This window comes from Petaurus breviceps, unplaced genomic scaffold (assembly GCF_028583685.1).
Source record: "Petaurus breviceps papuanus isolate PSGF00001 unplaced genomic scaffold, PetGlider_PUasm1.0 90808, whole genome shotgun sequence".
NCBI classification, from domain to species: domain Eukaryota; kingdom Metazoa; phylum Chordata; class Mammalia; order Diprotodontia; family Petauridae; genus Petaurus; species Petaurus breviceps.
In genome coordinates this window covers 12,793,111-12,865,199 of record NW_027187349.1, presented here as the reverse complement: position 1 = coordinate 12,865,199, position 72,089 = coordinate 12,793,111, and the positions used below count along the sequence as shown (strand labels likewise).

The 72,089-nt window shown below is 38.6% G+C and overlaps 1 long non-coding RNA gene across 1 annotated transcript; it reads left to right on the top strand.

Annotated features, from left to right (window-relative positions):
- Positions 1 to 13,530: 13,530 nt before the first annotated feature.
- Positions 13,531 to 71,411, top strand: LOC138147823 (uncharacterized). Its single transcript, XR_011164904.1, has 2 exons — positions 13,531 to 13,964; positions 71,048 to 71,411. It is a non-coding gene; the product is annotated as an uncharacterized lncRNA (long non-coding RNA).
- Positions 71,412 to 72,089: the final 678 nt, after the last annotated feature.

Here is a 72,089-nt window from a genome sequence, read left to right as displayed (position 1 = left end):
AGGGCAAGGGAGTGTTAGAGATGCTAGAGAATTGATGACTATGAATAAGGAGAACATTATGGGGACTAAGCAGTGGGCTGAGAAAGAACCTAAGGCAGGCAGGTGAGGGAAACTGGTCTTCCATGTCACCGTCTAGTAGTCAGTTTTGCTAAGGGCTGTCAAATCCTGGTTTATATACTGAAAATGGTGATAACTGTTTAAAAACTTAAGTGACTAGACTTTTTTTTCCCATATTTTGAAACAAAATGTCAAATATGGTTCTCATCACCATTTGATGAGCTCTCATACTGGTAAAGTTATTGTTACAAATGTCACAGAGATTGGAGGAAGGCAAGATTCAACCATTTAGGCAAATTAATTCCCCTGCCTTGTATTTGTCTGTTTATTTGTAGCATGTTTGACTAAAGATGTCCAAGTTTCCTTTCTGCTTTATGATCCTATTTTTAGATTGTTAAGGATTGATCAAAATCTTTATTCTGCTTAATGAGGTACTGTGACCCAATCAGTGACAAAGTTCTCTGCCTTCAAGGACGTTACAATCTATTGAGGGAGATACAAGATCTACTTATATAAAACAAAAATCAGCAAACCAGTATGTCATCAAATACTCATTTGTGTGAGTTCTCTGAGCTCACAATTCAGAGAAAAGTGAGATTTATATAGCACTCATTAGATGCCAGACACTGGGCTAGGCACTTTTACAAATACTACCTCATTTGATCCTTACAACAGATGGATGAGGTCGGTGTGATTATTATCCCTATTTTACAGTTAAAGAAACTGAGGCAAATAGTGGTTTAAGTGACTTGCTCAGTGCCACAGAGCTAGGGTCTAAGGCCAGGTTTGACCTTCTTGACTCCTGGAAAATGGTAACATTAGGGGAGATCTTTGGCTCATCTAGAATGCCTTCCACCCTGGACTCTATTGAAGACCAACAATCCTTCAATCACCTCCTCTATGAGGCCTTAATGGACTACTCCAGTTTCAGGTGACCATAGGGTCATAGCTATAGAGCTATGGGGACCATCCAGTCCATTAGAAGGACATACTTCCTTCTTTTTAAATTTTTTTTAAATTTTAGACAAATACTAAAACTTAAATACAACTAAGAAAAGAGAAAGAAACATTATAAATTTAAAAATAAAAGAAGAAAAGAAAAATATGTCATATGCACAGCAGCACATAGGAGAGTATTAAAAATATATAGCAATAACTTATCATTTTAAGAAAGCCTTGATATTAAATATTAGGCATTAAGTTAAAAACCTTTCATCTTTTCTTTGTTTCCTTGTAGGTTTTCTTTGGTTCTCTGTTGTATACTTTTTGCTTTATTTTTTCCCCCTTCCCCCACCCTACCCACCACACCAAGGCTACAATTGAACATGGAGATATATGTATATATATATATATATATATATATACGTACATATGTAAATATATACATACATAATACATATATGAACATATGCTTTCCCTAAGAGATTCTACTCTTAATCTTGTTTTTAAGTTTGTGCATATCTCTCTTTTTCCTCTTTCTCCTAACTCCTTTACTTTACTTCTACCTGCTACCTTGCCCTCCTATTACTTAACCTACCCCTACTCCAGCAATCCCGTCCTTACCCTTTGGATGGGATTTTCCTAATTTTAAACACCCTCCTATTCCCCCCCTTTTAACCTATTCCCTCACCCTCCCCTCTAAAGATTCCTCATTTATCCTCTCCCCCCCCCTCCCTATCCCCTTAGAGTTTTCTTTTTTTTAATTTAGAAGACTTGGGGGCGACTAGGTGGCGCAATGAGTAAAGAGCCGGCCTGGAGTCAGGAGGACCCCGTTCAGTTCTGGCCTCAGACACAACACCCACACACACACACACACACACACACACACATACAAACTAGCCGAGTAACCTTGGGCAAGTTACTTAACCCCAATTGCCTTCCAAAAGGCAAAAAATAAAAATAAATAAATTTAGAAGACTTTTATACTCTTCTAGATGTATGTATGTGTATATATATATTTCTACTCTTAAACCTATTCCCTGTGAAAGTAGGTTTCCAGAACAGTTCCCTCCCCCATCTAATTCCTCCGTATTGGTTCTTCCTCTTGCCTTTCATTTGTATAGGAAAATTACCCTTTTAACTCTTCTTGAACATTTTTACTTTTAAAAGTCATATCATACTCAGGTCTACCCCAATCTTTCTTATAAACTACCTGATTACAGTAACAATCGTAGCCATAGGCTTTACATTACCTTCAAAAAAGGTAAACATTCTATCCTTACTGAGTCCCTTGTAACTGGTCATTGGTATGTACCTTGTATTTCTCTTGGCTCTTGTAGGTCAAATCTATTGAATTCAGGGTTTGTTTGTTTTTTAAATCAGAATCCTGAAAGTCTGACAAATTATCAAATGTCCATTCAAAATTATGCTTAGCTTTGCTGGGTATGATATTTTCAGCCAGAGGCCCAATTCTTTTGCTCTCTGATAAATAGTGTTTCAAGACCTATGATCTTTTAGTATTGCCAACACCAGGTCTTGTGTGATTCTAATTGTGGTGCCATCATATGTAATTTTGAAATTTAACTATAGTATTCCTAGGATTTTTCCTTGTAGGATCTCTTTCAGGTGGTGATTGATGGATTTTTTTTTTAATTTTTATTTTCTCCTCTTGTTCTAATGCTTCAGGACAATTTTCTTTAATTATTTCTCATATTATTGTATCAAGATTCTCTTTTTGATCAGAACTTTCAGGTAGTCCAATTATTCTCATGTTTTCTCTTCTTGATCTGTTCTCTAGATCTGTTGTTTTTATGAGATGTTTCACATTCTCTTCTATTTTTTCATTCTTTATATTTTGGGGTTTTTTTTATTCCTTCATCTCTTATAACTTCACTGACTTCCTCTTGCCCAATTCTAATTTTCAAGGAGTCATTTTCTTCCTCAAGATTCTGGATCTCCTTTTCTAATTGGTTGATTTTCTTGTCATCATCTTCTTGTTTTTCTTGTATTATTCTTATTTTTGTTTTTAATTTTTCTCAATTTCTCTCATTTGATTTTTAAAGTCTTTTTAAAATTCTTCAATGAATTCTTTTTGGGCAGGTGACCATTTGACATTACTCTTTGGGGTAGAAGAGAGTTTCTTTGTTTCAGTGTCCTATCCTTCCCATAGTACCTCTTGCTGTTTGGATTCTTTCTCCTTTGCCTGTGCATTTTTTAAATGAAATAATTTAGTTTTTACAATCAACTCTAGTACTGAGGTATGGGGGATGGTGCCTCTGGCCTCTAGTCCTCTTCAGTCTTCTCCTCCAGCCTCCTGTAAGTGCCCACAGCCAGCAGCGTCCCTGCCCCACTGCTTCTGCACCCACTGAGCACGTAATGGTTGGTTCTTGGGCCTCAGCTCTCTGCAGCACAGCTGGGGAGAGCCCAACTCTCCTCACTGTCCCTGGGGTAAAAGTTTCTGTAGCAGGCAGAGGCAACCTCAGCTAACTGGGGCTTGACACTTCTTGTTAACGCAGATCTTAGCCTGGAGCTGTTTACGCTTCCTCGGGAGGAAATCTAGTACCAGGATTTTCTTCAGCTCTTCTCCAATTGTCTCAAGAGGACCCCTGTTCTGCCCCCACCCTTATTTGCTTTCATGTTTCTATGTTCATCCAGAGGCGCTATTTTATCTCTTTTGTGGAGGAAAATCTTGAGAGCTTGAAATTTTCTGACCTACTCCACCACCTTGGCCACCTTCCCAGAATCCTCTCAACATTGTTCATTCTAATAATGGGCATTGCTTCTTGTGGGCACGGAATACCAGCTTTGTCTTTCTTTGACTCCTCAGTGCTTAGCTGAGTCTGTGCTTAGTCTGGCTCATAGTAAGTCATTACTAAACAAATGCTTTTTGATTGACTTTACAAATGAGAAAACAGAGGTCCAGGGGAATTAAGTAACACAGAGAGTGAACATCAGGAGTGGAATTTGAACCCAGTCTTCTGATTCCAGGCAAAGCTCTTTCCATTGGGTCACAGAGCTAGAAAGAGTTCTCTGAATTCCTAGAGCACTTAAGTGTCTCACCTAATAATTTACTTCCTGTATTATCAGTTATCTTTTCATGTGTCCAGTATATATCATCTTTTTGTGGTGACTGTACACTTCTGGAGTGTAGTCACTTTGTCTTATATACATTTGTTTACTTCTTTACTGTCAAGTATTGGTTTTTTTTATATCAACTAGGAAGTCAATAAGTATTTAAATATTTTCTAATGAATAAATCATTGATTTTATGATTAGAAAAAAATGTTTTGAGCTTGAACCAAAGAGGATGGGTAGAATTTGAAAAGGCAGAGAGGAGAAGAGAGGACATTTCAGGCTGAGGAAAGACTTGGAAGTGGGAGTGAGACCATTATGACTCTAGTCCATGTGAGGAAATAGTGAGGAAGTTGAATAAATAGGGTGGGGACAAATCCAGGAGGGTTTTGAAAGCCAAGTTGTAGAGTTTGGACTTAATGTTACAGTCAAGGGGTGGGCGATGGGAATCTCTGTGCATTCTTGAACAGAGGAGTGGCATGATGAAACATTTAGGGACTATTAGGATAGCAGTTTTGATGTCTTATAGAGAAGTCATAGAATCATATAGATTTGGAGTCAAAGGCACCATAGAAATCATCTTAGTCTAACACCCTCAGATCATGGATGAGAAAAGGGAGGCCCAGAGAAGTTATGTGACTTACCTATGAAGACCAGTGCCAGGAAGGTCATCAGAAAGGGGATTTAAGTAGCCCAGACCTTACTGTAAAGATCTGGCTTAGGGGAGCAGCTGTGGGAATGGAGAAGGGGTAAGTCAAAAAGACATTTACCAGAAAGACGAGTCAGAAATTGGTCTGACTGAAAAAGAATAAGGAGAATGGCTTTGTTTTGCTTCAAACAATTTAACTGTCTGCATTTTTTCTTGAGGGGGTGGTAGGGTGAGGGAGTTCTGTGTTTTTTGGAGTCTTTTCAAAATTTTAAAATTCTAGGCTTTAAGGGGATAAACTTCAAGTAGTTAACACTGGACCTAGAATGGGGAGTGAGATGGTAAACAGTTTAGCCTTGGCTCTGGCACAGAGTTGCATGGCATGGAAAAATTAACTTCATCTATCACCTCCTTTGTTAAAATGATAATAAAAACTCATGGAGGTGTTACGAAGGCTAATTATTCTTTGTCAAGGGCTTTGAAATCCACAAATAAAAAGGCATTTCTGAAGTGAGGGTATCACTAAGCTTATTACATATGCCATCTATCTATGGAGAAGCAGCTATTTGTCTGCAGCATGAAACCATGAGATGTAGCATGAAGTTGTTATTGGCAGACTTGGGGACAGCCTCATTACTCACCTGTGGCTGAGCCAAAGTGAATTATGTCTGTCATCCAAAGTAAGCACAGTAAAAAATTTTATGCTGTATCACACAATCATATATTTTATTTATGCCATATATTTAAGATGAAAGCTGGTTTAGACAATTTTTACTGGAGACCTTTTCAGTTGCTTGTTCCTCTGACTGTAAATCCAGGTTCCCTTCATCCAAACTCAAGGTAAAACAGAGGAAAGGATCTGAAATGGCAGGCAGAGATTTAGGTCAGGTCTAAGGATTGTGAGACACTGCAAAGAAAGCTTTCAACATGGCCAAGGAAGTCTTTGGAATGTCTTTATCTAGATTTGGTACAGACGTGGGTAGATATTTATCTGTCTGGAATAGTTAGTCCTATGTTCTGCCTGCAGATAGATGCCAATGGAAGAAGCCACACTGAGGGTTGAAGGCAAAACATAATTATTTCTCAATTATCTGAGTGATAATTAAATTTCAATTTTGTACTGAATATAATTCTGTACTGAAAATAATACAATCCCCCTCCCCATTTCCAGTTCACCAGCTTCAGAAATTATATACCTTATGGAAGGGGTGATGGTGTGGGTGACAGTGTTCTATTCATTTTGTGACCTCCTTAGCATTACAGACAATTTTAGTTGAGTTACTTATGATTCTATTTTACTTTATTGCTAATGACTAGCTCTAGTTAGAAATTAAAATCAGCTAAAGAATACTAAGCACACAAACTCTGGTATAAAATGGATTTTTTTTTGTTTTTTTGGAAGGGGGGGTCAGGGCAATTGGGGTTAAGTGACTTGCCCAAGGTCACATGGCTAGTAAGTGTGTCAAGTGTCTGAGGCCAAATTTGAACTCAGGTCCTCCTGACTCTAGGGCCGGTGCTCTATCCACTGCACCACCTAGCTGCCCCTAAAGCTGATATTCTTACCTTCCTCTCTTGATTGCCTCAGAGGAACACAGCACCTACAGGAAAAACAAAATGGCAGCTGTAGAAAAAAGAAAATGATGGATGGCTCAGATGTATCTAATTATCCCATAAACTCCCACTCCCTTAATCCCAAATCTAGAATTCTGTCCCTCCTCACCCTTGTCTCTTGGAATTCCTGATTTCCTTCAGGACTCAGCTCTACCTACCCTTTCCAGGTCCCCCACCTGTTAGTAACCATATATATATATATATATATATATTTATTTATTTATAGATACACACATTTATACAGGCTGTCTCCCTAGTTAGAATGTAAGCTGCTGGAGGGCAGGGGCTGTTTGGTTTTGTAGCCTTAGCATTAGCAGAGCCCACAGAATGAGCATATAATTAATATTTGCTTGCTGTTTGGGCCCAGTTTCCGCAACTGTAAAATTAAGGGACTGTACAGGAGAACCTTTGAGGTTACCTTTGCCTATATATTTTGGAACTATGAGCAAGGTAAACTGCCTGGGATTACCAGTCCCTCTTTATTATGTATCAATTCAACCCCTTCAAGCATTCTCCCCACTACCCCTCCCATCCCACTCACCCCCACACCCACTGCCCAGACTGTTTTCCTTTTCTGAGTCTTTTTTCTATTCAAGGCTGTCCTTAATGTTTTATTTTTTAGTTTTAAAATCAGATTTTCACTTGTGTAAAAAATGGCAGAGTGTCAGTATTATGTGATTCACTCAGGGCCCTGCTCCTCACTAGAAATGGCCTTGAGTGTGTTTATTGAACTGAATTGGAACAAAAATTGAATAAAATGTAAAGACCAGTTTCCAGGGAAGTGTTTGAAAGAATTAGGGGGAAAAATGGGCAAGAGAGAGGTAAGTGCTAGAACTACTGAGACTTTGCAGCTTAGTCTGCTTTATAGAAGCAAAAGCCAATATGGTGGAACACCAAAATTAGAGAAGCTGGTTTCAAAATGATCATATCCCTTCATGGAGAATAATTCAAATGCACAGGCCCAGATGGTATGGGCAGACTTTCCCCTCCCAGCATATTTATTTAGTGTGAAATGATTATAAGACATTAGGAGAATATAATCTTTTAATAACCTTTTCTAAAATGCAACATGGCTTTGTGATCAAAGGAAAATTATTCAGATGGCATCATCTCTGTTCAGAAAATATGGTCCCTCCAATAAAAAAGGGAGGACATCCTTTTATGTATGACCAGATGAAAATAGGTTTCTCTGTTAGGTGGGGAGAGGTGGAGTTGATGTGAGGTATGGTTAGTCAGTCAGTCAACAAGCATTTATTAAAGTTAAAAGAAGAGTGAAATAAAGATTCCTGGGGAACTGGATGGTCAAGGTACCCTATATATTGAGTCATACCAGATGCAGCAATACTATTTTTAAAATGTCACAGTGTGGGTGTGTCTGAGCTGTGCATCCCAGATCTCTGAGGCTTAGAATTATAAACACTCAGTAAGATGACAGCATTCTTTCTCTGGCTCTTCAAACAGTCTACTCTTGCTTCTAACACTTGAATGGATTCTTCAAACAAACCCACCCAGTTTAGAAAAGCCAAACTTTTTCCCTCCCCACTTAAAATTTTTTTCTTTTTAGAAAAAAGTATGAACTTAAACATCAACATGACCATTTCAATAGTAATAGTTGAAATTTATGAGGCTCTTTAACATATGCTATATCCTTTGATCTATGTAACCTTAGAAGGTTGAATGATGAAGGATGAACAGATGAAAAAACTATGCTTTGAGAGAGAACATATGACTTTCATGGCTACTAAGTGTCTAAGAATTTTAACTCAGATCCTCCTTACTCCACTATACCAACATCCCAAGAAAAATGGGGGTGGGGTGAGGTGGTAGGGAGAGAGGATATGTGTTTTCATTCCTCTCCAGGCTTCATACTGGACTTTTCACAGCATGCCCCTGAAACTCACATCCTGGAAACTTTCACACATTGGAAGTGTCCTCTTCTGCCTCTATGACCACTCTCTCTGAATGGATGGCTCCTCCCAGAACCTACTTTTCCAAAGGATTGACACCCAGCTGGCCTTGACTTCCTTCCTCTACCAGCTGCACTCAGTCAATAAATATTTAAGCACTACTATGTGCCTGGCTTTGCTGGGCATACCAAAAGAAGTAAAGACAGTCCCTGCCCTCAAGGAGCTCACAATGTAATAAAGGAAAAAACGATCAAATATATGTAAAAACAAACTATATACAGGATAAATAGGAAATAATTAACAAAGGGAAGGCATTAGAATTAAGAGAGGTTGGGAAAGGCTTCCTGTAGAAGCTGGGATTTTAAATGGGGCATATTGAAGTCAAGGAAGTGAGTTGGTGGAGAAGAAGAGAGAGGGTATTCTAGGCATGGATATCAACAAGAGAAAATATCCAGAGCTGAGAGATGGAGTGTTTGGCTTGTAGAACAGCAAGGAAGTTGGTGTCATTGGATTGAGGATTGTATGTTGAGGAGTTAGGTATAAGAAGACCTCAAAAGTAGGAGGGGGCAGCGTTATGAAGGACTTCGAATGACTAACAGAGGATATTGTATTTGATCTTTGAGGCAATAGGGAGCCACTGGAGTTTATTGAGTAGGGGAGTGACATGATTGGACCTGCAGTTTAGGAAAATCACTTGAGTCCTTTCTTTTATGTCTTTCAGTTTCCTTTTATGTGTTATCTTTTCCCATTAGAAAATAAGTTTCTTGAGGATAGGGGCTATCTTCTTTCTGATTGTATTCTTGATGGTTAGCAGAATCTGGCAGATAGTAAGTGCTTAATAAATGCTCATTAACCAACTGATTATATTACATAGTTGGGTTTTTTTGAGGGGAATAATAATTTAGCACAATAGTACTGAATTGTCATGTGCATGTATCCCTTCCTGAGCTTTCTTCTGTTCTTTTCTGTGTATTTTTTTAATACTTCATTGACATTCTTTTCTCCCTTTTTTTGCATCACTATCACTGTCACCCATTCACTCAATTTCCCTTCAATCTCTTATAAAAAATGAATATAACCAAGCAAAACAAATTCACACTCTGGCCAGTTCTGAAAATGAATGTTCCATTCTACATTTCTAGTCTACCACCTGTCTGCCAAGAGGTGAGATGCATGCTTCGTCATCAGATATCTGAAAATCATTCCTTCCCACTTTTTTAGCCCGATGAGAAGAAAAGTACACCCAGTTTTATTTTTTACTCCCCCTGCACATTCTCAGCAAAATATTCAAAGTGCATGTTTTTGGATCTGTGCTGTAAATGTGACTGGAGGTCTGAGAAAGAGGATAACCAAGAAACCGTGGGTCTGAAAAGTCTGTATAATACAGTTTTGCAGGGATAGAACAAAACCCCATTTAACTACAGGGTTTCAATCATCACCAAATCTCTTGTGGCCCCTCTGTTAACAAAGCTTACATCATCACTATCGTCCACCCACTCAATTTCCCTTCTCTTGGATTTTTGACTTTTTCTCCCCATTTCTTCCTAAACTGCTGGAAGTGGTAATGAGCAGTGAAATGGCCCAAAGGTAGACAACCACTGGGAGAAAGCAAAGAAAAGTAAGCTTTAGTTAGTATTTAAACAGACTAATCAACCCTCGGATAGAAGAGAATTGATTGAGTTGCCACTGGGAGGAGAGAACTGTTTGAACAAATGAAGAGTGAAGTTTCCAAGTTTGCAAATTAAACTAAATAATGAGAGAGTGAAACCCAGGTGAAGATAAACTATTGGAGGTCACCGAATGTTTTCAAGTGGACAAAAAAACTTCATAATACACGGCAGATGAGAAATAATTGGGGAAAATATTAAGTAATGCATTAAGGAAAAACAAACTATACTTAAAAGATGCTGGACTCTATTGGTTAAAACCTTGTTGTCTAAAGGCATTCACCCAAGGTTAGTAAGTGCTGGACTGAAAGTATTCACCTACTAAGGAAGAGAAAGAGGAACAAAGGATCATGGACTGGACCCTATCAAACGGATATCAGACCTGCTCTTGTAGATCAAGCTAAAAATATCACACCTGAAAGGAAAGATGTAATCAAAGGTCCATTGGATGTTGAGAAGGGGAGTCTTTGTGAAGGCAGAATCAATAACAATTGATAACTATTTGGAGAATGAAGGCATATGAAATATTAAGGAAGACTTTGAAGTTGTAGTCTCAGTTGAGTAAGAGAGTAGTGGTGTCCTCAACACAAAAAGGCAAGTTTTAAGGTGGGGTAGATTTTTTTTTTTACTTCTGGGGGATAGGGGTAGGAGAAAGAAGATAAACAGTAAGTACTTAGAAGACAATGTTGTGACAAAAAGATTAGACATTTTCTGCTGGGCCCCAGAGAGAGGGCAGAACTAGGATCATTTGGTAAGAGTTATAAAAAGACAAATTTAGGTTTGATATAAAGAAGAAAGATACTTCCTAGCAATTAGTACAAGAGTGTGTCTCAGGAGGTAGAGGTCTTCAATGAAGAATGGATGGGTCAACTTGTTAGGAATATTAAAGAATAGAGTAAGGAAGATTTTCAATCAAGTACCAGTCAGACCAGAGGCCCTTGAGGCCCCCTACAATTCTGAGATTCTGTTGACTGTCAAAGTTTAGAATATTTTGAAGGAAAGGGATCAATAGTGAGTACAGACTTACTAATCTTATCTTGGGACACTAGAACAAGGGACTGTATTTAAAGCTTGAAAATAGTCTTTACAAAAGAAGATTCGATGATCACAATGACAATGTTGGAGGGACTTAATACATACATAATACACTGATCAAAGAGCTGTAAATTGATCCAAGCATTCTGTAAAGTACTTTGGAATTATGCTGAAAAAGTGACTAAAATGTTCATTCTTTTTGACCTAGAGAGCTCACTCTTAGGTATTTATGTACTCCAAGGTTGCAAAGTGGATAGAGCACTGATCCTGGAGTCAGAAAGAACTGAGTTCAAATATGGCCTTGGACACAGCTGATGTGATCCTAGGCAAGTCACTTAACCCTGTTTGCCTCAATTTCCTCATCTATAAAATGAGTTGGAGAAAGAAGTGGAAAACTACTCCAGAATCCTTGCCAAGAAAACCCCAAATGGGTCACAAAGAGTCAGACATAAATGAACAACAAAGGATGTCAAAGCCAGAAAGAAAGCTTCCCCATGTACCAAAATATTTGTAGTGGCACTTTCTGTAATATAATAGCAAAGAGCTAGAAAAAGATGCCCATTGATCAGGCAATGGCAAACAAAATGTGATACATGGATCATTACCGTGTGGTAAGAAATTAATAATGTGAAGTATTTGGAAAATGGTAGGAAAACTTAAATGAACTGAGAGTGAATCAGAGCCAAGAAAATAATGTATACTACTACAGTAGTGTAAATTTAAAGGAAAACAATGGCAACAAAAGAAACTGAATCTTGTGTAGCTGTAATGACCAAGCTTGCCCTTAAGAAAAGATGAGGAAGCATATTTCTCTCCCTTTTTGCAGAATTTTGGGACTATTGAGGTAGAACTTTCTATATACTGTCAGACACAGCTGATATGCTGCTTAGTTTTACTGAAGTGCTTTATTCTTTCTTTTTTTTTTTTTTTAGAAGAGATGGGGGCGGCCAGGTGGCTCAGCGAGTAAGAACACCGGCTCCAGTGTCGGGATGACCTGGATCAAATCCGGGCTCAGATACTCAGCACCACACCCAGAAATAATAACTGGCCGTGTAACCTTGAGCAAGTTACTTAACCCCGATTGCTTTAAAAAAAAAAAAAGAAAGAAAGAGATGGGGAGGGACAGTCATAAATTAAAGTGATTTAAAATAAAAGATATTAATAACATTTTAAAAATTCAATATGGTGCATATAACATTTTTAGCATTAAGGGCAGCTAGGAATATTTTGACTATCCTACTGAGCTTGGTGGCATAGGCCTATAATCCCTGTAACTGGGAAGGGTGAGGCTGGGTGGATCTCTTGACCTCTAGAGTTCTGAGCTATTATAAGGTTAAAGCTGATTGAATGTCTGCACTGAGTCTGGTACTAATATGGTGAGCCCCTTGGAGAGGGTAGTGATGATAGTGTCTGAGGCTCACATCTAGAACTATAATATGTGTGTATTATATATACATATACAGGTATTGTATGTATATACATGTGTGGTTATATATTATATGTATTTGTGTATGTGTATACATACACACACACATAACCTTTCATGTCTTTGGGGCTAAGACCAGCAGTAAGAGAATATTGGGATAGATATAACAACAACATCAACAAAAATTAGTATTAAAATTGAGCTTTAAAAATTTCAAAGCACTTTACATATATTATCTCACTTGATCCTATATTAACCCCATGATCTAAGTACTTCTAGAGATATGATTACCCTCATTTTACATATAGAGAAATTGAGGGTGTGACAAGTTAAATGTTTGTCCAGGGTCACACAAACAGTTAATGTCTCAGGATTTCCTGACTCCACTCCCTGTGCCCTATCCACTATGAGATGCCACCTTTCTGGGCCTCCTCCAATACAGCAATTTCCACAGTTGCAGAAAATCATCAGGAATAGCAGCAAGGATGTTAATAGGGTCACAAGATTGGGCAGCCATGGAAAGGTAAGAGAATTGCTATGGTTCTTGGCTCTCTGTTTCTCTGCCTTTAAACAGGGTGATTATTCTGCCTCTGTGGTAGAGCTGGGATGAGAAATTGTGTCTTTTAAGGGATCTACTAGTTGCCTCGGCACTGTTGTCATGTAGACTGCAGAGTAGGTCGTCAGTGTTCCTTGGGTATGATATAATTTAGGTTAATTAAGCAGTGGAGTAAAGTCTCAGAGCTTTCTTTGAAACCTTATAAAATAGTAAAGCATTGATCCTGGGATTGCAGGGAGAAGAAGCTTTTACATTTAAGTTGCAAGTTAATTTGCAATTTTTTATTTGGAAGTTAGATTGACCTCTTAATAGAAAAGTTTTGGAAGGTGTTGTCCCAAAGAAACATTTCTACAGATGGGAAATACAGTTCTTGGAGGTCATGGGGAAAGCCCTGAGGAGGTTTCCTCCATGGATAAAGCTACCTCATTTCTACTCCACAACGACTCTAGTTTTTGTTCTCTTATGCAAGAAAGTGTGAGAGTAGTAGAAGGAGCCCATGCTTGGGGCAGCTCAGCTTTGTCTATTCTGGCTATTTCTTCCTGAACGTTCCTCGAGTACATCCCAATAAAGTAGGCTCCAAGAAGTGATAGTATGCATAAGCAGTCACACCCAAAACCACCTCAACAGACAGGTTGTACCAGGTTGAGGGTAAATGAGAAGTCTCAAAACCACCAGTGAGTTTTAGGGGGATGTCTACCCCAAGCATGTGCAGACTTCTTCCAGTGGAATGGGCAGAAGAGAACAATTTGTTCCAATGATGATGAAGGTAGCTGAAGCTCGTGCTGTGGATTGCTTAGAGCTTGGACAGATATCATACGTCAAGGTGCTGAGTGCTGGGCCATTGCCAATCGTCTTGACTTTTGCCTTGCCAATCGTCTTGACTTTCGCCTTGCCACTGAACTTTGATGACTCTGCAAAAGAGAGTGAGGCTGAAGAATTCGTGCAATTCTGCCTCATTTACATCCAATTCAAAAGCAAGTCGAGGCATCACCCTGTAATGTCATTGGTCCTCTTCAAAAATGAAGGACAAATAACAAGAACAGAACCTGTAAGTACTTAGATATTCATTCATTAACTGTTCATTTCTTCACCAATAGCTTATGGCTAGGTGAGTTGTGGACTTGGCCTGATTCTAGCCATCCTAGACTAGCCAAACTTTTTCTTGTGAACTCATCCTTTTTGAATCAGTAGATTTATGAGGGCCAGTATAAAAGAAACATGAGATCCATCCTTTTGGTCTTTGCCACTTAAGTACCCCGAATCAAATCTGGGCAAAAATATGGGGGGAGGTGCATTGACTAATATAACTCTGGCTATTCCTTTTCCTAATCCCACACATTTTCCTTATTATGAATCAGCTGGGGCAGCTAGGTGGTGAAGTGGATAGAATACTGGTCCTGGATTCAGGAGGACCTGAGTTCAAATCCAGTCTCAGACAGTTACTAGCTGTGTGATCCTGGGCATGTCACTTAACCCCAATTACTTCCCTAAAAAAGAGTCAGTAAATAAAATTTGTAGAATATCCACTGAGTACAGAGAAAGGTACACACATACCCTAACTAATATTGTAGTAACACTGTCTTATAATAACTCCATAAATATATTATTATCAAATATCACCTTAATTCTTCAAAACTTTAATGTAATATCATCTATCCCCTGGTCACTTCACTGCCATCCTAACTTTTGCCACTGCCACTGTCTTCCTCAGTTCCTCTAGCCTCATGGTCCTCCCCACCCCGGCCAGTTTAGCTCTAATGACCTATAAACTGCTACTTTTCATATCTCACTAATTCTCACTTTCTACTTTTGTTTTCCCCTACCTAGGAATGAGTATTCCAATTTATAACATCATTCAATTCCACCAAATACAATAAAACATAACACAATATTGTTGTTCAGTATTTTCTGTCATGTCTGATTCTTCCTGACCCCATTTTGAGCTTTTCTTGGAAAAGATACTGGAGTGGTTTGTCATTTTCTTCTCCAGTTCATTTTATAGATGAGGAAACTGAGGCAAACAGGGTTAAGTGACTTGCTTAGGGTCACACAACTAGTAAGTATCTGAGGCCAGATTTGAAATCAGAAAGATGAATCCTTTGTACTTCAGGCCTGGCACTCTATCCACTGTGCCACCTAACTGCCTTTTTACAATACAGCACATATTTATTAAGCACCTTCTGCATGGAGAGCATTTTACTAGTATTCAGTCTTCTAATTACTCTCACCCTTTAGCATAATTGCATCTAACCTCCTTTTTCTTACATAAGATGCAACATGCCTGATTGAATTTCATGATGCAAAAGCATTGGAATCTTGAGCTGGGTATGGTGATACACGCCTGTAATCCCAGTTATCAGCAGAGCCGGGCAGGGGTTGATTAAGCAATCATTATGCATACAGCTTATTATTCTCTTCCTCTTCTTCATCTCATTCTTGGAATCTTTCTTTGATAAGATTCAGAAAGAAATGTTATCCTGCTCTTTATTCTTTTTTTCTTTTTGCTTTTTGGAGGGCAGTTGGGGTTAAGTGACTTGGCCAAGGTCACACAGCTAGTAAGTGTGCCAAGTGTCTGGGGCTGGATTTTAATTCAGGTCTTCCTGACTCCAGGACTAGTGCTCTATTCACTGTGCTACCTAGTCTCCCTTTGCTCTTTATTTTTACATTTACTGGTCTATAAATCTTTGCACAGGTGGATACAGTAGCTGCAGCTGCTTTTTATAGTTGTATAAAAGTTTTTGGATGTAAGCTGGCCATCTTCTGTAGGCCCACTGATAGCCTATAGACAACTCTAGTAGTACACAGGAAAACAGGGATGATCCTTTTCCCTTTTGATTTTTATTTTCCCTTCTAGGTCTCTATAATTTGAAGCCTTTTTATTCCATGTAGCTTAGAGGTCATAAATATTTGGAATGGTGACATCTATTAAAAACATCTATCATTATCATTAACAAAACAACTAAAATAATATTTATAGAGCATTCTTTTAATTTAAAAAGGGCATATCGGGTATATTTGGCCCATCTCTCTGATTAGAAGGCTAGGACGAAGATTCTAATTCTTTTGTTCTATGAAATCTAGTTTTCTCACAACTCTGGGAATGATTTTGTATATGTAACACAATTCCCAATTTTACAAATTATAAAAACAAACGAACTATGTTTCAGGTAATTGAAGTAAATACAGATGGGATATATCAGAGAAATAAAGACTCCAACATTCTTTCATTGTCACCAAACTGTCTCTTCATTTAACTTTATTTAACATATAAATTTTATAACTCAAGCTATTGGAGGCATCTAGGTGTAGAAAGAGTTTGGGATTTAGAGTCAGAAAATTTGTTTAAATGTTGGCTCTGTCATCTCTTTGACTTTAAACAAGTCAGTTCAATTCTCTGGGCCTGTTTTCTCCTATGTAAAGATAAAACTTTTTCTGTTCATTGTCCAAATTGGACAAGATGATCTGTAAGGCTTCTCCTGACTTTAGATCTATGATCTGTGATCTATTTTTGGCTCATTTTTTTTTGGATTAGATTATTGACTCTGGAAAGACAAGGACCAAGACTGCATTTTTCTTTTTTTTAAAGACTGGGTCTCCATATCTCACCTACGATGGAAGTGCAGAGGCCATTGCTGGGCTGGATCTTTCTAATGATTGGCATGGGAGCTTTGACCTGTTCCATTTCAAACCTGAACTGATTGACCCCTCATTGCATAACCTAGTACCTTCCCTCTACCTGTTAGATTCACCATATTAAGGCTGGTTTTAAGGCTGATGATTTATCAATAATTAAGGCTTTTTATTTATAAGTTTTTATTATTAATATATAATAATTGGACATAATGCAAACATATAAGGTAGGTTATATTAATATAATATAGAATATATGATAATATATCAATATTATTAAATGTTAAATTTAATTATTTAAAATTATAAATAATTAAGGCCAAAGAGTTAATAATAATTAAGGCTGAATTTAGTAAAGAAACCCCAGAACCTACTGAAGATCAGTAGATCCATTAGTCTTAGCCTCTTACACCATCTCAGGCCCTGGGGAGGGGGAAGGGAATTAGATTTACAGCTTAACTCACTCACTCTATAGCATGGCCCTCCAAGTTCCAAGTTCAAATCTCCTTGGGTTTAGACCCCAGCACCCTGGCTTCTCAGAGTTTCCCGATTGGACTGGCAGTAATTTTTGACTTGGAATTCTGCCAACAAGGTCATCATGCCTTCAAATCTGTGGTCCAGGGGCTGCCCCGTCTTGCCTAAAACTGAAAAGGACAAATGAAGCAGGCCAAAACTGCAACTATTTTTCAGAACCAAAGGACTTAAGAAGGAAAAGGGGAGAAAGTTGCCCTTTCTCACAGCCAGGTCAGTTCATGGCAGCATATGGTGAATAACAGGACCTCTACCCCTTTGGACACTGCCAGAAAGAGAAACTGCCTCAGTCTGGTGGACTTAAAAATGCAGTCTGTTGACACTGCACAGCCAATGGAAAAAGCAGCTCCCGCCCATGTGGAAGGGGAACAAAGAATGTATTCTTTCATAAGCAAGTCTCTGGCATCTTCCTCATGGGTGCCCCAGTTTATTGATCTGGGAATGTGTTGAAGCCTTATCACTTCCTTATTTCTTTTTTAATTGCTAGCAAGATGTTCTTCTCCGGGTTTTTGATTGGGCGTGAGGGGGGTGAAGGGTAGTTTTGGGTTTGGGGAAGGGTATACCCAATGAAAGGAGAACTTGGTAAGAATTTCTCAATAAAATCAGGGAACTTTCCTTTTTTCTGCCTCTTGCCCAGGGCAGCTCTGCCCAAACATTCCATCAGGACTGTTGGAATGGGTTTAGTATGACTACATGTGTGTTGTCTGATATACGATGTACTTTTCAGCTTGGGAGCCACCCTAGCTGTCCTCAGTTGTGTAGGGGAAGTATAAGGTGACACTGAAACAGCCTGAAGAAGACAAAGGGCACCATGAAGGCCTTCTGCTCAAAAATACTTGTCCTACACATCTTACCAAATAGAACTTCATCTGTATTAACAACTTCATATTTTAATATGCAAATAGGTCACTCATACCTCAATGTGAGATACTTGAATCAGATAATCATAGGCTCATAGCATGTTGAGTTCTTTAAAGCTCTTCTCCTTTAAATGCCTCATGTTATAGATGAAGAAACTGAGGCCAAAGAAGGTTAAGTGATTTGCCCAAGATCACCCACACAGTAAGCATTAGAGGTGAGATTTGAATTCGAGTCCTCTGTCCCCATAGCTAGTGGTCTTCCATATTACTTTAATAATTGTATTGCTTTCCTAGGAATGAATATGGAAACTGGTACCAGGAAAGAAATGGGTTTAAATGTTTCCTCTAACACTAGATATTCAACTATGAGCAAGTCACAATAACAGGGGACATCTACACTAACCCCTCATTCTACTGTTTCTTTGACAAAATAATAGGATGTGTTTTCAAAGCAGAAAGAGTCCTAGATTTCAAGTGAGGAGACCTGGCACTTAATTTTAGATATGACATTAACTGGAGGTATATCTTAGAGAAGCTCCCTGATCTCAGTAGACTTCAGCTTCCTACCAAAATAATGATTGGAATAATGGGGTGTATTGTGTGTTTAGCAAGGGCTAGCATCTCAGGTGTGAGGACTTGCTGAGTCCTTTTGGGGGCTGCTCATCCATCTGTGGTGTCCACACGCCACCCAACTTTCACCTATGACTCCAAGAAGCTATAGCAGGCATAGTGTCCTTGTTAAACTGTTTCAGCAGATAGGATAAATCAGGTTGAAGGTAACCAACAGGTGTTAAACCTGTCTGTAAGTTGGAGGATGTCTACCCCAAGCATGTGAAGACTTTTCCCTAGTGGCATGGGTGGATAAGAACAATTTGTTCCAATGGCCACAAAGGTGACTAAAACAGGTGCTGTGGGGCACTTAGAGCTTGGTCAGGCACCAAAGACACCAAGGTCATCCACTGCATCCCAGGCCATTGCCAGTAATCTTAACTTTTGTCCTACCAGTGAACTTCAATGACTCTGGAAGAGAAAGTGAGGCTAACAACTTTGTGCAACTCTGCCTCACTTAAATCCAATTCATACATGAGTCAAGTGATGTCATTGGTCCTCTTTGAAAGTGAAGAACAAACAACAGCCACTAAGATAATGGGGTGGATCTCTATGGCACCTGCCACTTATAAAATTCTGGGTCTCTCACTCATTGATTCCACTTCCTTTCTGTCCATTCTCTTATTATCTTCCTGCAATCTGATCCATGGGGCCCTTCTTCTTGCTACCTATTCTCACAATGTTGAAACTGCTTTTTCTAAGTTTACCAATTACCTCCTATTATGAGTTGGCTTAACTAGTCCCCTTTTAGTCTAGGGTTAGTATTGGAACCAAATGAGCCTCATAAGTCAATCAATAGTTAACAAAAGACATTTACTAAGCTGTAGCTTCTTTACTTCTAGGCCATCTCAGGTCTTGTCCCTTTGGACCACTTTTCCATCTTTACTACAATGGCTTCCTCCTCTGGTTGGTGACTTCCTTCCCAGGACCTCCATTTTAGGAAGTACCCACACCAGTCATGCTCACGTCTAAGTCTACTCAGATCATACTTCTCTGGATTACTTTTTTGGTTTCTCCCCTCATGGATACCTTCCTTCTTCTCCTTTCCCCCAACTCCTTTCCCAGTTCCCTTTTATGTATTGTCTTCCCCCATTAGAATATATATATATATATATATATGTATATATATATGTGTGTATATATATATATATATATGCATATTCCTTGAGGTTTCAGATTGTCTTTTCAAGATTATATTTAATCTTAAAATGAATGATACTGGCACAAAATTCTGTCTTGTCACTGACAAGATCTCTTATGACTACATGTAATATATTATTGAATAGGGTGAGTGGATCCAGTGGCTAGTCCCATCAAGAAAAGACCCTGCAACTGTTATTACTTTATCATTCCTCTGAAATTCAGCTTGATTTCCTCTGTGATGTGCCTACCATCCCCCACAAGTCAGGCAGGATCAGGGAAGAGATTAGTAAAGACGCATTATGATAGATTATATGGTATGCATGGTTCCTTCTTTCTAAGAAATAGACCAGGTTAGGAAATTAAATAAAATGCCTCAAGAATTACAGTGTGTATGCTACTTGGCCTTAGTTGTTTGAGAAAGGTGGGTTGAGAGCTTGATTATGGGACCAGAGATTGGAGCCTCTAAATTCAAATAAGAATGGGGACTATTAAGAGAAAAGAGAAGCTTTTTCTGTTTGGGGACTTTTCACCCAAGGCATTAAAAGAAAACATTTCTGACCCTCTCATTTTCTTTATTCAAGGATGGCCAGTGCTTATAATCTCATTTCTTTTGCCTACTTCTCTTAGTTCCCTGTTATTTACTATTAACTGTGGGTCAGCTACAATTGGCATTTGTTTCCTGACTCTCAAACTATTTCTCTATGGTTTTCATTTATATAGATTTTTATTGATCAATACTTGTCTGTTTTAACTTCTGTTGGCTTCTTGCAGTCAGAGGTCCGTGTCCAATCCCAACTATAAGAAATAAAAATGTGCTGTCTTTTCTTCTATGAAAATCTGGTCCTTAACACAGTGCCTGGCTCAGAGGAAGCACTTAATTAATAAATACTAGTTGATGAGTTAATTTGTTTCACTCTCAGGAGAAGTAATATGGTCTTCAATAACTGTGATGGGTTTGTGTTTTTCCATCCATATTTGTCCTATACTGACCAAGCTGACATTTTGTTTGTTTTTTGTTTGTTTGTTCGTTTTTGCTTTTTGGAGGGCAATTGGGGTTAAGTAACTTGCCCAAGGTCACACGGCTAGTAAGTGTGTGAAGTGTCTGAGGTCGGATTTGAACTCAGGGTCTCCTGACTCCAGGGCTGGTGCTCTATTCACTGTACCACCTAGCAGCCCCCAAGCTGACATTTACAAAAAAACTGGCCAAAGCATAGGCACACAAGCAAAACTCTAAGCTTTTCTTTGGATTCAGTTAACTAATGGTTTTGATCTAAATGAGCTAATTAGGCTACCTATAGAGTGGGAAGAGTATTTCATTTGGAACTGGAGGATTTGGGTTCAAATCCTACCTTTGTCATTTATTACCCATATATTTTAGCTAAGTCACTTAACATCTCTGGGCCCTAATTTCCTCCTTTGTAAAATCAGGTTAGCTTAGATAGTCCCTAAGATCCTTTCCAGCCCTATCCCTATGATCTTAATACAATCCCTATGATCTAAATACAATACCATTAATGCATGCTTCAGGATTCCACTAAATATTTATCTTACTCTATTTACTTTTGCTTTTATTTCGTTTTAAACTGTGATATAGTGAGGCAGTAAGGTATAATGACTGGAGAGTCAATCTCAGAGCCAGTAAGACCCTGGGTTTAAATCCTCCCACTGATTCATCCTGGTTGGGTGATCCTGGGCAAATAATTTAACATCTTAGTGTTCTAGGCAACTCTTTAAAATTACAAGTTAAGGTTATTATTATATATTATTTGATATATTACAACAATCCACCTATAATAATATCATATAACATTATTATTGTTATTGTGCATTATTTATTATGGTATTATATATAATAATATTATTATTATCTTAGTTACAATTAAGTGTATTGCAAAGAAGGTACCAACCAGCTTTGTTAGAAGGAAGTTCCTCTCCTGGGAGTTCCCTATATCAAAGAAACCTAGTCCCTATCATCAGGTAGGAACCTCCCTCTACCAATAAAGATTAGTATCTGCTTGGTAACTTACAGTTTCAGAAAGTTATTTAAAACACTGAGAGAGTAAAATGACTTGCCCAGAGTCACAAAGGCATCATGTGATAGAGAGAGCCTGAACCAAGGTCTTCTAGACTCCTAATCTGGCTCTTTTCCCACTAAACCAGCTGTCCCACTATTCTATTGTTCACAAACAAACATAGCTTTCTGGATCTGGTTCACTCACCCTTGTCTTTGTCTCTTTCTTGTTATTAAGCCACAGAGACAACCAGCCACTAGCTCTCGACATTGTGAATGTAAATGCCTAACCTCCCTAGCAATGGAATCTTGTTTTTTGTTATGTAAAAAGCATCTGTTTAGAGACTTTAGACTTTGGAGTAAAGACACCATAAATATAAGCCCTTTTCAGTGCTGTATATAGCCAATTAGACCTACTTCTTACCTGAGAGGGGGAGAATCAGGATCATTCTGGACCCTTCTGTCTGAGAGGGCTCCTTTTACCATCACCATGGATACTCTAAGTGGCATCTTTGTTCAAACATGACAAGAAAAGTAAGAATTTGACTTTTTTTTTTTCTTGGCCTTTAACTTTGGCCTGCTGGGCAGAAAGCTTATGTAAACCTTAATGTAGATCTTAAACTGAAACTGTACAAAAAGAAATGAATATGAGCTTTATAGGATGCGTTTGCTTTGGCTACATATAATCCCATATCCTCCCTACCCTATATATGCATGGATTAGCCAAAAGTAGCTTTTCTTCCCTTTTCACCAGATGGAAACACAATGGATCCTTTCTGTTAATAGTGCCCACACTACATCCTGGCAACCATCCATGTGCAGCCTTTAGGCTTTATGCTGGCGATAGCATGATTGCAAAAGAACTGACAAGCCATCCTTAAATTTCTGATACACCCCACATTATAGAAGCAGAAGCTGTATCTGCTGCAGATCATGCCTGCTGCTGGGATTTATGGGAAGAATGGAGAGGTGTTTGAGTGGCAATCTAACTAATCAATGCAATCAAACTGCTTGTGTCACCCTGCCTTGGTTAATTTAGCACAGAGAAACCACTTTGTTTCTTTTCATAAGGAAGAGAATTTTGTTGTTGAAAAATGCTGCTGCTGGCCTTAGATGTAGGGGAAGTGAGAAAACAGCAAAGAAAGAAGAAATGTCTTGAAAGAGATGATGCATACATGTTGAGGGGGGAAAGAAGAAAAAAAATGCCTTATTCAACATTTGACAAGAATTTACTAAGCACTTATGTATTAGACACATTGCTACTCATTGTGGAAATTTTGGAAAGAAAGAGAGAGAAAAAAAAGGAAGGAAGGAAAAGAAAGACAGAAAGGAGGGAAGGGAAAGAAAGAAAGAAAGAAAGAAAGAAAGAAAGAAAGAAAGAAAGAAAGAAAGAAAGAAAGAAAGAAAGAAAGAAAGAAAGAAAGAAAGAAAGAAAGAAAGAAAGAAAGAAAGAAAGAAAGAAAGAAAAAGACTACCTCATCCTTCAAGGAGTTTACTTTTATTTTGGGAAAGCATGCCCAAAAAATTAAATATAAAAATATACTAAATGATTTCTGGGATCAGGGCAGAAACTACTGAGGAACATCAGGATAGACTTCCTGTAGGAGGTAGCGCTTGGACCATGTTTTGAAGAAATCTACAGAGGGAGTCTGGAAGACTAAAGTAAAGAAGGGAGTCCATTCCAGCAATGAAAGACAACCTGTCTTTGGAAAGGCAGGAAGACTGGGTAGGAATGTTAAACATGGGAAACAGCCAGCAGCTCATTTTGAATGGTATGTAGAGTACACAGGGAAAGTAATGGGAAATAAACCTAGAAAGGTGTCAGAGGGCAAAGAGAGGAGTTTGTACTTTATCCTAGAGGCAATACAGCACTACTAGAAACTATTGAGCAGGGGAGTAACATGGTCAACTTGTGCTTTAGGAATATCAATATGGCAAGTTGTGTAAGACTTGGAGACAAAGTAGGAGGGCATTACAATAGTGCGGGTGACAGGACATGAAGGCCTTTATAGGGCCCTCCCAGCCAGGTGAAGGAAAATGGCAGCCTCCTCCAAGGATGATGAGTATAGAAAAGGGGATGTGCTTAAGATGTTGTAGAGGAAAATGGAAAAGACTCAGTCACTAGTTTGATGTGAGAGGTGAGAGAGAAGAGTAGAAAATGACTCTGGGGTCACAAGCTTGTGTCACTGAGAAGATGGTGGTGACTTTAACAGAAATAGGATTGCTAGGAAGAGGGTAGAATTTTGAGGGGAAATGATGAGTTCTGTTTTGGACATGTTGCGTTTGGGATTTCTCTGATATAGATACACTGTTAGAGAAATCTAGGAGGCTGGTGATGCAGACTTGGGGTTGAGGAGAGTCACTGAATTCCAATCCATAGATGGATAGATAGATCTGGGAGTTGTCCCTGATAATTAAACCCTCAAGAGTTCAGGAAATCATCAAAAGAGAGAATCTAAGCAAAGAGGACCTAGGACTGTTCCAGAAGGGGTGGGGTGTTACTTGCACACATGCATAGGACGGGAGATAAGGAAGATGATCTACCAGAGCAACCTGAGACCAAGGGGGTCAGACTGACAAAAGCAGAACCAGGAGAGAGCAGGACCAGAAAATCCAGTGAGGAGAAGGACCAGGAAAAATTGTGCCCCAAAACATCAACTGCTTCAGAGAAATCAAAATACTAACGACTGGCACATTTCACCTGTGTATACACCTGACTATTATAAATATCCAACTTAACTACAGAGGGCCTAGGCAGGAAGACATGATCTGCATTCAGAGAAAGAATTGATAAATAGAAGTATGCATTTTGCATATATATAATATACATATCTATATCTAATGGTAGCCATCTCTAGGGTAGTGTTGAGGGGGAGGGAATTAAAAGGGAAAAAATTTATATGATAACTTTATTATATATTTAAAAGGAATAACAAGTTGTACATAATAATTTGTAGTTTCATGTACAATCATCTTTTTATTATACTATAATATGGGGAAAAATAAAAAGGAAAATTTATTTTTAAAGATAAACATTTATTTCCTACTCAGTCACAAAATATTATTTTTATTCATCAAACTAAAGCTAAAACTCATCTAAATTAATTTTTTTTACATTAAGAAGTAAATGTTACTTTTTAAAAACATACACAAACTTGGCCAAAGGTTCCATTTAATTTCAAACCCCTCCCTGTCCTCTCAAAAGCCAAACTGCCTTTTTAGCTTTATCTTTTTAACTAAAAAAAGTGCCTTTCCAACTAGAACCTGCTTCCCCAGTCTTGGATGCACTTTGTAATAAAAAGTTGGCAATGCAGTTTAAGGACCAGCAACCACAGATGCAACCTTTTAAAACAAAATTTTACTTTTTTTTTTTTTTTTGCCTTCCTTGCATATACAAGCTAAAGCCACAGGGTCACAGAAAACAGTGGCCAAAGGAATCAAAGAGAGAAATAATAGCTAGCATTTGTATGGTACTTGAAGATTTACAAAGCACTTTACTTGTGTTATCTTATTTAATCCTCACAACAGCCCTCTGAGGTAGGTGCTATTATTTCCATTGTAAAGCTGAAAAAACTAAGGTAGGCACAGGTTGTAACTTACCCAGTGTCCCCAGGGTGGCTGCCAATACAGGTTCTTAGATCTGCTTTTCTAAAGGAAAGCAACTCAAAATGGGTTAACAATCTTGCTTTAATCAATCAAACATATCATTTACATAGTTCAGGGGAAAAAGGTTAGCACCCTGAACTTCAAAGTATACACATTGTAACATTTCAAGCAGATAGGCCTCCAACTGTCCAACCATTACATCCATACCAAATCATAGTTACCAGAGAGGGAAGCATCAACATCTAGGTTTTTCAAAGCCTGGGGCCGCTCAATGGCTGCCCAGAGTCTCACCTGGTCAAATAATACAACACTTATCAAAGTGAGCCCCAAAGCAAAGCCTCACATCAGGGATTATATAGCCTTCTCCAGGTTCAGAGAATGTAACAACCCTCTTGATCCACTGCCCAATCACAAAGTATCTCTTGAAAAACAAGCCTCCCACCACAGGCTTCAGTTGCACTTAAGCCTAGGGGCAGGGAAGATCTTAAAAATTTACATTCCCATAACACCCAGGGCCACACATTTTTCAAGTATCTGAGGCTGGATTTAAACTCAGGCCTGTCCTGACTTTAGGCTCAGCACACTAACTATCACCATTTAGCTGACTAATAATTTCTAGTCCATTTTTTTCCCTGACCTGACTATAATTGACTGGAGTCCCTGGGCAGGATGAGAGAAGGGAGTCTTGGGGATGGGAAGAACAGCAGATAGGAATTGCCAAGCAGACACACCACAGGGAACAGGAGAGACAGTACCAACTTGGAAGAAGTTTTGTAGAGAGGGTTTGGGCAACCTCAAGCTACAAGTGTTTTCTTCTTCCTCCCGTACTAGAAGAAAGGAAGGGAAGTTCGTAAGAAGCAGAGGAAGAAAACAGGAGTAGTAGCATCAGAGGAGGCAGGAATTAGAGGTCCTGGGAGACTGGGAATGCTGTTTTAGCCATGGCAGGCTTCAGATCTCAGCCAGTCCCACCACAGGGAGATTGATGCTTGGCCATTGGAAAGTACCTGGATATACTCAGCATATCCCTTACACATGCCTGTGAAGGTAAAAAAAAAAAATTAGATGAAAATTGAGGGGGAAAAACCCTTTGGGTTTGACCATTGGTAACCTTAGAGTTATCAACTGACTGATGAGGTTGGAAGGCAGAATACTAGAGGATGAGAATTTTGCAGGAAAAGAGAAGGTGGAGACATCTTTTACAGGCAGTTTTTTCTAGGGGGTTCCTGGGAAACAAAGAGATGAAAGAGGATAGTCTGAGGTGACAATATGGAGACATGAAGGGATTTGAGGTTTTGTTTTAAAGGCTGAAGAAGACCTGGGCCCTGTTAGATGTAATAGGGAGAAAACCATTAGATAAGAGAGAGTCAGAAAAACTAGGAATAAAGAGGAGATGGTCTAAATTAAAAATATAATTTCTGGGAGAGGAATTAAAGATACAAATAGGAGAGTTGGTATTTGCAAGAAGTGTTGTCTCTTCCTCTAAGAATAAGTTAACAATAACAATAATAACAAGGAGAAGGAGGCTGTTTGACATTTATATAACCTTTAAAGTTAGAAAACGTGTTTAGAAACATCTCATTTGATTCTTGTAACAGCCAGGTGAAGTGGGTACTACAAGTATTATCTCCATTTTACATATAACAAACTAAGGCTAAAGTGATGAACTATTAAGCCCACCAAGAATCTTGTGACTGCTGGATTTGAACCCTGGTATTCCTTACTTCAATTCATTAGTCACAATATCAAGCTAGAAAATGGGAAGAGGAAAGAAGGAGGTAGAGGGCTAAATGAGGGGGTATAAAATATATAATATAATAATAATATAATACAATATAATAAAAAATTCTAGCTGAGAGAGGTGGAGACCCAAGGGTGTTGAAAATTGCATTATTCATTCTCAGATATAGTTTGTGCATAGGCAGATTTTACTGAATTCCTTTTTTTCCTCTCTCTTTTCTAATCTTTGTTACAAAGGATTACTCACTGAATGGAGGAGTGGTAGCAAGATCTATTCAGAAATAAAAATCTTTAAAAACAAAATATATGAATAAAATATGGTTTCAAAAAAGCAAATGTCTGTCTGTCTGTCTATCTATCTACCTGTCATCTATCTATCTATCTATCTATCTATCTATCTATCTATCTATCTATCTATCTATCTATCTATCTATCTCTATCTAACCAGACTAAGTTTCCTCCCATGGTCACACAATTTTTCAACTTCCTATTTCATGTCTCTTAACCTAATTTATAGAAGATTCTGCTACAGTACTTTTCCATCTTCATTCCCTACCACCACCACCACCCTCATCTCCATACCTCCTACCTACAGTACTTTTCCATCTTCATTCCCTACCACCACCACCACCCTCATCTCCATACCTCCTACCTAAAGAGTATAACTGGATTTTGGATTGATATCCTGCCTGAGGCAGTAACATGTATCGCTCTTGGGCAAATTGAAGTCTGGGAACACCCAAGCCACAGAGTTCCCCAGAGCTCCCTAAGCCACATTTGAGGACAGCTGTGTACCACCCCACACCACCCTGCCCTACAGGGAAGCAGGGTAAACTGCTCCCAGCTTAGAAATCAAATCCAATCAAGACTGATGCCTAGCATCAAATATGGTTTCAGGGGCCAAAGACAGAGCCAGCAGATTTCATGGTTTCAGAATAACTCAACTTTTGTCTTGGCATTTCATTGCTGACAAGATGCCTCATTGCATTATTTTTCCCTGGCTGAGTGTGAGAGGTGACAGTAACGTAGAGCTTTACGGATCATAAAGCAACTTGCATAAATTGTTTTATTGGAACTCCAAACAAATCTTGTAAGGGAGGTAGTGGATGTATTGTTATTACCATTTCTATGTGGAGTGAGGAGTTGGTCAGGACATCATTGATTTTCCCTCAATTCAGTTAAGGAAACCATAGAAGAGTCAAATAACAGAAACACTGAATGGGAAATTATTAAACTGAGTACAAAGAAGTATCTACACTCTGGTTTCCCTTTTATGAGGGATGAGGAAATTTTTCAGTCAGGTTTGATGGAATAGAAAGTAGACAGTCACTGGATGTCCAAAGGAAGGAAAACAAGGAAAAAAAATTTACATGATAACTTTATTGTATATTTAAAAGGAATAGCAAGTTGCACATAACTGACTTGCAATTTCATGTGTAAACATCTTTTTCAATTATGCTATTATAGAAATGCCTACTTGGCATTTTTGCATAGGAAGTGCTTTTAAAATTTGGATATAACTGGATACAACTGGAAGAAGGATCTCTAGATTTCAGTGGTTAGGAAAGAGTTTCTAACCTATAGTATGACTCTTTGTATCCCCATACCCCTTTGTAGATGGGGAAACATATAACCAATACTGTAGGGTATGTTCACCATAGCACTGATGTGAAATCTAAGTAGAAGTTTTTCCAGATTGGGTAATCTTTAAAAAAAAAATTGAATCATTAAAGGTAGAAGAAAAAATAAATCAACCCACACTGAGAAAGGCACAGGAGGGGGGAGGGATTCTTTTTCAGTCAGGAGGGAAATGAGCAACATAATCTTTGTTAAATCATACCCCTGTTGGTAATCTTCCATCAACGTACCATGGTATTTCTATGACATCAGTGATCCCTGGTACTTGTTATAGCTCAAAGGGTCTATCATAGGATCATAGATTGCAGAGTTAAGGGGCCTGAGAGATCATCTATTTTGTCTCTCTCATTTTAAAAATGAGAAAAATGAGGCCCAGGGAAGTTCAGGGTGTTGCAATAAGCAACAGAAACAGGATTTGAACCCAGATCTTACATCTCCAGGGCCAGTACTCTTTCCCTGTACCAAGTCTCCTATTCAGGTCACTATGCCTTACAATCCTATGGTTTTACCCTTTGGGCAATAGTGACTGCCAGGCATCGTTTATGTCAGAGAAATGCCTTGGTATTTTGATGGATTAGTGATCACAGTCATGTCGACATTTTCCACCCACAGAAGGAAACTCATCCATATATTTTCTCATCCTGTGAAATTTTCTCTTCCCATAAATCCTCTAAACAGCATACTGGAGAACTTCTAGTCTTTTGCCATTTCATGAGCATTGGCCAGTTGTTATATTTATCAATCAGCAAATAATGAAGAATCACTTTCAATGTGTCAGGCATTGTTCAAGGCACTGGGAAAAGTTGAAAACAGTTTTTGGTTTCAAGGAACTTGCATTGTACTGGGGGAATACAACTTATCTTGCCCTCACTACATGATTGACCTCGTCAAATCATGCATTCCCAAGAGACTGTAAGATCCTTAAGGATAGTTTAGTTTTGTTGTTTTATGCACAGTACCTGGCATATAGTAAATACTTGTGCCAATCCTTACAGTAAAGAGTTAACTGCCTTCACATTCCTGGGTTTTTTGCCTCTTATCTTATGTCCAGCTGCCCCTTCCCTTCCATTACATTGCTATCCAATTCTTTTATTGTATTGTGTTTTCATAAACACTGAATTTAGATTTTTTGTAACTGAAATTTGGTTATCAGGGAGTGCCCCTTCCATTTACAAGTAGAGCTAATTGTTCCCTGAGACAGTTTGATCAAAAGTTGTGTGCTTATAGACCCAATGAATGTTAGGTAGATTAACTATGTCTGTATTAAGTATTTACTGGCCCTAGAAATGATAGAAATGTCAAATGGAGTCTTTGTTCTGAAGAAATCTATATCTAGTAGGGGAGATTGCATGTAGACAAATAATTACAATACTGGTTAGAATGTGATATGATGCATATAACTAGGGCTCCATGACTTCAAAGCAAGAGAGTTATTTCTGCCTGGGGATCTCAAGAATGGTTTCCTGGGGGAGGGAACGTCTGAACTACTGGACCTGGAGGATTGGATATGATTTTGGCAGGAAACAAGAATAGAAAAGGAAATAAAAAAGAGTATGAATAATGCTACCAAAGGAGAAAAATTCATTTGATTCAGTTCATAGTTCAGTATGTCTGGGGTGTAAGAGAATAGTGAGAGAGAGCTAAACTAGGAAAGGTAGCTTGGGCCTAGATCCTAGCGGGCCTTAAATGCCGGACTAAGAAGTAAATTTGTTCAGTAGTCAATGGTTAGCCACTGAAGCTTTTTGAGCAAGGGAGTCATAGAATTTGAAGTGTGTTTTGAAATTATTACTGTAGAAGTATATGAAGGTTGGATTAGAGGGAGGAATAATGTAGGTGAAAGACAATTAGTGCCTGCTTTAGAAGGGTTGGCAATAGCTACAGACAGGAAGACTGGAGAGATACTGTGGAGGTAGAATGGACAGGGTTTGATTGATTGAGTATAGAGTGAATGGTGGAAGGAGGAGAGTCAATGACTCTGAGAGACTCTGAGCCTGGGTGAGACTGGGAGACCAGTCATTCATAGAAATCAGAAAGTCAGGAGGAGCTGTTGAAAAAAATTTAGTTTGGGCCTATTGAACTAAGGTACTAGGAGAGAGGGGTGTATAGGGTGTTCAGGGAGGACTTGCCTCTCTGGTATGAGGGCTTGCCAAGCCCTTTTCAGGGCTACTTATCCACCTTTGGTTGCACCTCTTTTATTTATTTATTTATTTATTTATTCATTCATTCATTCATTCATTCATTTATTTATTTATTTATTTTATTTGGTTGCACCTCTTATTGCACCTCTTGTGCAAATCTCACCTGTGGCTCCAAGAACCTGTATCATGCTCAGTGGCCACCCCCCAGTAAAACCTTTTTGGCATTAGGCTAAACCAGGCTGAGGGTAACTGACAGGCCTCAAGCCCATTGGTGAATTAAAGTTATGTCTACCCCAAGCATATGAAGACTTCCCCCAGGGGAATGGGAGAATAAGAATAATTTGTTCCAATGGCCATGGGAATGCTTAGAGCCTAGTCAGACATCAAAGATGCCAAGGTCATCCCCTGCATCCCAGGCCGTCGTCAGTATTCTTCACTTTTGTCTTGCCACTGGACTTGGATGACTCTGGAAGAGAGAATGACTCTGATGGCTTTGTGCAGCTCTGCTTCACTTAAATCCAGTTCACAAGCGTGTTCAGACATCATCCTGTGATATCATTGATCCTCTTCAAAAATGAAGGACAAAGAACAACAAATGGGCGAAGAGGCCGTGTATTTATTATAGCTGAAGAAGAAGTCACGGTACCTGGGTTGAATCCTAGCTCTGCCATGTGCCACATGTCTGATCCTGGGCAAGCCACTTCACTTCTTTGGGCTTCAGTATTCTGACTTGTAAAATGAAAGATGGGGACCGGGGAGACCAGGCGGCCTCTCAGGTCCCTCCCAAAAAGCTACCATCCAACAAGCAGTGGGAGATGTCTAAACTGGAGTCTGGGGATTAGTACAAATAAGGTAACTGAAGCCACAGCCAAGCAAATAGAAAACATCTGAGAAAGCGAGGAAGGGTCCTGGGCACAGAGATATTCTTTGCTATGGTATGATTATGTTGGAGTCAGAGCTTTTTATAACAGTAATGTAGCACCTTTAATGACAGGAATGTGGCACCAATAATACCTTGCATTTGTACAGTTCTACATACTTTTAAAGCACTTTCCTATACATTATCTGACTTGACCCTGACATTAACACTCTGAGGTAGATGTTATTAATCCCATTTTACAGATGAGGACATCAAGATAGAGAGCTTTCTTTCCCACAGTACCATACCCAGCTAATTAGTGACAGAGCCTGATGGTTAGCCTAGGCCTCCTGATTTCTGATATAATTTCTCTTTCCATTAAGCCAGCTTCTCCTCCTTGACTGCTTATAGCTTTGACCTGAGATACTGTTTAGTGGGAATGGAAATGGCCAAATCCAAAATGAAGGAGAGGCAACTTGGCACAGTGAGAAGCATTATAGACTTGGGTGCAAATCCTGCCCCATCACTTGCTACTTATACTTTAAACAAGTCACTTTCCCTCTCTAATCTGGGTTTCCTCATCTGTAAAATCAGAGGATTAGACTAAATGACTTCTAAGGTCCCTTCCAGCTTTACATTTATGACTCCAGGATCTTGGTGCAGAATGTTAGCTTTATAGTCTAAAGGTGGGGAGGCACTGCTTACTATTCATTGTCCATCACTCAAAAGAAGTTGCAAATCTTATTAGTTTCTGCTCAGTTAAAGATTTAACTGATGCAGCAGCATTAGCCAAAGTAGCTTTGGGAGTGTGGAAAGTATGGTTTATTCCTAGAGCCCCTGAGGGCTTCCATTTTGAAAGTCAGTAGGAACTGGTGCTCCTGCTGTTGATGTCCCTGAAAAATCTCTTCCCAAGGAAATAGACTAAGTTACTGAAGGCTGGAGGAATTATTACCTTCCTTTCCTCCTGTGCCAATCTGGGGTTGCACAGTGGACAACCACTATCTCTGTTGAAGAGGCAGTGACATTGAGAAATCTTGCACTGGAAACACAAAATCCCCCAACTAGTCCCTTCTTAGATTCCCCAGGTATATAGCTACTTTGTGTCTTCTCCAAAGCTGCCACACCAACAGCAGAAACTAATGTTTCTAGGTGCCCTACCACTAAAAACAGTAACAAACAGGCCTACTGAATCTTTCTTCAGGTTTAATTTTTGCTGACAAGAAAAACCCTATAGTACCTGCTCAGTTCTGTACATTGTAAACTTCTACCTCCTATTCTGAGATCTGTAATGGAATTTGATTGACATTAATGATGATGACAGTAACAAGGATGCTGTCCTTTGGATTTGAAGATGACTCTAGGGTAAGAACAGCAATTTGTTTTTTCAGCAGGGGTAATGGATTTGCAATAATCCACCCAGGGTCCTTTACAGTCTGTTTTTGCATGTATGTATCCCTAGCACCTGGTACCATGCCTGGAACACAGTAGGTGCTTAATAAATGTTTCTTAATTGACTCTTCTTGTGACTCACAGCATAAATTTGCAAAAAGAACTTTGAGGGTTAAAGTTGCAGTCAGGTCATGGACTAGGGTAAAACTAACAGGCCCACACAGAGATCAAACCCATGACCTTGGTCTCATTAGAGTAGTGGCTCTATCTGGTCACCGGCAGGCAGGCACTCAGTAAATGTTGACTCACTTTGCTTTAGCAAGTTGGCAGAACATTGTGGCTAAAATTACATCATAGATACAACCATTTGAACTTTCCTTTATCTTTTGGTTCAAATTCCTAATGCCAGGTTGCACATCTACCATTTCAAGTTTCTCACTACCCACTAGTATATGGAAGCATAAGAATATTTTGGACTGAGCCTGTGATTTCATTAGCATAGGACTCTCCCTCTGTCAACAGAACTAAGGCATGGGATTCATAGTCTCAGAGAGCGACCTAGAGCTGCTAAGACATTAAATAACTTGCCCTGGGTGAAATAGCCAGAATCTAGAAGCAACAGGATTTGTTCCAGGTTCTCCTCCCTCTAAGACTTTCTTCATCAAACATACTGAACTGTTTCTTCAATCAATCAATTAAGATTTATTAAACACCTATACTTACTTAAGTGCCAGGCACTGTGCTAATTCTGGAGATTCAAAAAGAGACAAAAGACAGTTCTCAAAGAGCTTATAATCTAATCAGGGAGACAAAATGCAAACAAATACAGTTATCCCTTCCTTGTCTCAGGGGTTAGGAGTGTGCTCCCCTCTTCCCAATCTGTAAAATTCTTGTCCAATTTTTTGTCCTTCCCTTCATTCCAGAGAAGAAATCTGAATTTTTTCTTTTTCTTTTATGGGATGTTTATAGTAGCTTATTAGAAAATTTGGGTTAAGTATGTGGTCATAGGCTATATGTAGGTCAATGTTAAGTAAAAAAAAAACTATACAGATATTTTATGCATTTCTGAACTTCCAAACTTTTTCTATATTTCGCTGTCATTCTCAGGTTGTCTGCAGTTTCTGCAAAACTCCCCCCAAATTCCCATTTAATTTCTTATGCTGACCCACAATATATCGAAACCAGGCAATGGGGAAAGCCAAAATGTGGAAGGGATAACTGTATATACAAAGCAAGCTATATACAAGATAAATAGGAAATAATTAATAAAGAGGGTCAGGGAAAGGCTTCCAGTAAAAGATGGGATTTTAGTTGGGTCTTAAATGAAGCAAGAGAAGTCAGTAATGCTTCACAATATGACTACACACACACACACACACACACACACACACACACACACACACACCCCTATACACATGCATAAACTTTAAAGAAAATTTTGTACAGATTTTAATAAATCTAAGGCTGCCTCACAGCATGAACACATTATATATATTTTCATGTATACATGTATAAGTTCAGAATAGGTGAGTAAACATTTACTTAGTATGTTAAGTGATCATCTTTTCTTCTAGCTCAGTTCTTTTCCTCGACAACAACAAAATCCCATAGAAGATGTGGAGACCTACTAGCAAACACAGCCAATGGCTAGGGGCTCAGGTTCCCAGCAGCAGGCCAGGCCCCTTGATTTTCCCTTATTCCCCATAGCACGTGTAGCAGCCCCATTACTTGACTGAGATCAAGTATCCATGAGAAAACCGACTACCAATGTAAGATACAGTTCAGACTGCAAAGGCTAAGGCTCCAAACATAGATCTAAATTTCCAAACACAAATAACTGGATGTTGTTACAGCCCTTAGGACATGCAGTCTGTGGCTTCAGGAAGATATTCTTGTCTGGCAAAACCAGACACTTAACACTAGAATCAATAGAGCTTTTCCTGCCTCGCTATACTGAAAATATTTTCAAAAATATTTTTGAATTAGATAAAGTAGTTAATGAAACCAGTACCCTATATCCTCAAAATGAAAATCTTCTCAGAGTAGAAATTTCACTTTTGGAAACAAAATGGTCTGGAATTGAGGAAATGGATGTAGTTGTTCAGACATTTCAGACTCTTCATGACCCCACTTGGGTTTTCTTGGCAAAGATACTAGAATGGTTCTCCATTTCTTTATTCTCATTTAATACATGAAGAACTGAGGCAAACAGGGTTAGTAACTTGCCCAGGGTCATATAGTTACTAAGTGTCTGAGATCAAATTTGAGATGAGTCGTATTGATTCCAGGCATTCTATCCACTGCACCATTGACTTTGCCATGGATATTTTAAGCCCAAAGAAACTTGACAACTAGGTGAATGTCATAGGGTAAATGAAGGAATGAACTCTGCCTCAAGTAGACAAATCTGAATGGTTGACGATTAGAATCTTCTCCCTTGAGGAGTCAAACTAGGGCAGGGTCATAGAACTTAGTCCCCCAGTGTGTTCTTCCTTATGATGATCCTTTGTTTTGGTGAAAGGAAGGGAGACTCCATATCTCTCACAAGTTGATCCCAGGATAAACAATAAGCAATGAGGAAGGAAGGAAGGGAGGGAGGAAAGGAGAGAGGAAGGAAGGAAGGAAGGATAGAAGGAAGGAAGGAAGGGAGGGAGGGAGGGAGGGAAGAAGGGAGGAAGAGAGGGAGGAAAAGAGTGAGGGAGGAAGGAAAAACAGGAAGGGGAGATGAAGGAAACATCATTTATTAAGTGCTTCTTCTGTGCTAAGTACTGGTGGTACAAATAGAAAAAGCTGCTAGACAGTCCCTATTAAGGAACTCACACATTAATTGGGAGAGACAACACAAAAAAGAAAGATCAGCTGTAGGGTGGATGGAAAAGTCTAGAAGTACTGATGATACAGCAGAGGGTCAGATGATAAGTCCTGTCAGTAAGTGAGATGACAGCTGACCCTCCCCACTGGTGATAGCATCAGGGATCAGTGGTGACATGGGGCAAAGTCCCCTGAACCACTTTCTGCTCATAAAGAGGAGGCCCTTCAAGGACCTTGTTTTTCTGTAGAGGAAGTATAGTAGTCTTCCAGATTTCATTCCATCTTAGGGGAATGGCTGTGCAGTTCTCAGACAAGTCAGGGAAAAGAGGAATCCTTGAAAGTAGCTTCCTGACCATGTTGCATATGCATCTCAGGGGTTTAGTCAAGGTTTTTATATACCACAGCCAGTTTGGGTAGATGGGTAATTCAGGAATATGGTAACCCTATGTTAAGAAGTGCATGGAGAAAACCATCTCCTGTACCACTATATCTCCCACCCCCAACTCCATTTTCCTCAGGCAGCTGAGTTACTATATTCTACCAGAGCAATCACCAAAAGGAAGTGGGTCTGCTTTAGGTTAGTTCTGAAAGATCAGTCCTCATGGACCCACCCCATATGATTCTAGAAGTAGTCTGGTTTCTAGGGGGCAGAGATAAAGGGAAGGACAAGTTTGTTTGAGCATTGTCCCTACTGTCATCTGGTACCTTGTCAGACAGCATTGCCTCAAAGAAGTATTTGTCAGATAAATGTTTGTCAGACAACTATTGCCTCTGGGACAAAATATTAATTCATCTGTTTTAACTTTGAAAGTCCTTCACAACTTGAACCCAACCTATTTTTTCAGACTAGTTATACATTTTTACTCTCTGTGACCTAGCCAAACAGACCTTTCTGTTTCTCATACATAGCATTCCATTTCCTATCTGTGTGTTTGTGCACTGGCTGTTTCTCATGCCTGGAATATATTCCTTCCTCACCTCATCCTCAAAGAATCTCCCACTTTCTCCAAGGCTCAGATGAAGCGTTACCTTATACAAAAAGCTCTTTCTGGTTCCCTAACGACGGGTGCACTCCTCCCCTGCTGCCTTGCACTTAAATATCTCATATCTATTTGCTACATATTGATATATGTACGTATTTTCTCCCCCTTATAGAATGTAAACTCCTTGAGAGAAGAGACTGTCTCATTTTGTCTTTGAATTCCCAGTACTTTGCCTGGTACCTGGGACATAGTAGTCACTAAATAAATCTTTGTTGATTGGTTAATTAACCAGGAAGGCACCTCATTTACCTATAGGGAAAGGCTATCATGTAGACCTAACAGAGGATAGCCATTTAGCAGACTAATTTAAAAGAATTAGTCTGTTAGGTTAAGAAAGATCAATTAGACTAATTCGAGCCAATCAGTTGTTTGATTGAATTGATAGATTATTATGGTGGATGCAATTGTCACAAGTAGATATAGCTGTAATTGGTATTAGCTGACATGGAGGTGCTATCACCAGTGAAAGGTACTGTATTTCTAATTCCAGATGACATCCCAAGGGGATTGGTTAATGATACTATTTAGCTTTCTTATAGAGATTTTTATCCTATGATCTCAAAGCACTTTGTTAACTTAGTTCTCTCAATGCCTTGGAGATAAATACCTGACAGATAGGAGGGGAAGTTAAAGAAGAGAGACTAGTCTCAGGAAATCACCAGGAGGGCAGTAGGAGGAAGTGGCCAGTAGGGTCAAATGAAGCAGATAGGTGAAGACAGGATTGAAAAAAGATCATCAAAGGTGACAATGAAGAGATCATTGGTAACTCTGGCATTTTAGATGACTGATAAGGTTGAAAGCCAAATTGTAGAGGCTTAAAGAGTGAAGGGGGAGAAAAAGAAGCAGAAGCAGAAAATGTAGATTGTTTTTTCCAAGAATTTGGCTGAGAAAGGGAGGAGAGATATAGGACAATGGCCTGAGAAAATGGTAGGGTCAAGTGAACAGTTTTTTTTTTTTTAAGAATGGAAGAAATTTAAGAATGGTTGGAGGTAGTAGGGAAGAAACAAGTAATTGGGAGAGGCTGACTATTGAAGAGAGAGAAAATGGATCAAGGTTGCAATCTGCTGGAGGGGCCTGGATCAGGAGTCCATGTGAAAGGGGCAGACATTGTAAAGAGGACCACCTCATTGAGAGCTGAGAAAAAAAGGAGGAGAGATTAGAGGATGATGCCAAGAGGTTTTAGATGAAGAGAAGAGAAGACAAGGTCATGGTCAAATGGCCTCTTTAAAAAAAAAAAAACAGGTGGCATCCTCACCTGAAAGAAATAGGGTAGAGTGAGGTGAGAGATAACAAGGTTTGGGGAGTGAGATAAGGAATTATTTAGTGAAGAATAAAATGCAGTGAGGGACCACCTGAATTTGGATGACATGATTTATTATATATCCAGTCAGGATAGATGGCTATGTGACTTCCTCCAGATCTGTTCAACAGCCTGTGAGTAGCTGTGGAGGAACTAGATAGTGGGAATTATCCAGGGCCTAAGTTTGACAAGGGATGAGTAACGATAGGAAAAGAGGAAAAGGGCTTTGTTAGTAGAATACAGCAGAGTTGAACTGGCTCTCTTTTGGGTCAAGGTTGGAGAGGGAGGGAAGTAAAGTCAGAGGTAGGGGCAATGGTCACTCAGTCAATGAGCAAGCATTATGCTAAGCACTGGGTATACAAAGAAAATAGCAATAAAAAATAAGAACCTACCAAAATTCCACAGTCTCTGCTCTTAGAATATATATTCTAGCATGGAATAACATACAATGTGTACACAAGCTATGTACAGAATATATAAATCTCATCAGAAACTCCTCCTGCAAGAGTAGGATTTGTGCTGAACCTTGAAGAAAGCTACGAAAATTATGAGATAGGGGTGAGAGAGCAGGGCATGCAGGCATGGGGGAGAACCATTGCAAAGGCACAAAGATAAAAGACAGAGTATCATGTTCAAGGAACTCCAAGTAGGACAGTACTAGAAGGTGGAGGGAATGGAGGTCTCTATGAGGACCAAGAATGAGCTAAGAAGGGATGAAGCATGGGGAGAAATGGAGTAATAGAAAGTTATGGTGAGAGAGAGAAGATTGTCAGTTTTTATTTAGGAAGTGAAACACATGGATAATGGAGAAATGTAATTGTGTTGTCAACCCTGAAAGTGAATGAAGTTTAATGAAGGAGCAGGTCATGGGATTTAAAAAGACTGAGGAATTGAGTATTCATGATATTACTCTCTCCCGGTTCTTATTTTACTCAACTGCTCCTTCTTAAAATTTTTTTCCAGTTCATCATCTAGGTTCATCACAAAACTCTTATGTTTCCTACTGTTCTGTTTCTATGCTCTTTGTTCTGATGGACTCATTAACTTCCATGGCTTAACTGTCCCTTTTTGCCAATGATTCCCAGACCTACACATATCTAGCCTCAGCTTTTCAACTGGATATCACCAATTGCATGCTGGACATTTCAAATGGGATGTCCCAGAGACATCTCATATTCAACATGCCCAAAACAGAACTCAATATCTTTCCCCTCAAACTTCTCTAATCTTTCCTGTTCCTGACAAAGGTGGTTTCCCAGGTTAGTAACCTTGGCATTATCCTTGACCCCACATATTATTCAATCATTTACCAAATCTTGCTATTTCTACCTCCACAACATCTCTCACATCTGAATCTTCTCTCTACTCCCACAGCTAATACCTTACTTTAGGTCCTAATCAACTCTTGCCTATGCTATTGTACCAACCCCCTAAATGGTCTCACTGCCTAAAGTTTCTCCTCACTTCAATCCATCCTCTCTATATACTGCTGCCAAAGCGATTTTCCTTAAGCTCAGTTCTAAATATGGTGCTTCCCTATTTAATAAATCCCAGTGGCTTTCTGTTGCCTCTAGCATCAGATGTGAACTCATCTCTTTAGTTTTAAAAGCTTTCCACAGCTCTACACCAGTCAATATTTCCAGCTTTGTTGAGCATTGCTCCTCTAGAACTCTGTGATCTGGTCAGACTGGCCTTTCCCAGTTTCTTGTCTAGGATGCTCTATCTCTTCTCTCAATGCCTTTTCACTGGCTATTTCTCAGGCCTGGAATGAACTGGCCCTTACTTCTGTCTCACAGAATCCCTCTCTTCCTTTAGGACTCTATACAAGTATCATCTCCAACATGCAGCCTTCCTGGATCCCCTCTACTGTTTACATATATATATATATATATTGTAAGATCTTTATATTTATTTGGTGTATATTTATATATGTTCTTGTTGTGTCTTCCTTTTCAAATGTATGTTCCTTGAGAGTAAGGATTATTTCATTTATTGCTTTTTTATCTTCAGTGCTTAGCATAATTCCTGAGGATTCATAATGAAATATGCTGGCCACCTTTTGACAGAAAGGTAATGGAGTGGCACACACATGTATACATATATACACATGTATGTGTATACATATATACAACCTATACATACATGTGTGTGCATGTGTGTGTGTTTAAAACACAACCAATGAGAAATTTTATTTTGTTTGGTTATACATGTTTATAATAGTTTTGTTTCTCTTGCATTCTCAATAGGGAGAGGAGGAAGGGAAGTTGGGGCAGGAGGGAGAAGACTGAAATGAAATAAAATTTAAATTAAAAAAAGAGAACAGTAGCATTTAATGCTCATCATAATTAAACTATAAATTCTAGCTAGCTCTTTATTAGTGCGAATAATGAATCCTCCAAATTAGGTGCATTATTTAGATTGACACTGTTTATTTCTTTTGGACTAAAATCAATAAACATATTTTACATAATCATAATTTTGTATAGTGCTCATTCAAATATACAGACCACTTCAGGTTATTCATTATTTGCACTAATTAGGACCTGGATGTATTAGTAACTTTCAGTGGAATTGACCTAGATATAGATCAAAGAAGAGATGTAGACGCTATGACTAGCACCATGCCTTGTACATAGTAGGTACTTAATTAGTATTTCTTGGATTGTTCTGAAGTAACTTCTTATCTTAATTTACAAGTACTATTTCAAGTAGATCCAGGTCTTATTTTGAGCAAATATTTCATGAAGAAATGAGACTTTAGCTGAAAGATACTGGAAAAACATTTCTTTGGAGGGGTAAATACCTAGATTTAAAGGTGATATGTGATTGATTAGTGTGACATCATCATAATTGAATTGGATGATAATCTTGATATGAAGGTCTTCTGAAAACTTGGATGTCCGTAAAATTGTTATTTTTCTTTCTTAACATGAACCTATTTTGACCTTTGAAAAGGCTTTGACAAACTTGATCTAGAACATCTGAAACATCATGCTTAATTCTTAAGGAGCCAAATCTGCTTTAGTTTTAAAGACTTTGGATCCCTTTCAAGTTTCAAGCAAGTAACTCAATGAGTGCTTGGATCAAGATTATTTCTACTTTTAAATTTAATATATACCTTTCCCAATGGGGAACTAATGTGCAGATGTCTAAGGGGAAATTTGATGCATAATTCTTTAACTTGACCATTATAATTACTTCAAGGATGGTTCATTTCTTCCTTGTTAGATCTGCTTTTCCACCTTTATTTGTTTTTTGGGTATATTTCTTTTTCTTCCTTTTCCTTTCCATTTTTGTCTTGCATGGGCCACCTACAAGTGACCCATGACTGTTTTCTTTTTCCCCACTCAGCCTCTATTGAAGGTCCCAATGATCCAGGAAATGCCTCAAAGGCAGGCAAAATGAAGGATGGCAAAAGAGAGAACAGGATCTAGAATCTGCACTGAGCATTTGAGAATGTACCATAATGGCAATAGCATTTCATGAAAGTAAGAATTCTGCTTCAAAAATATTATTTCACTGATCCTTACAATACTTGTGTAAACAAGTCAGGAGCTGCATTTTCATGTTCATTAAGATTAAGAGACAAGAACTTGGGTCCTCTGATTCCAAATTCAGTGATTTTTCTACAGTAGGATGTGGAAGAGATATTAAACATTTTCTTCTTTCTCCAGAGGGCAGCAAAAGTTGGAAGTTATAGGGAAGTGAAATTTGACTGGACATAAGGAAAAACTTCTTAATAATTAGAGCTGTCAAAAAATGGAATGGGTTATGCTAAGAGCTAATGGGGTTACCTTCCATCACTGAAGGGTAACATTGGGTGACCACTCAGGGATGTGGTTGATGGGATTCATATTGTGGCAAGAGTGGACTAGATGACTTTGAAGTTCCTTCCAGGTCTAAGAATATGTGTAGCAGCAATGGGAGTTGGGAAATGGAAAAGTTTTTGAGCTAGCATTAGGCTTGGGATCTACCGTGAAGACATTGAGTAAGAACACCCTGAGAGCTAAAGTTATTGGAAGGTTATACTTGGATATTTTCCTTCATAAATTACAGATGCCTTCCAGCTTAGTTTTTCTTCTTTGGGAAATGTTTTCATTAAGGTTCTTTACCGCTGTTTGTTTCAGCTAAAATTTCTTATAATTACTTTCTTCAGCTCAGAAATTCATCTTTTCTTCTAGCTACTAGGAAGTGAAAAATAAAGATTCTGATCATAGTCAGTAAAATAGTAAGAGAGGAGTATTTGTATTTACTGTTTAGAGAATCAAAGAATCTCAGAGCAAGTTAGAAAGGACCACGGAGTTCATCTAATCCAATCCCCTCATTTTATAGTTGAGGAAACTGAGGACCCAACTAAAAAAAAAGACAAAAAACTTGTCCAAGGTCACAAAGATAATAAGTTGAGGAGAGGGGATTTGAATCCAGATATTTTACTGGCAAATCCAATATTCTTTCTGGTATATGTGGTTGCTTGTCCTCTGCAGCATAAACAAAGAGAAGGGAGGGGGTTTCAATCTTCATCAGATTTACAGGCTGTCTAAAGCCAAAATATCATTATAGACCCCTTTGGTGAAAAAAACCCAAGAAGTTAATAGTCGCTTGTGGCATAGAATGCCTCTTTAGGGATGCTTATACACTAGTTTGAATGATATATTGCTTTACATGGACCATATTTATGGCATTTGTTGAACCAATTGTTTGTAGCCTAATTGTTGACCAATTTATTTGATTATTTATTTTTTTCATGACTAGTCTGTTCTGTTACTTGTTTTTTGTTTCTTTTTGGAGGGTGGAAGGTAGGGCAATTGGGGTTAAGTGACTTGCCCAAGGTCACATGGCTAGCTTTGTGTTAAGTGTCTGAGGCCAGATTTGAATTCAGATCCTCCTGACTCCAGGGCTGGTGCTCTATTCATTGTACCACCTAGTTGCCCGTTACTTGTTACTATATAGTTCTGGGCGTTAAAGTTCATAAATAAAATCTGAACTATATGGTGTGGTAGAGAGATTCAGTATTTGTGACAGTTATACTTTCTTATCTTGGGGTTCTCAATCCCAATTCTCAATCCCAATCTTCCTCAGAGAAAGGATCTGTGTTGTAGGAGCAAAATCCTAAGGCCTACAAAGGCTAATCTAGAATTTTTTTTAAAGGTATTGAAATTTTCTTTGAGACTTTATTGACTCAAGGCACTGAGGATCAAACCATTGATATCACTTTTTGGTGGTCTAAATACAAAAACCAGCAGAAGAGAAGTCAGAAACCTTTTCCCCAGGCTTTTTAATGGCCAATGCATATGGCCAGTACAGAAGTAGGAAAACTGTAGTCAACTAAACCAATGATGTATCCTTGCTAAATATCCTTTCCATGCTATGGCTAAGTAAACTTCTTCTTTTAGTAATTGTTAGATAATTTACAAGTATCTCATTGAATTCTAGTTCTAAAGCTGAAGCACCAGACTGACATATGATGATCTGCTCAGGCCCAGCATTCCTAACTTTCAAAACTCACTTTAATTAGCTGGCAGCCACATCTGACCTTTGGGGCAGGCAGGTTACACACTCACAGACTCTGGATTAAAATGTAACTAAACAAAATAAATAAATAAAAATATAATCCAACATAGATAATGTTAATTTGTGGTTTTCTAAATCAATATCTGGCTCTTAGGAATCAGTTTCTATTTGAAACTGGGTAGAGAATAGAGCACTTGATTTGGAACCAGAGGATCAGCATTCAAGTACCAGCTCTTCTGCTTACTACTACCTAGGTGACTTTGAACCATCTGCTTCATAGCTCTAGGCCTCGATTTCCACATTTGTGGAAATGACAGTTTAGATAAGAAGAGCTCTGAGATTCCTTTTAGCTCCAAATTCCATGACATCATGGCACCCTAAGATCTCTATAGGCTATGCCAACAAGGCACAAACTATAATACGAATTAGAATCTAAGTCCTTTAAGAGGTGAATAGTCAAGTGCTATGGTACCACAAATGGAAGGAAAAATTCTTTCCACCTGTTGGGCTCAGGAATGATTTCATGGAGAAGGCAGCATCTGAATTAGTTAATCCTTGAAGGATAGGAAGGTTTTTGATGCTCTTACTAAACCAGAAAGATGTTGAGTTTGGGCTTTGCAGCAATAAATTTATACCTTTAATCTGAAGACCAGACTGGTTGGGAAAGGCTGCTGGCAATCAGGGTGATGAATTTTTTAGTTATTACAACTCATAGAGATCAAGTTGTAGAAGAGTTACAATCTCCATCAGGTGGGAAAAATAGTCAAATTGACAAAAAGAAGCCCAGATCCTTGCAGGGGATATGGACACAACCAGAGTCTCTTAACCTAAGCTGCTCCTGAAATAATAAACAAATAGGAAACGTCTCCAGCAGCCAGCCTAAAAAGCAGAAGAACAGGTTAAGCCACTCTCAGCAAATGGAATTCAGAGTCACTCTGACCTAATGAGGTATAAACCACCCTTGTCAAAGCAGTTCTGAGAAAGCAAGCCTCTTTAATAGGTTTCTCAGAGTGAGGGCTTCTTTGTAAGCTAGGAGGGCAGAGACCCAGCACACATCCAGAGTTGTTGCTAAACCTGGGGAAAACAAGGGTGCTCCAGATCCCCTGTGAACTGTTTGAAAGTCTTTCTGAACAGAACCACACTAATGCAGGGGCCCAGGGCACTTTGTGTGCTCACTAGAATCTCTTCAGTTTAGTAATTGGGAGTGAAAACCTACCTGAGGCTTTTTTTTTTTTTAAACATGAGGGCAAACAACATCAAAGTTGCGGTCGAAACTCATAAAAAAAAGTCAGAGATAGGGAAGCTTGTTGCCACTTTAACTTTCAAGTTTCTAGACGAAATTTGAACAATTATATATCAGATTACTTTGGTCTTAAAAATATGGAGCCCTTTCTTAATCATAAACTACTGTATCAATGTAAGTTGCTATTAGTATTAGTATTCAGATATGCATCCATTCAACAAAATGGTATTGCATTATTTATGTGACATTGTAGCTTATTACATCAAAGAGTTTTGGGAAAAGCGTAAGCAGGTGAATAAGAAAATAAGGAATTACTCGTTGGACACAACACAATAAAAACAAAGAAAACCTTTAAGTAGGGAGTAGAAAAGTGTTGTTTTTTGCTTGTTTTTTTTTTTTAACTCTAGAAACTCAGTGTCCCAAGTCCAAAATAGAATCCCAACCCAGCTATGCAGCTGACTCTTAGAAAACTGTGAGTTTCTCTTTCACACTCCTTTCAATCTTAAAAAGTGAGTAGGGATTAGAATGGTTTTTTATAAAGAATAACTGTTTACTTGGTATCTGAAAACCATTTCTCTTCATTAGGAAAAGCTTGTTTTTAGAAATTTCTACTGAAAATGAGGTTCACAGAATGTTGGGGATGGAAGAAATGAAACTTAGAGATAATTTAGTCTAATCTCCTTATTTTATAGATAAGGAATCTGGGACTCAGAGAACTAAAATCACTTACTCAAGGTCACATGGTTAATTATGGTAGACCCAAGACTCAAGTCTTGGTCTCTGCATTCTTGAGTCTAGCTCTCTTGTCACTATACTTTGATTCTTCCCTTATGATTAAGGACAAACATCTCTCCTGAAACTGCAAACTCTTTCAGAATACAGAAAAAAAATTAAAACTGTTTGATTCCTCCCATCTCCCCCACAAAACCCCAATATTTCAAAGAAGCTAGATTCTACATTCTAGCCAAAGTGGCTTAGGAGCAGTTTCCCTCAATTCAATGGATTGGACATGGTGGCCTCTGAGGCCTCTTTCAGCTCTCTACCTGTTATTCTATGATCTCCTGCTCCTGTTCATTATCCCATTGCCCTTCCCCACCCCTCCCTCATGCCTATAATGCACTTGTTTCTCATCTCTGTCTTGTAGAGTCCCTATTTCCTTCAAGACTCAACTGAAATACACCTCTCTGAAGTTTTCCCTGATCCCCCCACTTGCTAGTCATTCATTTTCCTTATACTAAAAAGTAACAGTTAGAACTGAACATAGAACAAGTGATTGGTTTAAGATTGGAAAAGGAATATAACAAGGCTAGAGATTGTCACCTTATTTATTTAACTTATATGCAAAAGTACATCATGGGAAATGCCAGACTGGATGAATCAAAAGCTGGAGTTAAGATTGCTAGGAGAAATATCAACAATCTCAGATATGCAAATGATACCACTCTAATGACAGATAGTTAAGAGGAATTAAGAAACTCTTGATGAGGGTAAAAGAGGAGAGTATAAAAGCTGGTTTGAAGCTTAACATAAAACAAGCAAAAAAACAAATAAAAAACTAAAATCTTGGCTACTGGTCCCATCACTTCCTGGCAAATAGAGGGAGAAAAGGTGGAAGCAGTGTCAGATTTTATATTCCCAGGCTCAAAGAGCACTGCATATGGCAACTGCAGCCATGAAATTAAAAATCCTTGCTCCTTGGAAAGAAAGCTATGGTAAATCTGGGCAGCACACTAAAAAGCTGAGATATCACCATGCTGACAAAAGTTCATTTAGTCAAAGTTATGGTTTTTCCAGTAGCAATGTATGGCTGTGAGAGTTGGACTAAAAGGAAAGCTGAGCACCACAGAACGGATGCTTTTAAATTGTGATGCTGGAGAAGACTTTTGAGAGTCCCTTGGACAGTAAGAAGATCAAATCAATCGATACTTAAAGAAATTAATTCAGGTTATTCACTGGAAGGTCAAATACTGAAACCTAAAGTTTAAATACTTTGGTCACATAATGAGAAAGATGGAACTCTTTGGAAAAGACTGTGAGATTGAAGGCAAAAGGAAAAGTGGATGGCAGGGGATGAGATGCATAGTCATTGAATCAACAAACTTGAACTTGGACAGACTTTGACAAATAGTGGAGGACAGATGGACTTGGCTGGCTATGGTCCATGGAGTTACAAAGAGTTGGACAGGACTGAATAACTAAGTGACATCTACACTTTTTTTAATATAAGTTGTATTCTCCTTGGTAGAATTCTTTCAAGGCAGTAATCTTTTTATTTTTTTAATCTTACTGCCCCAAATATCTTGCATGTAGTAAGTGCTTAATAAATGTCAAATTACTTTTTTAACTGGAAAAAGTCCTGAATTTACTTTTGCTGTTGGTTTATAATAGACATTTATATAATAAATCATTTTGTACAGGTTACCTTATTTGAGCCTCACAACAACCTTGTAAGGTACCCGTGATCAGAATCATCTCTGTTTTATAGGTAAGAAACCTGAGATGTAAGGAAGTTAAATGACTGGTCAGTTTGTGGTCAGGAGCACTGTTTGGATCCTGCCTCTTTTATTTATACCTTTATAATAAATTTGGACAAGTGACATAAACTCCTGAGGCCTTGGCTTCCTCCAGTAAAATCAGAGAAATGGGATGATCTTTATGGTTCCTTCCCTCTAAATCCTATGATCTTATGATCTCAAATCAAGCATGATTTGCTTCATCTCATGTTCATCTTAATACCTTCCCAAACAGGTGTGCCTTTCAACACAGATTAAAATCACCTTTACTAGCCCATGAACAAAAGTTCATTACCCATCCAGCTCCTTCCTCAAGAGGTGTACAGCTAATCAGACCAGCTTTGTGTTGTTATTGCTTTGTGTGAATTACTTGCCTCTACAAGTTAGGTTTGTAAAGTTGATTAATTGTGATTGAGCAGAAATGACCCATGGCCACCTCCACCACCAACCCAATAGTAGTTCCTACAATTATTTTAATCTTTTGGTATTTTAGTTTCTTTGCTGGGCATAAATTAATCTACTTCCTACTTAATTCAGGATGACCTCACCTCACTCAGGAGTAGTATCAGGTTTTGATCAATACATCTCAGGAATTATACCAAATACACAGTTTCTGCTCTAGGTGCCAAAGAACCTGCATATAAGATGTAGAGAGAATGTGAAAACTGTGTGTGCAGTACCATACTAAGCACTAGAATAATGTTACTTCCCTTTCAGGACTGAGTTAATCCTCTTGACCTATTATCAGGCAGGTGTACATACTCTGATCTGCTTTCCTCCCCAGTAATCAAATTATATTCACCCGCACCATCTTGTATGCATTTCTAACACGACTGGCCAGGGCATGGGTTTACATTGTGTGGTCCCAGAACAGACACCACCACATGGGCATTGAGCACATCACTCTTTCTTTATTAGCATCATATATAAGACAGAGACATGGTTATTGCCTTCAGAGATCTTGCAATCTAGATTTTAGCAAAGCATTTGATATAGTTTCATGCTATTCTCATGACTAAGATGAAGAGATGGCCTAGACCAGGGGTCAGGCAAACTATAGCTCCAGGGAAAATGTGGCACTGTTGCCTGTTTTCATAGGGCCCAAGAGCTAAGAATGGTTTTTACATTTTTAAATACAATAAAACTTTATGGGGCATAAATAAAGGGGACAAAGTAATCCCTGAGCAATAGTAAAATTAGGTAGATTTGGAACTGGAAAAGTGGCCAGACTCAAAGAATGATCATCAGTGGTTTAATGTCACTTTGGGAGGACATCTTCACTGGAGTGCTCCAGACAGATGTCCTGGGCCTTAGACTATTTACATTATTATTATTTTTTAATCACTGGCTTGCATAAAAGAATAAATGCCATTCTCTCAAACTGCAGGTGATAACAAAGCTGGGAAGAAAACATTAGGACATCAGATGACTGATTCCACACCTCAAAAGCTTTCAGTAAGCAAGACATAAAATTAAATTTAATGGGCATATATGAAAAGTCTTAATGCCTGGATTTTTAAAATTAACTTTCTAAGTACAGTATGTGGGAGATGAGACTAGATAGCAGTTCATGTGAAAAAGAGGTGGCTTTTTCTGTAGACACTCTTAGAGGTAGCTGGGGAGTGGTGGTAAGAAGGAAAGGAACAGCAGGCTTCTTATTACTGGCATCATTTGGCTACAGTTTTAGTAACTTACATGTTCAGTATGAGATAGTGTTAGCATTTAGAAAAAGCTAAAAAAGTTAACACAATCTTGGGCTCTATTAGGAAGGGCATAGCATCTGGGAGGCAAAATGTGATGATTGTGCCTTTTGGTCACAGTCTGCCCTGGTCAGAGCACATCTCAAGTACTCTCTGCTGCCTTGGGTACCACATTTTAGGAAGGACATTGTTAAACGGGAGTATATTCAGAGAATAACAATACACTGGACACTGATATACTCAAATGGATCTGTCATCTCATCATTGCAGGCATTGTCTGGAGGTGAGGGGTGGGAGATGAAGTATCCATCAAAAATGGGAGGACCTTCCTTTATTACTTTTAGAATCTTGAGGTGCTTGGATAAAAAGATGGAGACAGAGCAATTCCTGACCTGAAGATATTTCTATTCTACTGGGGAGATACAACAGAATGAAAGGCCTAGAGATAATACCATATTGACATCAGTTAAAAGGACTTGGAATGTTTAGCTTGGAGATAAGGAGAAGACAAGATGGCTTTCCCCATAGTTCTTTGAGGGGCTGTTTTATGGGGAAAAAAAAGATTAGGCTTATTCTGCTTGTCTCCAGAAGCATAAATGGAAAGATTTGGTAGAAGTCACAGAAAGGTTTCCTGTATGGAAAACCCCCTAATAATGAGAGCTATCCTAAAATAGAATGGATTGTCCCAGTAAGTGGTGAGTTTCCCCTTACTAGAGGGCTTCAAGCAGGTGTATGCAAAAGTTGGAAAGGAGATTGTTAAATTGTTTGTGTGGATATGTATACTTCAGAAGTTGACAAATACTATGAATTTGTTGTTTTGTTGATTGCCTGGGCTTAGCAGAGTGATGGAGAAAATATTAACCATGGAGATTAAACTTAAAAGTGCAATGAAGTGAGCAGTCATGTGATACAGTGAATAGAACACTGGCCCTGGGGTCAGAAGGACCTGAGTTCAAAATCCAGCCTCAGACACTTACTAGCTATGTGACCCTGGGCAAGTCACTTAACCCCAATTGCATCTAAAATAAAAGGCATTTCCAGCACATTTCACCCCCCTGGATAGCTGGTGCTTAAGCATTTACCAGCACATCCCTAGCTTCAAGCAAAGTTTGGATAACTACTTGTCAGAAATGTAAAAGAGATTCTTGTTCATGGATTCATTGGAAGATGTGAGTTCCCTTCTGATTCCAAGAGTCGCTGACTCTACAACGAGTAATACACTTTCAGCTCTATCCTGACTGATCATATTTTCAAGTGATGGGAAGTTGGAAAACATGATCTCTAAGGTACTTTCCAATTGTAAGATTCTACGATCTACCTTGTGAATCTAAACTAAACTGGTGACTCATTAGTCTACATTGTAATGTAAAATGCTTTGAAGTTAATCTATAACTTGGAGTCTGCAATCCTTTCCTGGACTGAATTAGAGACTTCAGCCTTGACAGGTATCTAAGCTATAGGGAGATGGGATAGAAGGAAAAGAACAGGCTTCTCATTGCTACCTTGCTTTTGTCTATATCACCAACATCTCCTGCTGCAGCAATTACCTATTTAAACCTTGGGGCAATAGAGAATCTGCCTCCATCTCATCTTCTCCCATCCTATTAGATCCCTCCTCTTGTCCTTGGTCCTGGTTTCCCATTCTTCTACAATGGCTGACTGAAAATGTGGTTACTTAAGTTAACTTTTCTGTAGTGTATGTCCACAGGTAAATTATGAGATCCGATCTCTTTTTTCATTCTCCATTGTCCCTAGGCTGAGGCAAGTTATTATTGCCACAGCAAATGGCTATAGCTATATCTAAAGTTATGGTTTTAATGAGAAGCCTGCTCCTTCATTTCTTTTTTTCATTTTAAACATCTGTATTTTATTTTAAAATTCTTATTGTTATTTTGTTTTTATATCACTTTTGTTTCCAAATACATCCCCACTCTTTTCCTCCCTTGATGTATTCTAACCAACACATCAACCTAATCTATATGTAACGTTTCACATCCATAGATTACCATCTTGTCCAAGAAAGAAGGAAAGGAAAGTTTTTCTTCTGTTATCCAGAGCCAAGCTTGGGCATAATAATTATTGAGTATCTGGTTTCTTTTTTGTTCTTTCCTTTGCTTTTTATTTCTACCACAACTACTCAACTAATTCCACTCTACCAATTTGTGTCTAACTGGCCATTTTATTTTTCCCAACAAAACTTGGCTCTAACCTCACCTCTTCCATTCCTTTGGTTTTCCTTTCAACTTCTCTATGTGATCAAGTCATGTATTAGTAATGATCACTTACATTTTAAACATTTCATCATTGGTAAAAGCCTTCACATTATCTTGTTTAGTGCTCTGACAACTCTGTGGGATTGGTACCGTGAATATTATTTTTGATATTTAGCTGAAAGAGGCAGTGTTGCATAATAGGTAAAGGATTGAACAGGAAGACATGGGTTCCAATCTTTCCTCTGACACATATTGGCTCTGTAACCTAGACAACTCACTTAACTCTCAGTGCTCTGGGCAACTGGTAAGATCAAGTTTCCCATCCTGTTATCTGTGCACTTAAAAAAATTGATAATGATATTTAAATACAATTGGTTTCCTTTTATAATATCATATTATTTTATTTATTTAAAAACATTCTGAGAAGGGGTCCATAGGTTTTACCAGATTGCCAAAGAGTTTCGTGACACAAAACAAGTTAAGAACCCCTGATCTCAGACTATATGTTGTCAACTTGCATTGGGAGAGCGAGTGTCCTCATTTGAGAATTCTGTATATCGATGAAATGCCAGTTCTAGCCCCTATCCCATTTTACAATTAAACGGCCTATGAATCAGCAAAAATCTACTTAATTTCAGACAGTAAATTAGAAACAGGATTCAAACCCATATCTTTCTAGTCCTAAGAGTAATAGGCAGAGAGAAACTTGTGTTCTCAAATATACTAAGTACTGATCCCATTCAGTTTCAAGAGCAGATGAGAGAGATCAGACACATATAAAGTATATAGCCTCAGGCATTTATAATGGTAACATTCCAGAAATTTGAACCCCATGGATTCGGAGATGTTAACGATTTGGATATTCTTTTCTCTGCATGCTTGACTTCTGCTTCCTCTGGTGTTGAGAGTTTCTGGTGCTGCCCTGGATGTAAATACAGATTTACTGGGGGCACAGTATGGAACCCTGATATAGTAATGACTATATATCAGTTTAAACATATGCATTTTTTTCAGTTTTATTACTTTCTATAATTTCATTCTTTTCATGAATTTAGAAAAGGGCTTACCACTTTTCTGTTCCCTTTAATTCCAGATTAGTGAACTTTAACTTGGTACTTGGAACATTTCTTGGTGCTTGCAGCTATATTACTTGAAAAGTTTCCATAAGTCATCTCGCATGTGTATGTCTTATCTTCTCAACTACAATGAAATACTCATCAAGTATAGGGTCTAATTTGGTTTCTCATATATAAGCTATCAGTAACTTAGTCCATGCTTACTAGGCATTCAATGAATATGTTTGACCTATTCCATGGCATCAATGATCTAGAGATTTTACAATAACATTGGCTCTGCCTATTAAAATTAATCAGTCACTCAATCAGTAAATATTTATTATTCATAAACTTTCATTTTCTCTCCAATCACTCAATCAGTAAATTTTGTTGGGTCTTCACTGTTTCAAAAAGACTATTTTGGGGAACAGCCCATATCTTCAAGTTATCATCCTAGGTGGAATTTCTTAACCAGGGTCTGTAGGTCCACAGATAGACTTCAGAAAATATATGAATTTAAATAGGAAAATAGGACATCTTTATTTTCACTGACCTGAAATTATGAAAAATTGCTCACATGAAAAATGCACTGTCTTTATAATGCAACTTAAAACAACTCTGAGGTTTCTGGTGCCAAGATGGTGAAGTGAAGCCCTCCCAAATACCCCTCCAAACAAATAGAAAACCATCTCAGAATCGGTCTAGGGAAGCAGCTTACCAGTCCATTAAGAAAGGCCTGTCTGGGGGCGGCCAGGTAGCACAGCGAGCACCGGCTCCAGTGTTGAGAACACCTGGAGATCGAATCCTGGGCTCAGACACTTAGCACCCACCCAGAAACACCTGGCTGTGTAACCTTGAGCAAGTTACTTAACCCCAATTGCTTTAAAAAAAAAAAAAAAGAAAGGCCTGTCTCACTGGGGTGGGAGGGGAGCCAGGTCCAAGAGTTGCAGCAGCAGCACCCCTCCCCTCCTTATAGCAGAGGGCCTACAGCAGGGCTCCAAGCCTGGGGCAATCCATCATGGAAGCCCTGCCTTCCTACAAATCAGCAGACCTCTAGTGAGCAGTCTCTTCAGTGCAGCAAGGCCCCTCCCCATGGACTTCACCCCTAGTCCATACCACTAGCAAGGCCTTGAAACCATTGCTGACCAATGGTGAAGCCCCACCAGGGTCTGGTCAACATCAAGACCCCACCCCTGTGGCTTATCAGCAGAGAGACCTGGTTTCCATAGCAACCCAACAGCAGGGCCCCCATCCCTGGTATAGACCAGCAACAAGATCCCTTCTCAAAGGCCAGCCACCATCATAGCAATCTAGCAGCAAGACCCACCAAACTCCAGCAGACCAGTAGTTAAACCCCAGGCCTAGAAGAGGCCAACAGGGAGGCCCCACCCAGTACAAGCCAGAAGGTAAGCCTACCCTCCAGAGAAAGCAAGAAGCTAAGCCCCAGAACCCCGGCACAAAAAACTTGGAACAGTGCAGAACTAGAGTGCAACTGTCACATAAAAACACAGTTATTAACAATTTTAACAAAGTTGCAGAATACAAAATAAACCCACACAAGTCATTGGCATTTCTATATATTGCCAAGAAAGTCCAGCAGCAAGAGACAGAGAAATTCCATTTTAAATAACTGTAGACAACATAAAATACTTGGGAGTCCACCTGCCAAGACAAAACAGGAACTATATAAACACTACTATAAAACACTTTTCACACAAATAAAATCAAATCTTAACAACTGGAAAAATGTTAGTCGCTCATGGGCAGGCTGAGCCAACATAATAAAAATAACAATACTACTTAAGTTAATCTGTTTATTCAATGCCATACCAATCAAATTATCAAAAATTATTTTATGGAGCTAGAAAAAATAACAAAATTTATCTGAAAGAACAAAAGCTCAAGGATATCAAGGGAATCAATGAAAAAAATGAGAAAGAAGATCTCAAACTGTATTATAAAGCAGTAATTATCAAAACAATCTGGTACTGTCTAAGAAACAGAATTGTGGATCAGTTAAATAGATTAGTTAACAAATTACATTATAGTAAGCAATCACAGTAATCTAATGTATGGTAAACCCAAAGATCCAAGCTTTTGCAGCAAAAACTCATTATTTGGTAAAAAATGCTGGGGAAACTGGAAAGCAATATGGAAAAAATGAGGTATAGGCCAACATCTCACACCCTATACCAGGATAAAGTCAAAATAGGTTTAATCTTTCAGATTTATGGATAAGGGGCAAAGGTGAGAAGGGAAGGAGAGAACTTGGAACTCAAAGTTTTAAATAAGGATGTTTAAAAATTTAAAAACAACGACTCTGAGATACCACCTCACAACTATCAGTTTGGCTAACATGACAGAAAAGGAAAATAACATATGGGAGGGGATGTGGGAAAACTGGGCCATCAATGTACTGTTAGCAGAGTTGTGAACTGATGCAACCATTCTTGAGAGCAATTTGGGCTCTAAAACTGCATACCCATTGACCCTCTAAAACTACCACTAGATCTGTATCATAAAGAGACCAAAGAAAAGGGAAAAGAACCTATTTATACAAAAATTCTTATGGCAGCCTTTTTTTTATAACACAAAGAATGGGAAATCGAAGAGTTGCCCATTCATTGCAGAATGGTTGAACAAATTGTGGTATATGGTTTTGATGGAATATTATTGTACTATAAGAAATGATGAGCAAAATGATTTCAGAGAAACTTGAAAAGATTTATGTAAACTAATGCAAAGTGAAGTGTGCAGAACCAGGTGAACGTTATACACAGTAACAGCATTATTGCAAGGATGATCAACCATGAATGACTTAGCTACTGTGATCAAAACAATGATCAAAGACAATTCCAAAGTGCCCATGATGAAAAATGCTATCCACCTCCAGAAAGAGAACTGATGAACTTTGAGTATAGATAGAAACTAATTTTCTGGTTTTTTGCTTTTTCAGGGCAATTGAGGTTACGTGACTTGCCCAAGGTCACATGGCTAGTTTTTGTGTTAAGTGTCTGAGGCCAGATCTGAACCCAGGTCCTCCTGACTCTAGGGCAGGTGCTCTATTCACTTGAAACTAATTTTTTAAACTTCCTTTGTTTTTGTCTGTGTGTGTTTATTTTTACAATGTAACTAATATGGAAAGATGTTTTGCATAATTTCACATGTACAATCAATATACTATTGCTTGTCTTCTCAAGGGGTGAAGAAGGGGTGGTAGGGAGAGAGAGAATTTGGTACACAAAATTTTACAAAACAAATGTTAAAAATTTTTTACATTTAATTGGAAAATATTTAATGAAATAAATTTTAAAAATTTAAAGCATTATAATCGTGTGACTTTATTATAATCATCTGACTTATTTTCCTCAAAGGTAGGTCAGTTAGAGGTACCCTGAGAGTGTTGAGAATATCTCTTCTCTTAGCTAGCACCATTTGCTCTAGTCTTCACTGGTTATGTTTTTCCCCACTGTCTGATGTCAGTGAGGAATGCCCCATTTGCATTTTTACCATTTAATATCAATTAATTTTCAAAAAGGGATATATTTTGTTCTTTGAAGAATAACAAAAGTTTAAATATTTACCTCCCCCCAACACCGGGGCATACTCTCACTTATCCCACCTTGGTCTATGGGGGCAGTGAGATCTAAGTACATCTAACTACAATTCCTATGTACCATTGGTCCTACCAAGTTTGTGTCCAAGTTTGGTATAACTGCTGGATATCATGCCAAATTATCTTGTCTCAGCTCCTGCTGAGGTCCCAAAGGTCACCCCTAAAAGTCATTTGTTAATCGTCTGGACACTAATATAGAGCTAGCTTCAAAAACCAGGATTTTGAGATGCAGCTCTTTTTTCACTTAAAATGAAAGAATATATAACAAAGCAGGAAAATAACCCAAACCTGTATCCACAGGGCTATGTAGAGCATAGCCAAAGAGAAAATGACCAAAAAGACTAGTCTGAGGCTACCTCAGGACTTTTTGAAGATGCCCCCAGTTTTAGCTTTGCAGCCAATTGAAAAACCTTCTAACCACATGATTAGCAGACTGGAACTAATTAGCAGAACGTTCCAGTAATTATGACTTTCCACATGGGCAGATATTGATTAGAGGCGCTTTATACACTAGGCCTGTTACATTAAGAAGAGATACTTAGGCTTCCCCAGACTGTGAAAAGCGTCCATGACACAAAATAAATTTAAGAGCCCTTGTCCTAGGGTGTCTCTCTTTTCCACCTTTTTAAAGAGAGGTCTATGCTCATTGCCTTCACTTTCTTCCCTTCTCAGAAGAGCATTTTCAAATGCATAAATACTCTAATAAATATGTATTCACATCCAGGTCAACACCAAAAATTCCCAACTCCACAAGAAGCAGGAGAAATCAGGCATGCAGAGACAAAGAATATCCTAATTACCAATCTATGCACTCCTAAACCCCTTATAATCTGGCTTCCCTTCCTGACCACTGCTGCTTTCTCCCAAATTACCAGTGATGTAGTATTTACTAAACTGGATTGTCTTTTTTGAGTACTCATTCTATTTGAACTTTCTATAGCATTTTACATGGTGTACCACTCCCTTCTTTTGTTTACTCAGTCTTTTTGATTGTGTAGTCTATAATTCTACATTTGTATAGCAATTTAAGGTTTATGTAGCATTTAACAAATAATCTCATTTTCTTTTCACACTGACTCTGGGAATTAGTTGCTATTATTATCCCTATTTTGCAGGCGATGAAACTGAGGTAGAAAAGGTTAAGTGACTTGACCAGGGTCACACAGTTAGTGTGTAAGGCTAGATTTGAACTAAAGTCTTTCTGACCCTAGGTCCAGTAAGCTATCTGCTGTACCACCTACCTGCCTAGGATGATAAAATAAATAACAAAGTAACTTGATAATAATGAAATTATTACCATAGGTAGCTAGTCTAATATGACAGATTTATATCTGGAAGGGTCATTTTGTTGAACCCCCTCATTTTACAGGTGAGAAAATCAAGGCCAAGAGAAGTTAAGTGACTTGTCCAAAGTCTCATATGATTGGAGCCAAGGTCCCCAGGTCCCCCTGACTCAAAGTTCAGGGTTCTTTACACTACATCATATACAGTTTTACTTGTTTTCCCACTTGCTTGGTATTCAACGTCTGTTTTCTTTTCTTTTCTTTTTTGATGGTTCATTGTCCTCCTCCTGCACCCTAAATATGGGTGGCCCACTAGACTCTGCACTCAGTCCTCTCACTTCTTTCCCCAGAGATCTTACCCACTCTCATGGTTTGAGTTATTATTCCTTTAAGTTGCTTGCTTTGAGGTTGATGCCTAGCCTCACTGTCTGTCCTGAGTTCTAGTCCTACATTTCCAGCTCCCAGATGGACAGCTGGGATCTCAGACTCTGCAGGCCCCAAACTGGACTCATCTTCCTTCTGCACTGAACCTTCTTTATCCTAACTTTCCTATTCCTGTTGATGGCATTACCATTCTACCAGTTAGCTAGGTTTGAAACCAGGGGTCATCTTTGACTACTCCCTCTCCCTCATTCAGTAGATTATCCAGTCTTTTTTTTTTTTGCTTTTTGGAGGGGGGAGGACAGGGCAGTTGGGGTTAAGTGACTTGCCCAAGGTCACAAGGCTAGTAAGTGTTAAGTGTTTGAGGCCGCATTTGAATTCAGATCCTCCTGACTCTAGGACAGGTGCTCTATTGACTGCACCACTTAGCCGCACCTAGATTGCCCAGTCTTGTTGATTTTATTTCTAAGCATCTACTGTATACATCCACTTCTTTCCCCCTCCATTGCCACCTCTCCAGTTTCTAGCCTCACCTCTTCTTGCCTTGGCTGATGAAATAGTTTCTTAACTAATCTCCTTGATTTCTGTCTCTTCACCCTGTTTTCCACCAACTGTCAAAAATAATCTAAATGGACAGGTTTGATCACATTAGTTTCTTTCTCAAAAACTTCCATGGGCTCCCCACTGCCTATGAAATAACATGAATTCTGCCTGGAATTTAAGACCAGCCCATCTTCTTAGTCTTATATCCCATTATTCTGCCACTCTTAGTTCCTGCCAAACAGGACTTGCTGACTGTTTCTGGGTTTGTCTAGCACTCTCTCACCTCCATGCATTCACACAGGCTGTCTTGAGGGTTTATCCCATTACTAGCTGTTGAAATTTTATTCTTTCAAGACTTGCCTCAGGTACTATGTTGTCCACGGATCTTTCTCAATTGCCCTTAGCTGAGTGAATCCTCCCTCCTCATACTTTTCTAGATTGTATCATCTGGTTCTCTCCTTTGCCCTTCTCATGACATGGATCCCTTTGGTAGTTATGTGAACCTTTAGGATATCTTCTCAGAAGAATATTTTTAAATGCACAAAATAAAATACAAAGAAAATCAATTATATTGAAGTATTGTTATAAAAATTTTTTTTAAAGTTCATAGACTCCGGGTTAAGAACCCCACTTTACCTTATGTAAATCTTATTTTTATCTAGTCTTTATCTCCTCTAATAGAGTGTAAGCTCCTTGAGGGCAGGAATTATGCTGTTTTTTATCTATGTGCACAATGCTTTGCACGTAGTAGGCCCTTGGAAAATTTTTGTTAGATGAATGATAACGAAGCATTTTCAGGTAATTTTGGTACATTTTTTAAAATGTAAAACTGGTAATCAGACAAAAACTGACACTGTCCTAAATAAATTATTTATTTGATTTAATAATTTATAACATGCCCATCAATAATATATCTAAGCGGAGAACATTCATTCACTACAAGTAAAGTGCCAAAAAATCAGATTAGAATCATCTTTCTCACTACTTTGCTCCCCTAACATTTGGACAATCAAATGTTTCCCAGAATCTACCCAAAGATTAAAGTCAAGTCAACCACAGGATAGAATAAACATATGACTGACATTTTGCCCATCCAGCTAAAATAACAGTAATAATTTCCCAAGGTTTAAACTTACATTAAATACCATTAATGTGGCAAATATTCTACATACAAGTCAAATGGACCTTACAAAGAAATCAGTACAGGAAATAAAGTCTTTTCTGGGTGAGTAGTTCCTTCTCATCTGCTCTCCAGAGTTCAATCTTAAGAGACACTTGGAAGTAGGCCAGTCAAATTAGTCTGCTGCAACTCAAAAAGGAAAAAGATTGATGAACAGAGCTAGGTCTTCTCTAATGAGTATTTTTTTTAAGGTGTTGCTTATCAATAGTCTTGGAACACATGTGCTATAAAATGCCCCAAATCATTAAAGTACCCCAAACAATATGAAGTCATTTTAATAAAACATCAAATTAAAATAGTTTTTTTCATCTTTCCAAACCCACTGGGATATGCCAGTTTTTGTGTTCTGTTGTTTTTTTTTTTAAGATGCCTGATACTGTATACTGAAGATCAATGAGCTAAGGCTTTTACATGCCTCAGTAAGAAAGAAATTCCAAGGACTGTTACTCCTTGAAAAGCCTCCAGCATTTATTATGTCTCTGTTTGTGAGGTTGGAGACTATGTGGTTGACTAACAAGTGATTTGACAATATCAAAAGACAACTTGTTTAACAAGTACTCGTTCTATAATTTTCCCAGTTTCCCCATTTTTAAAATGAAGGGATTATACTGGTTCCTAAATCTATTTAGGATTCTAATTCTATGCTCCTAATCTTCAGACTATTGCCAATATTAAGGATAGATTATCATTATTTACTTATTATTTATATTTATTTATAGTGAAATGATTTATAATTATTTATTATTATTGTTTGGTGGTTAAATAGTCCTGAGGAATTCAAGGTACTAAATTAGAATATGATGGTTATCTTTGGTGGTTACCCTGAAAGAAAAATAAATGGAAGTCTAGGTATCAGGAGACCTATTATGTAGTTTTGGCTCTGCTATAATCCAGCTATGTGAATGCCTTGGGTAAATAGTTTTGTAATTTGGGGAATAGGAGAGTGGGAACTTTCTTCATCTAAAAAATAAGAAGACTAGAATAGATTAAGCAATCAATTAATAAGTATTTATTAAATGCTTACTATGTACATTGTGCTAGGACTTGAAGATATAAAGACAAAAATAAACAGTCCCTTTATATTCTGATGGGGAAGGTTATATTGCTATATATTCTGAGGTTATATTCTGATGGGGGAAACAACATGTACACAGAGAAGCAGATATATAATATATGAAGAAAAAATACAAGGTCTTTGGGGATAAGGGAGGCACTAGCAGCTCAGGAGATAATGAAAAGTCTCATGGAGTCAGCAGCTCTTGAGCTCAGAAATAAGAGAACTAGAGATTCTAAGAGGGAGAAAGGAGGAGGGGGAGAGAGGAACTGTCATCTTTAACAGACAGGAAGTAGTCCAGTAAGTCTGGATTGTAGAGTATATAAAGGGAATAATGTATAATAAACCTGGAAAGGTAGGATAGAGTCAGGTTTTGAAGGGATCTAAATTTATTTGATCATAGAGGCAATGGGGAGCCATTGGAGTTTCTGGAGTGAAGGAATAACATGGTCAGATCTGTTCTTTATGAATATCACTCTGTAAGTTATGTGGATATGAATTGGAGGGAGAACAATTATTAGGATGCTGTAGCAACAATCTAGGGGAGAGACAATGAGAGCCTGAACTAGCCTGAACATAGGCTGTGTGAGTGGAGAAAAGAGAATGAAGCCGAGTTATGTGCCTTGCAGCACGAACCTTCTATGGTTCTATGATCCAAATGTCAAGGACTTTGTCCCTTGTTTGTTACTCTCTGTTGTAATGTGGGAAAGACAGCAACAACAACTCATTACCACAAGTTTCAAATACATACTGACTCACTCAGTAAGGTTAGGACCAAATCTCATCACAGCATGATTCCTAGTGTGATCAGAGAAGACCAGATCATAGCTCACTCTCAGTCACCATAAATAGAAGAAGCAAAAGATGTTTCTGATTTAGGATTCCTGATTGCCTAAATAGAGACAGACAAGACAACTTCCCTGGGGTCTGAACACCAAGGAAGGAAACCACAGGGTGTTATGTCTACCAATTCACACATGAGGATGTGCAGAAATAGAAACCCAAGGTGACTCTTAATTTCATGACCCTGTCTGAATCTGTTGCAGAACTAATCTATTTCAGTGTGTGTGTTTTTTTTAAAGCAATCGGGGTTAAGTAACTTGTTCAAGGTTACATGGCCAGTTATTTCTGGGTGTGGTGCTGAGTATCTGAGCCCGGATTTGATCCCCAGGTCATACAGACACTGGAGCTGGTACTCTTACTCACTGAGCCACCTGGCCGCCCCTAATCTATTTCAATGTTGGAAGCATTTTTGTCCTGTCTCCCAGATAATATGGCCAGCCTCAAGAATGATAGTAAGGATGGACTAGAGTGGGAAGAGGCTTGAGGCAGGGAGACCCACCAGCAGGCTATTACAATGGCCTAGCCTTGAGAATACCCATTCCATCCACTCCTCGGTGATGCCTGGTCTTTCCATTTCTGCTTTGAACATAGGGATGGCACCTCCTTCTCCTCCCCCAAGCCTTCCCTGACTGAGGCCTTGCTATTACGCTTTCTTCCTGCCTCAGGCTATGACTGCCATCTGAGCATTTGCTGATAGATGCTTTTGCTATTGTTACATCAATTTCCCTGTTTCCTGTGGCTGATCTGCTTAAGCCACTGACACAAAGTGGGGCTAAATCTCCTAAAGTTTGGGGAGAAATGCTTCTAATATATCTGCAGTTTTCTATGGAGAGTAAAATGGTGTAATGGAAAAAGCAATGAACTTGGAATGAGGACATCAGAGTGGGCATAAACAAGTCACAACCTCTTTCTGAGCCTCCATTTCACTGTCTATAAAGTGGGGGATAACTCTATTTGGCCCTGCTTACCTCACAGGGTTCTTGGGAGGAAAGTGTTTCTTCATATGTGCTGCATAAATGTAAGTTATGGCTGCTGCTGTTGTATGCTATTATGAAAATATATTGCAAATGTTCTCCGTATATATGATTCTCTTGAAGTTGCTGATTCTTCTTGAAGCTAAGGAACTTTGATTCCTCAAGAACAGATGGACTATTTATTTCAGCAGAGGGAAATAGAGTCGGTAAGAGAGAGATAATTTTGTTTAGTAATCTATAATTGAAAAGTTATGCTGGAAATGATTGGCACCAAGATTTTGTGGGAGTGATCTATCTCCTGGCAAGAAATCCTCAACCATGGGGCGGCTAAGTGGCGCAGTGAATAGAGCATTGGACCTGGAGTCAGGAGAAGTTGAGTTCAAATCTGGCTTCAGACACTTAACACTTACTAGCCGTGTGACCTTGGGCAAGTCACTTAACCCCAATTGCTCTCCAAAAAAAGAAATCCTCAACCAAAATGGTACAATTGTACTGAATTAAATATGCTAGGACCGATGCTGTTGTTAGACTTGGTGTGCCTAACTAGGTGTTGTTGTTGACTTGTTTCAGGCTTCTCTGACCTTTTGTGACCCCATTTGGATTTTTCTTGGCAGAGATACTAGAGTGGTTTACCGTTTCCTTCTCTAGCTCATTTTACAGATTTAGAAACTGAGGCAAACAGGGTTAAGTGACTTGCCCAGGGACACACAGCTAGTAAGTATCTGAGACAGAATTTGAACTCAGGTCTTCCTGACTCCAGGCCAGACACTTTGTCTACTTCATGATGCTTAACTGGAAAGTCAGACAATTGTGGTCAATAGACAAAAAGTGACATAATAGGTAATTAATTCCTCCAGCCAGAAAGCAGTATTAGGATATTCTCCTGATGCTGGTAATCTGTGGACTAGGTGATTAGAAACTGGTTTCTGATGAAATATTGAGTGGAGTCTGAGTGTGCAGAGGACAGAGTATGTGTGTTGGTGGAGCAGGGAGATTCTTTAGTTAAAGTGAGAAAACTAGTGAGACTGTAGGTCAAAGTGTGGTCAGTGAAAAGTTAATCATCTGTGTATGAATGGGAGGTGAGTTTCAGGCTGATACCTTCTTCATTTGCAGATGAGTTTCTGGCCTTTGGTTATGGATGCCCAGAAGGCTTAGTTGCTCCCTCCACCCTGCTCTGTAGCTTGGGTGACTCTAGATTTAGCAGTATGGGAGTGTCTGAAAAGTAAGGCATTACACAGAAGTAGACTTCCCTAGACTGTCTGTAAAAGAGATTGGCGCATCATGGATGAATTGCTGGAGACCAAGGGGCAAGGGATTCCAGGGTAGCGGACAATGTAGAGTCGAAGCGGTTCATTATAGGGTCAGGTCTGTGAAAAGAGGAAAGTTAAGCCAGAGTAAGGGACTAGTGGAGCAGAGAGGAATGGAAATGACTAGAGGTTGCTATGAGGTGAAAGATTTAACAGGAGGGAATGAGGCAGAGGAAACAGAAGGATTGCTTATGATCACAGAGGAATTTTAGAGTTCAGGATCATGGACACAGAGAGTTAGTTATATGTATATGGTGAGATTAAGGCAATGATCATCCCTCTGGGTGACTGAGGCAGAATAAAAGTATTGTGCTGTTGTTCAGTTGTGTCTGATTCTTCATGACCCTATTTGGGATTTTCTTGGCAAAGATATAAAAATGGTTTTGTCATTTCCTTCTCCAGCTCATTTAGCAGATGAGGAAACTGAGGCAAACAGGGTTCTGTGACTTACCCAGGGTCACACAGTCAATAAGTGGCTAAGGCTGGATTTGAACTCAGATCTTCCTGACTCCAGGCTCAGCACTTTACCTACTGTGCCACCTAGCTGCCCTAGAATACAAGTATAGATCATTCAATTAAGGATGTTGATTAACTAGGATGAGAAGGCATTTGAGGGAACATCAGTGTTTATTTTGAAGCCCAAAAACAGGAGGGCAGGCATTAGGATGAACCGGAAGACTGAACCAAATATACCAAACTCCATGAAAACAGAAGGGTCTAGGGTATAGTAGAGTGCTAGAGTTAGAAGGTCCAGATCCTAAGGCTGGAACATCAGAAATATCAAGGTTCAAATCACCTTTGACAATTATGAGCTTTGTGACACAGGCAAGTCATTTGACCTTTCAGTGTCAATTTCCTCATTTAGAAAATGAGAAAATGATACCTACTATACAGTAATGACACAAAAATATACTTTATAAATTTCAAGACTCTATAAATAAGAGTAATAATAGTTATTATTAATATTATTGTTAAGATAAAGACCATATATAGGTAGAGAGAATTTCAAAGGAAGAGAGTCGGATAAGTAATACAGAGAGAGGGAGGTTCTCTAAGAGGCAATGTGGAACACAGAGTATGCCAACTCCTGCTCCTGGCTTAATGTATTAGGGACAGAACAGAAAATTCCTCTAATTCCAGTGAGGGTGTCCAGAGATATAGTATACTAATCTAGAGGGTAGCAGCTTTCCATGGGTACAAGAAGGTAGATATAATGAGAAATGTTCAAGGTAAAAATAAATTTATTTAAATTTTTTTTTTATAAAGCAATTGGGGTTAAGTAACTTGCTCAAGGTTACATGGCCAGATGTTTCTGGGTGGGTACTAAGTGTCTGAGCCCAGATTTGATCCCAGGTCATCCTGACTGTGGGGCTGGTGCTCTTACTCACTGTGCTACCTGGCCGCCCCTATTTAAAATTTTTTTTAATTAAATTTAATTTTTTTAAGTGAACAAAAATCCAGTTTCTCTTCTTCCCACCTCCCCACTCCTAATTTTTTTTTAAAGAAAAACAAAGTGGGGGCGGCTAGGTGGTGCAGTGAGTAAAGAGCCCACCCCAGAGTCAGGGGGACCCTAGTTCAATTCTGACCTCGGACACTCAACACACACACAAAAACACTAACCATGTAACCTTGGGCAAGTTACTTAACCCCAATTGCCCTCCAAAAAGCAAAAATAAAAAAAAAGAAAAAGAAAAACAAAGCTCATAACATTTATGCCAAGCAATCTACAATAATTTCCTTCATAGGCTATGTCCAAAAATATCTTTCTTAATCTGTATGCTGAATCATCATCTCTCTGTTGGGAGATGGATCCTCAGGAATTGGGGTTAGTCATTGCAATGATTAGAGCTCTTAAGTCTTTTTAAAGGTTTTGCCTTTGATGTGTAAATTTTTCTCCTGGTTCTGCTCACTTCACTCTGTTATCAGTTCATAAAAGTCTTCCCAAGTTTCTCTGAAACCATCTTCTTTATCATTCCCTACAGCAGTGTTCCATTATATTCATATAACATAATTTGTTCAAGCTATTCCTCCATTAATGGGTACCCCTTTAGTTTCTAGTATTTTACCTTGAATAAAAAGGAGCAGCTTTAAATAATTTTGTACACATGGGACCTTTTCCACTTTGTTTTTTGGAATGGAGAGTACAAGACAAACAGTGGTAGCACTGGGTCAAAGGTTAAGCACAGTTTAATAACTTTTAGAGAATAGTTACAAAAGATAATATAAAAGGAAAATGACAAATGTTGAAAAGGTTGTTGGTAAACAGGCACATTGATGTGTTGTTGGTGGACCTATGCATGGGTACAACTATTCTGGAAAACAATTTGGAATCATACACACAAAAAAATCACTTAACACTATGCCCTTTGACCCAGCTTTCTTCTACTCTGGCACATGGAGAAGGCACAGGGATTATGGGAAAAAGAAGTTGGAATTTGCTAGCCATGTGAGCGGTACTATTCAAATGGGACTTCCATTTTCAAGGACCCTGTGATGATGGAGGATCATATCAGTTTGCTCTTTCAAACAAAGGAGAAATAGGGAGTGTGTGTCAGGTTTTTAGGTTGATAAATATCTGGTGATGAGCTCCACAAAGACATGAGTGAACTCATATTCAGTATGAATTCCTTTCCCTCATTCCAATATAGAGTGGGATCATGCATGCCACACAAGAAGGGGAACTTAGTTTGAGCTTAGTGGCTGAAACCCTCTACTTATGGAAAGGCCTAGCATCTGGAAACACTAAATTACTGAGAGTTGAGATTTCCTTTCTTCAGATGGTTAAATAGAGTAGTTATGTCTATATGCCTAGCATGAGTTGCTAGGATAAAGCTTCCAAATCTAGTCCTTGAGCTGCAGTATTGATGTTATGACACAGAACAGAGTAGTTGTAGCCAACCAATAATTCTGAAATCAAGACGTTTTCCAAACCCATGTCTGAGAGGGACCAGGCCTAGTTTCCCAGAAGCAGTGCCAGGACAGAAATCTTGGTATCAAAGGAAACTCCTACCTGCATGAATATTTGATCATTAAAGGAAAGTTAGTGTGCTGTTATGATGGTATTTGGCAGAGTAAGTACAATTTCTAAGCAGAATAGCAAATTCAAGGACAGTTTCTATGCAGAACAGGAATAGAAGTCCACCTTCCTGGGCCCAATGACAGTGAATATCCAGGGAAAAATGGTTGCAAGAACAGGAATTGTATTCAGTATTAGCAGAGGCCTTCTCCTGACTGGATGTTGTGGTAATGGAGAAGTGTAGCCCTGTTACAGAGATTCTGGGAAGAATAGATACTGCATCTCCTGTCAGAGAGGCAAACTCTGGAGGAACTATAATAGAAACTGCAGGGAGAATTGATCCAAAGCCATAGGAGGGACTGCTATGGAGGAGATGAATAATGTCTGATGGCACAGGCTTGCTAAAGGAGCCGTGTGGAAAACAAGAGGCGGTGTCTGCTGAGAGCTGGGGAGCTATGGGGAGGAGTTCCTGACATCACCTGTTGAGAGATTGTAGGAGATACTACACCTGGCAATGCCAGCAGGGGAAAGTAGGGGAGAACCTGCCTATTCATAAATTGGTGAGACTGTATAGAACTTTGAAAGGAAATTGCTCTTTTATTTTTCAAGCATTTTGGTGGGAGTTCTATTTTGTTCTCTTTGACCTTTCATCTTTCTTTATTCTGTGGAACTATCTGCAAATAGGGAGCTGGTCTCAGTATCCTGGGGATGGAAGTCAGTACATGCAGAGATTTTCCCCAGATTTCCTAGGTGGGAACTATGTATCACAAAACCATTACTCAGAGTCGCATATATCCTATCCCTCTTCTTCATAACTGTATCTCCTACCTCTCAGGACACTCTCTTTAAAAAAAAAAAGCACAACAAAAATGAAAATTAGGAGGATCTCAGAAAACACCCACTTTGGATAAGTTGCATAAGATCAAACCTGATTAATAGCCTCTCAGTGGATGGAGATACTGTTCAGACCTATAGCTAGGGGGAGAATTCTTAACCAAGAATGGGACAAGGATGAGGGGAAAAAAATTGGAAATTTTTGTTATGTGAAATTGAAAAACTTTTACACAAACAAAATCAATGCAGCTAGGATAAGAAGACTAACTGCTGATAGGGGATAAATTCTTTGCATCAAATATTTCTGATGAAGCTCTGGTATCTAAGATATAAATAGAGCTAGCACAAATATATAAGACCTAGTACGATTCTCTAATAGATAAGTGACCAAAGTGTATGAGCAAAAAATTCTTAAGAGAAATGTTAATTTTTAGTAGCCACTTGAAAGATTGCTTAAATTACTTAACAATAAGAAACATCTAACTAAAAAAACACAACCATACTCTGGGTTTCTTTTTATACCCAGTAAATAGACAAATGACAAGAAACAGAAAGATTCAAAGCCAAAAGAGAAAAAAAAACAACACACACTAACATGTAGTTGGTGGAGTTGTGAATTGGTTCAGCTGTTCTGGAAAGCAATTTGGAATTTGTATACTAAGGAGGTGACTAGAATGGCTAAACTCTTTGACCCAGAGATCTCACTACTAGGAATATATTGTAGGAAGGTCTAAAGATGGGAAGTTCTTGTATTTACCAAAGTATTCATAGAAGCACTTTTTTTGGTAGCAGAAACTGGAACAAAGTAGGTACCCATTGATTGGGGAATGGCTAAACAAATTAAGGTATATAAATATACTATGCTATTAGAAATAATGAATATGGAGTATTTAGAGAGGCACTGGAAGACTTATGAGCTGATAGAAGTGAGCAGAACGAGGAAACCAACATATATAAATGTAAAACGATATAACCAGAGCTTTGTTTTTATATATTAATTTTTAAATGTAACCCTTCCCATTGAAACTTGGCTAGATAAAACAAAGAGAAAAAAGTTGAACAGAACCAACTGACATAGACAAATACAAAGAATACAGAGAAACATTGAAGATATGAAGTAAACAGAATCAGGAAAATGGTACATATAATTACAACAATGCAAACAGAAAGAAAAATAAAATTATATCAAATATTATATATTTACAAGGGTCAAACCTGGCCCCAGAAAAGAGGGAAAAAAACGTACCTTTATCCTTTTGTTGCAGAGATGGGAGACTATGTGGATGTGTGTAATGCTGTATATGCTGTTGGGCTTGACTGAGGAGTTGGATGGTTCTGCTAAACTTTTTTTCTTCTTTGTTTTAAATTTTTAATAAAGAAAATGTCTGGGTTGGGGAGGGCAAAAGGATATAGTTAGAAATGAAATGATGTTAAGTATAAAAGGAATAAGGCTTCAAATAGCCATTGATCACTCTACTTTTTATGCTGCCACTTTTTCTGTATGTGAAGCATAGGAACCCAGATTTGCTTTGCCCCCATATTCAGTATAATACAGACCAGACTCAATGCACAGCTGGAGCTTTCCAATCTCAAGCTTTCTTTCGCACTTACTATCTCTTCTCTCTGGCTCTTACATTCACTGAATTTTTTTATTGCTCATCATTCTTTCCCAGCCTTCTCAATGACTATGCCACATCATTCAGCCCTGAATACCCCACTGCATCACTTTGACACCAAGCTGACACTCACTCACATCCTTCTTCTGTCTCCCCACACCAATTCATTCACTCTGACTCCAAGAGCACAGTCTTGGTCCCCTCCCCTTCCTTTGTCACACCAAGGTTGATTTCTAATCAATGGCCAACAGCAGTCCTGAAGTTGCTACCTGGTATTCTTTTTTTTTTTTTTAAAGCAATTGGGTTTAAGTAACTTGCTCAAGGTTACATGGACAGTTATTTCTGGGTGTGGTGCTAAGTATCTGAGCATGGATTTGATCCCAGGTCATCCTGACTTTGGGGCCAGTGCTCTTACTCATTGCACTACCTGGCCTCCTCAACTACCTGGTACTCTTAAAAAGGTCAAGGAAATTGAGAGCAGCTATAGGCCATTGCAGCCCTCTAATATATATCTTCCTTTCTGGGTAAAAGCTTGGAAAATCAGAAAATCCCCCCAAATGTGCCTTGGCTTTTATTATCATGAGCCAGATTCTGAAAGAACATTGCTTCTGGAGTCAAAGGCCCAGAAATGGTCCAAACTCCAGCTCTCTTTATGAGTGGGACCTTTTGAAAGTCACTTAATCTACCTGGACTTCAGTTTCTCATCTGTAAAATGAGGGTGTCTTACTAGATAACTTCTGAGATACCTTCTAGTTCTAGATCTATGATTCTGTAACATATAGAAAGCATTTTCCTAGCCTACCTCATTGTATTAGATTTTAAACACAATTTATGCTTTTATTGTTCAAATTTAAAAAGAAACAAGTATTACTGGGGCCCCAGGTCTTTCTTTATTCCCTTGTCTAGGGCAGGTCATTTGATTACCATGGGAACCTTTTAAGAGGTTGTTAAGGAAAAAAAAGGACTGATGGTCATTGTATCTTTGATACTCGAAAAGAGATAATTATAATCTTTACAACCCTCTGATGAAGTGGATCACTGAAAATCCCTTAGAGGTTTCTGGAATTCAAATTAATTCATCCATCCAAACTAGTCAAGGTTTTTGTTTTTCACAGGAGTGTAGTGAAACCTTTATCACGTATTATGGGCAGCTTCATGTGAAAACTAACATCCAAAATATGATGGAAGCCACTTGAAATGTTACTGTGATCATCACAATAGTCAGGAAAGCTAATAAATGAGCCTTCTCACTTTGATGTATATTTGTTCTAAAGACCTGAATTTGGGTAAGCTGGAGTAGCTGATGTGTTTAGAGAGCCTACAGAATACTTTAGGAATGATCCACAAGGACCAATGACATCTATTCCTTTTTGGAAAACAGGTATTTATAAAGAGATCAAATATAAGTGGGATGTATTCAAGAAAGTCCCCATATAGGAGAGACCTAGGTTTGAACTTCTGGTTCAGAACTTGTCATCATTGCTGTTTGTCCTTTGTTCTTGAAGAAGACCATGACATACCAGGTATGTTGACCATAGGTAAATCACTTAGCCACTCTGAGTCTGAGATGGCTTATATGTAAGATGGGAATAATACTTATGTACTTCACAGTATGTGAATAGTATGTATTTCACAGAGTTGCTGTAAACCCTTTTAAGTCTTAAACTGATACATGCATGACTGTCTATTAGTAAGACTACTATACTTAGATTGTATTGTAAAACCAATGGGTTGTTGATGCTCTCTTCTATGGTGCCCCTTACCATTTTTTTTTTTTTAATTTAGGAAGAAATAACCACTGCAAACAAATTGTCAGGTAGTGGAAACTACAAGGCATTCCCCTTCTTAGGTAGTACGGTAGTTATGGGGTGAGGTTTTAAGATCACGGATCTAGAGTTGGAAGGGACCTCAGAGGCCATCTACTCTAATACTCTTATTTTACAGATATGATTCACCTGAAGTCACACCTGGTAAGATGACACTGTCTTCAAGATTGGAACCCAGAGAGGAATCGTGGCCAAGAAGGGACACTGATCTGGAAAGTTAAAATGGTAGTAGTGAGTAGGACCATAGGAAATATACTGACATGTCCTATCCAGACATGAGGGGCAGAGTTTATGTTGATCACAGTTCCTGTTTTCAGAAGTGGAAGGAAGGAAAGCAAGAAGACATGTAGAAGATGACCAGAGAGAAGAGAGTGACACGTGGATAGCATTGCGTGATTGGCAAGGATAAGGTTGCAGAAAAGTAAGGATTTTTTCGATTCCACAAGACTTTTTCTTACAGAATAAAAGGTAGTCTCTCTGCATCTAGCTTGGTCTCTCTGCGTAAAACATGAAAATCCTACCACTGACTCACATAAGAAGCTATATATTCCTTAGTGAACTCAGAGGGCAGAGATCTTGTCTTTCTGTGGGGTAATGGAAAGTCCCATGGAGTCGAGGAATGGCATGGGATAAGAGAATACCTGAATAATCAAGAAAGGGCATTGAACATCAATGCTAAATAAATTTTACTTGATTCCAAGCTGGGATTTATCTAACTGCTTCACTAGATCTCATATTGATTCTTTCATGAGGTGTACTTATAAACAAGATTTGGAGATAGTACTGGCCTAGCAATGATAAGTAAAAAGCAGATTTTTGATCATTTGTAAGAGGAGATAAATCATTATCCCAAAGTATCTTTATTCATTTCATAGGATCACAGATAATTATTTAAGCTTTACTAGTTTAAATTAGCACTAAGACTTTTGGGACACCTCCTTAATTGACTAAAGCTTAAATAGCTTCAAATAGCACTAAGATTTGTGGGAAACTGGGGAGCTAGATTGTGTCTCAAAGGTCATCTAGTCTACTGCCTTCATTTTATAAATGAGGAAACTCAGGCATAGAGAAGTTAAGGGATTTTCCCAAAGTCACTTAGGTTCTAAATGGCAAAGCTGTGCTTCAGTGAGGGTCCTCTTTCTCAAACCCAGCCCTTTCCC